Source organism: Grampus griseus, assembly GCF_964374135.1.
Source record: "Grampus griseus genome assembly, chromosome: 13".
Classification (NCBI taxonomy): Eukaryota; Metazoa; Chordata; class Mammalia; order Artiodactyla; family Delphinidae; genus Grampus; species Grampus griseus.
In genome coordinates this window covers 40,060,351-40,121,298 of record NC_139007.1, presented here as the reverse complement: position 1 = coordinate 40,121,298, position 60,948 = coordinate 40,060,351, and the positions used below count along the sequence as shown (strand labels likewise).

General features: G+C 36.9%; 1 protein-coding gene across 1 annotated transcript; it reads right to left on the bottom strand.

Moving 5' to 3' along the window:
- Window positions 1-4,364: 4,364 nt before the first annotated feature.
- Window positions 4,365-59,133, bottom strand: CDC40 (cell division cycle 40; the record flags this gene model as incomplete). The annotated part of the gene is made up of 15 exons (XM_082669199.1): window positions 4,365-6,295; window positions 7,296-7,440; window positions 9,824-9,900; window positions 14,541-14,674; window positions 14,918-15,033; window positions 16,314-16,415; window positions 18,636-18,681; window positions 21,313-21,387; window positions 22,216-22,355; window positions 23,907-24,003; window positions 25,102-25,241; window positions 27,370-27,453; window positions 34,396-34,525; window positions 40,728-40,814; window positions 58,945-59,133. 15 exons carry the CDS (start codon window positions 59,131-59,133, stop codon window positions 6,118-6,120), a joined length of 1,740 nt encoding a protein of 579 aa, XP_082525325.1. The 3' UTR covers window positions 4,365-6,117.
- Window positions 59,134-60,948: the final 1,815 nt, after the last annotated feature.

The window sequence follows — 60,948 nt, the reverse complement described above, 5'->3', positions numbered from 1 at the left end:
GTAGAAGGTACCCTAGGATATAAAACCTCAATCTTCCTTTCTCATTCCTCATTGTCCTTTTTTTTTTTTTAACCGATTCCCAGAAAACACACTTTAGAGTCAGTGTATTTGGTCACAACTCACAGTAGCATGGAGAATATTTTTCAGTTTATGAGAGAAAGAAGGTATGATGTAAAGGACAGGGGCTGGTATTTCTACAAAAATGATTAAAATCACATTGTTTTTCTAGGACAAAAAAATTTAAGGTAGTTGTTCAAAGAGTACAAACAAGGTGAGAGAGGGTATTATGTTCTCCAGAATATTTGAAGTCTGACCAAGAAAAGTCCTTTCGGGCAGTTATCATTAGGTCTAACTCTCAAGGAAGAGGCTATGAGAATCTCTTTAGCTATAGGTTCTGTTTTACTAAAAGATGAAATAAATACAGTCTTTAAAACTACCTCAGTGAAAGCAAGCTGGAAGCCACAAAGATTACAACACAAATCTTGACAGTTTTAAAAATACACACTTAAGTGGCAGTATGTAGAAGAGAAAGGATAGCAGGATGAAGGGAGAAAGATTCTGACCCTGCTGCTAACCAGCTGCGTGATACCAAGCAATTCATCACCCTCATCGGCCTATTTTCTTATCTTAGGTTGGAATATTTGATTTCTAAGGTTTCTTCTAGCTTGAAAATCTCATTATTCTAGCATTTTATAATTAGAGAAGGCTTAGACAGTGGTTAGGTAATTTCTTGATTTGTGTGCTATAAAGTCTTAGGATAAATTCAGGAGAATCCAAATGATATGTTTATTCAGAAGACAAGCCCCAGATAAAAGATGAATCCATTATGATGCCTCTCCAGTCATCGAGTGAAGTGCCCTTAGGTAAAGTACGTTTTTAGGATAACACACTTAACCTCACAAGGTTCTAAAAATCAGAATGTTTCAGACTGCACTTGTTTACACTTCAGTGTTTTTAGACTATCCTAACAAAGTGGCAATATCCAAAGATACTAGATTAAGTATTTATCTTTATGGTGATCCTCTGTATGTATATGTGTGAATATGTATGTATGCATTTATCTATGTATGTATGTCTATGTGTTTATGTACATATATGAATGCCCAAGAAAGAAAAATCTTCAGGCACAGAAAGCCCGGGGGACCCTAGAACCAGAGAGGTAGAGCAGGAATCTACACTGCAGTGGTCCTAGTTCGGTATACTAGTGATGGCCAGTGGCCTAGAGCATTAGAGATAAGGCCTGCTATGTTGGGGGAAAGGATTGGAACTGAGTGAGATACTTGAAGCAGTGGGACCCTTGGAGGGCTACAATCTCGATGGAAGAGGGTTCTAAAAACTACCCCTATCCCCCTTCCTCCGAGCACAAGGAAGTCTACCCTTGCTATAGCTCTGGAGAAAATCAAATTTTCTCATGAGAATTTGAAAACTTCAGCCTGTTTAAAGAGTTGAATCCATAATCACGTGGTTAAGAAATCCATAAGCTGAAAAATTTAGATATAAAACTGGTTCTAGGGGGTGATGTCTCAGGGGTACATGGCAGAAGCAAATGTAAAACCACTCAAAGGGACTCTTCAACTTGGACTACAAAGTATTTCTTCCGACCCACGTAAGATGAACTCCTAATAAAAAATTACAACTCCTAATAAAAAATTACAACTGACAAGGAAATGGCCCACCATGAGATAGAGTTAACAGACACATTATACACTGGGATTTTCAGTCCAAGAATTTGCGATAACAGAATAACAATCTTAAAGAAAGTATAAATTATTTGATGTGATTAAAGGCATAAAAGACTATATAGAAACCATAAAAAATAAGACATATGAAGAACAGGTAGATATAAAAAAGTACAAATAGACCTACCACAAAGGAAAAATAGTCACTGGAATGAGTTTAATGAATTAAACAGCAGATTAGACACAGCTGAAGAGACTGTAAAAGTGAACTGGAAGATAAACCTGAGGAAACTGTCCAAAATGTAGTACAGAAAAATATGAACATTTATATTGTTTAAATAAGACATCTTATGAGTAGTTTGAACCTTAAAATGTCTTTGAGAAGATGAAGCAGTAAAGCTGGGTATTTGAGCCACTGTGTGTAAAAAGTGGTACTAGAATTGTATGGACAGTATGGTAACCAGCAGCCACATGTTGCTACTGAGCATCTAGCATGTGGCTAGTATGACTGAGGAGATGAATTTTAAATTCTATTTACTTTTAATTAAGTTAAAAACTTATACTTGATTCAATTATTAGAAAACTCTTAGTAGGTCTGCTTGGAACAACTTAGGCGTGTAAATCTACTTTGTGTGAAACAGATAAAATATTTGATGAAAATTTAGTGTCTGCATTGAGATGTGCTGTTAAGCGTAAAATACACACCAGATCTTAGTATGAGAAAAGTAAAATATTAATTTTAAAAATAATTGAATGTTGAAAGAATATTTTGGATCATATATTATTTATACTAATATCCCCTTTTTAATGTGGCCATTAGAAAATTAAAAATTATGTATGTGGCTCATGTATTTCTATTAGTGCTATACTAGAACACATACTTAAATACAAAATGTTTGAGATTTGAGTTAGTCCCTCAGATCTCAAAAATGCTGAAGGTTGGAGAGTAGGATGTGGGGAGCTAAAAAATCATCTGAAGACAGTTATTGCAGTTACAGGAAGCTGTAAAAGCAAAGGAGTTATCACTTTGTCACTAAAAATAAAGCCACTCTAAGGACTCTGGCTGCAAGTTGTGACTTAAGTTTCAGATAAAATTTCAGTGTTTAGATTGAGAAAATTGTTTCTACAATTATTAAAGTGACTTTGAACAGGGAAGGTGTACATATAAACATGTAAAATGTATATCATATTCACATACATACATGCATATAAATACATGCACACACATACACACACGTGTATATATTTTTGGTTAGCTACATTTCTCTGAGTTTACACACTCTAAACAGTGTAGTTTCTGAAATACTCAAGATAAACTCAGACTCCGCTAATTCTCATTCTTAGTGTGCATATCATCTGGGGAACTTACTATAGTAAGTGCTGACTTTGAACCAGGGAATGAATATATAGTATTTGTAAAATTGCAGTCTTTTGCTAGTTCATTCACTTTATTTACCCACTGATCAAATAAATATTTGATAACATAAATTTTGAACCAGCTGCTAAGATGGAATCTTCTTTCCTCTGGATCTTCTCTTCTCCTTCTTAGGTCCCTTAGTAATTGCCTTGTTTACACTGTATTTCATCAGTTATTTCATGATCCATTGAGAAAGAATGCCGCCAATTAAACTATGACACATCATTGATTTTAAGACATAGCCCTATTTCAGAGATGTTAAAAATGTGAAAAACCTGCATCTTTGATGAAATATAGCATCAATGTTCCCTAGGTCTCACTTTGAGACCCAAAGTTAATACTGCTGATGGATATTTTGGCCTGGATGGCACTTCACACTTCCCTTCTCCATACCTGAATTCATTATGGTTTCCTCAACCAACCACTACTTTCTTCTGAATTCTGTATCTCAGTAAGTGACACCATCTCCAGGTGGTTCTCAGTCTACACTCTGAGAAACAGTATTCTTCAAGTAGAGTCTCTATAATTGTTGCTAGTGTTGCAATTCTTACAGCTACCATCCAAGGGTTTGCTATTTCATTGTCCATGTTTTCTTCCAGGTAATTAATAAACATGCTGAGGACATGAACCAGCCTCACAATGTATCCTCAAAAATCACTCTATACTGTTCTACTTAGAGAAGTGCCTGTTTGAGGCTACGCCCTGTTCCTTATCTTAAAACGGGCTCCCTATTTAGGACAACATATTCTCAGCCTGTGCTTCAGTATTGAAATATTCATTAAACCTTCACTAAAGCATCACTTTTATTCTAACTTTTAGGAAGGAAATCTGTCCTGGGTGTGACAAAAGGGTTGCGGTGAGGAAAAGGAGCCAGATGGTAACCACTTAATTCCAGTCACAACATAATCTGTAAACTTTCTTATGCTGGAAAAGAACCCCACTCATTTGTATCCTCTAAAATGGATGCAATCATGACTCAGTGGCACCAAGTGGATAAATATGGACTGTGTTAAACTTAATCTATGTGCTCTGAGGACACTGCCCTGTATTTTTGTCATTTATTTAGAATAAACCCATTAATATACTATACTCACCTTTAAAGCATCATTTCTCCCCAGAAAATCAAAATGACCCATTTAAAATATGCAAATGGTTTAACGTGGTGTCTTAGAGTTAAGACTTAAAAGGAGACTAAGAACGAAAATTTTGATAACACTTTCTACAAAAGTGCTTTATTTAAAAATAGTCTTTTTAAAAAAAGCGACAACTTTTATATACAGTTCCTTAGTTTAGAAACAGTTAAAAACACAATAAAGTAGACCCATATTTTGAAATTATGATTTGTAACATACACAATACTGGTGCTGAACAAGATAGTTCAAATGTATGATTAACTTTTTGTCCCATCATATTTCAGTAATTCACATTTGTTAAAACCAGTGGTTGGGACTAAAGAAAAGCTCCTGTCTGAATTTTTTCCTCTCCAGGAAATGGTAGGCACCCTTCCCAGCAGATAAAGAAATAGAAATCACAGCAGCCAGGCAGTGTATTCTTATTTCTTTGAGTGCCTGTGTGTCCAAAAATACATCTCTACCACTTTTATTCTCTTTTTCTATTTTCTTCTTTGCAATTTATTTATATGTGGCTATAGCACCTGGTCATCTATACCAGGTCTTTTTAAATTTAATGTTTAAAAATGGAAGTTCTAAGGCTATGGAGCATGAACTGCTCTTGATAGCACAGGACTCAGAGCTAATAATGATGTTCCTAGGATATCAACACTCAACATGATTCTGGTCTCCAAGTCAGCACTCTGAGCAGCTATGAACCAATCTTTTACAGCATGGTATTGAAATATTTCACACTACATTCAAACATCTAACATAGATTTGTAAAAAAACAGGAGAAATGTCTTGTCAAACTAAAGTGCTCTTGGTTACTATATTTAAGAGGCTATCTTGATTTCACAATCTGAAGTTGAAAAAAAATTTTTTTAACCAATCACAGTCCCTGCTTCTCAAACTGGGAAACCTAGCCATCTTTCTGGAGTGTCAATTTTACCCAAAGATTTGGAAAGAAGTTTAAAATTTTTCTAATCTTAAAAAGTTTTATTGAATATATTCATAAGAAGAATCAGATTAATTTTAATAGATAAAACATACAGCTTCAAAGAAATTACAAGTTGACATTTTGAACTATGTCCTCACATCCAATCTCCTATGAGGAGTATTTCAGTAGTAACAACAGTGAAGAGGTGAGTGACCTAGGAGACCCTGATTTTTGAAAGTGTAGCCAGGTCTTTATTGGACAGTAAATACAAATACAGTTCAAAGTCTTGATTCATTCTCTTGAGTTCCATCTTCAAAAATAATGTAATTCTCTAATTATATACAATCCTGTCTATACTGATCAGGAAGAAAGTCAAGGAAAGAACTCTGGACTGATTTTTATTTTACACTGTTTAATAATTAGAGGAATGCTGCAGTCAGAGAAGATTGCTGGCTTACAACTAAACAGACACAACATATGTCATAAAAAATAGTGGAACTCGTGAATCCGAAAGATTAGAACTTGACCCACTGAAAATAAAGGGAACAGTAACTGTGGGTGGTTTTATCCTTCTTTCAGATTCACATTAAATTATACCATCCCTGTTCTTCCCTTTTTGTTGAAGAGGTAATCCACTAGGGATTCCTTCTTAGCTCTAAAGGGATCCTTTCAGTACGTCATGGGAGTAAACCCAAACTGCCTGCCAAAAATAACTACTTGTCAAATATAAAGTTAATGGTCATTCTCTGTATAAATAACATCTATAAAGAACAAAATGAAGTTGCCAATGAAATTATACGAGCCAAATTTACAAAGTTTTTTTCTTTTAAAACAATGGTTCAACTTCATAAGGCCACGTAAGAAAATCATAATCTGTAAATCAAGTTGTCATTTAACACATTTAATAATTAAATATAGTTAAATATGATACTGGATCAAAAATGATCCCAGATAGTATAAGGATTAATCCCATTAATCCCACAATTTAATGAGACCATCCCAACCACAAGTTATGACTTTAGATGTTTCATGAGGATGCCACACTGCACCTATACACACTTTATCATGAGCTTTGAATCTACTGTAGAGTTTTGTGGTCTTCCAGTCCCAGATGTTTAATTTTCCATTTCCATCTCCTGAAATCACATAGCTATAATGAGAAGAAAAATAAATTCAAATTATTCAAACACCTTCAACTGGTAAAGTGGGTGAGGAACAGAGAAATAATTTACCTTTTCACCTTAACGTAAGAAAATCACTGTGATTATATAATACTTAGAATAATAAGGTAGAGTATAAAGCAGTCTATAATTTAAACTTCTATCAGAAAACCTCCCCACTGAGTGACCAATCTAAGAGTGAAAAATTATTTTTAACTTGGAAGATTGGGAGAGCCAGAGGCCACAGTGAATGCGGTATCACAATCACTCTCTAGACAGTCAGAAACAGTGTAAGGGAACCAATTTCATACAGAGCCAGCAAACACATGTAGACCCATTCAACTATAGTGGACTCTACCACCTTCATAATTATTTTTGGCTCCAACAGCTTCTGAATATATACAAGATTCACTCAGAGGTAGGAGTCTAAATCCCAATTACCAGGCTAAACATACAAGTTTATAGGGATTTCTAAATTAGTGATACCCATACATTTTAGCTTAACAATAGGGGAATGAATGCAGAGTTTCACTCTTAGGAAGGCTATAGGCTTCAGAAATCTAGTGTGACCAGAAGATGGATTTGAGGTTTCAGCACAGAAAAGCTGTAGTGAAACTGTTAACTTCAACCCTGCAATACAGGATTAATTCTTCTGGTGCTCATTCAATCACAGCAATATAGAGATTACAGTCCTTCCAGCCTTGCTTAGAAACGCAGAAAGAAAGTAGGACATAGCCTATAAAGACAGGGATTCATTATGTGGTTAAAGGGCACAGAACTAAACAATATAAAGAGACAGACTAAAGAACTTAAAAAAAAGCCAAATGTAGCTGTCTTAATTTGTTCTTGCCTTTTATCTGGCACTTTGACAATCTGAACAATTCTCATACAATTACATATATAAAAGTGATTTGTACAGTGTTATTTGTACAGCAGTAGTTTATATCATTATATATGAATATAGGAATACATGAGAAGGTTTAAACTTACCTCATGTCTGGTGAAAAGTCTACCTGACAAGCATAGCCTGCTACCATATGGCCCTTAAAAATTTTTTTCTTATTTAATCTAAATCTGTTCTGTGCTCCAAAAATTAAGATTTGGTTGTCCATTGATTGGCACGCTAGCCATTTCCCTGTAAATGCAATAAATGAGACATTTTAGAGGAAGACTGAAAATTTTAAAAAGACTTTATTTAAATATGTTCAATCATTAATATTATTTTATTCCCAACTACTTCATAATAGTAGGAAAATTAATTTACCATACCACCTGTAAAGTGTTACAAATTTGTTGCTGGTGAGAGGTATTTATATATAAAGTAATGGATTTTGCTCATACAATCTTATATCATTTAGCACTTTTCCTATAAAAGCTTTTTTGTTTGTTTAAATTAGGATATACAAAAACTCTGAGTTTAGCATTAATAAAACTAAATTTTATGAAATGAAATTAATTTGTAGTAAGTATAAACAATAGAACCATGGAGAGAAAGAGACTTATTTATGTTAATTATGGAAAGAGGAAGGATAAACTCCAGGTGAGAAAACCTAGGATTATTAAATAAAACTGTACAAAGAAAGATATGACTAAAAAAATTCTAGTAACTGTTGTGGGCCACACTTGTTTTTAAAAAATTTTTTTATTGAAGTATAGTTGATTTACAATGTTGTGTTTAATTTCTGTTGTATAGCAAAGTGACTCAGTTATACAGATATATATTCTTTTTATATTCTTTTCTATTCTGGTTTATCACAGGATATTGAATATAGTTCCCAGTGCTATACAGTAGGACCTTGTTTATCCATTTTGTATATAATAGTTTGCATCTGCTCACCCCAGATTCCCAGTTCCCCCTCCCCCACCTCCCCTCCCCCCACCTCCCCTCCCCCCTCCCCTGGCCACCACAAGTCTGTTCTCTGTGTTAAGTCTTTCTGTTTCATAGATATGTTCATTTGTGTTGTATTTTAGATTCCACATATAAGTGAAATCATATGGTGTTTGTCTTTCTCTTTCTGGCTTACTCCACTTAGTATGATAATCTCTAGGTCCATCCATTGTGCTGTAAATGGCATTATGTCATTCTTTTTTATGGCTGAGTAGTATTCCATTGTATATATGTACCACATCTTCTTTATCCATTCATCTGTCAGTGGACATTTAGGTTGTTTCCATGTCTTGGCTATTGTAAATAGTGCTGCTATGAACTAAGGTGCATGTATCTTTTCGAATTATAGTTTTCTCTGGTTAAATGCCCAGGAATGGGATTGCTGAATCATATGGCAACTCTATTTTTAGTTTTTTGAGGAACCTCCATACTGTCTTCCTTAGTGGCTAAACCAATTTACACAGTATAAGAGGGTTCCCTTTTCTCCACACCCTCTCTAGCATTTATTATTTGTAGACTTTTTAAAGACAGCCATTCTGACTGGTGTGAGGTGGTACCTCATGGTAGTTTTGGTTTGCATTTCTCTAATTAGCAATGATGAGCATCTTTTCATGTGCCTACTGGCCATCTGTATGTCTTCTTTGGATAAATGTCTATTTAGGTCTTCTGCCCATTTTTCAATTTGGGCCACCTTGCTTTTATCTACCCAGGATCCACCAAAGCCACTAGAGTCTTAACTGCAGTATCTTTACATCCTATATATTTGTAAACATGATTAACTAAGGGATGACTCTAACAGTGCTCACAGTCTGACTGGGTAAATGGCCTTGTTCAAGATGGGCACAGTATTTGTAATGGATGGTTTAAAAATACACTATATGAAATTCAGGTGCACAGTGACAAATGTGACTGTATACAATATAGTGATTATCAGAACAGCACCCAGTGAGGTTGCTCTTCTCATAAAAATCATAGGGCATTTGACAAATATCACTGATTTGCCTGTGGCAGATGCCCCGACTAGAAAAGCAAACTCTTTCTTGTCCCCTCTTCCTTGCTCTATACTCACAGTAGCTACTGAGTTCACAATGCTGCCCAAATATCGGATCCTCCACTTTAATATCGTCATGTAGAATTATATCAGTATATCTGTAGTACTTGTACTTAAAAGGCAATGAATTATTAAATAGAAAATGGTATTAGACTTATCTTTTTAATTTTTGCCTGAAAAAATCTTTTACAGTAAATTGCTAAGGTGTTCTCTATGAAGAACCAGAACAAAATTTCCTATTCTCTGAAAGAAAAAGAGCTCACAATAAATCACTGAGCTGTTGAACATGATTCTGTTGGAAGGATAATTACATATAAAAAAACAAATCCTGATTCTCAGATAGAAATCCTTAGATGCTCGGGCAATGTTAGTTGCAAATCATCATTTCTTTTATATTTACCTTTTAAAAATAACAAGAGAATGGGTGAGGTGACTCACACATGAAAACCAGTGATTATTTCTAATATTGAAAAGATTTCCTTATATAAGTATGGCACTGTGACAGACTTCCCCTAGGAGGGAATGGCCAAGGCTCTTTTGAAAACAGAGCTCATTTAAAAACACTATCTACTAACTTACCATTTGGAGACAAAGTCACTGCAGGCATTGAGTGCATGCTGGGTTCTGCTATATACTTGAAATCCACAGGGATATCCCTAAAAATTAAAAATAGCATATCAGAATAGTAATTTCTAAAAGTACTTTTAGAATAATAATCTCTGAAACAAAAGAGATGCTCTTGAAATTATATATTTAATAAACCTTTCATGAAACTTCCTGGAAGAAGGAAAACCACAAAATGACATTCTATTGATTATTATAAAGCTTTTACTTTACAAATGACTTTCCATGATAATTACAAGTGTCAGTGATTTAGTTTTCTATCTCTATTTGATTTAAACTTTGGCCTTTATGTTTAAAAAAAATCTGTTACTATAAGTTCTTTAATAATGAACTCATCTAAAAATGTACCATGGTAGGCAGAAGCAAGATGTCTGAGCAAGCCTACAGGGAAATATTCTTATTTTACCTGCCAGTCAACCATAACTTGTTACTCTGCAAGCAGGTGAGAGTGCTAAAGAGCTTTCAGCAATGCAAGCAGATAGATGGTAGGCAAAGATGTACAGGGATCTGCAAGCAGGTCGAGCCCATCCAGATGGGTAAGGGATGGGTAAGGTAGATTAAGTGCTTGGTACCTGGACATCTTCTGTTTTTCAGCTTATTTGTAAAGTATTCCAAATGTGTACAGTGTAGGAGAAAAAGCATTAAATTTTTTTTCTTGTGAGTGATACAAAAGATAAAACAAAAACAACAAAAATCCAAAACTAGTCACCTAAATCTAGACCTATCCAAAATTCTAAGTGTCTTTTCATTTTTAATATTCTCCATGATAAAAAAATTCTTTACTAATTCTGAAGGATTTTGGTCCTTCAGAGACCATGAGACATCAGAATTGTTTTTTATAGAGTAATGTGTGGGAAATGTAATCTGATGAATAATACAGACTATAAAGCACCAATTTCAATGTCAAACCATGGTTCAAGTTCAAAGACTTTGATTAATTAGAACAATAATAATAATTTGCCTTTTAAGTAAGCATCTTCTCTAACCATCTCTCTATCAACCCGGAAGAAGAAGCAAATGATTGGAAAAAACTCTATCAGAGTCTTGGTTGGAGGAAAACATTTTCAGGTATAACCTGAAGAACAGTATCATTTATCAAATCTCCAACCCTTTAATACCTCTAAGTTACCAGTGAGAACTGACATTCAGAATGAATGACCCAAATGTATTGAGAAGAGCCTCAACCTTAAAAAGGTTCAACTACTTTTCCCTTCTCATTATTAGTGGCTGATAATTTTATAACATGCATTAAAAAATAAGAGCATTTTCTAAATTAAGTTAATGATAGTTCAGGTTCATGTCAATCAATGGTTTACTAAAATTTAAACAGATCCCTTACTTCAAGGACTCTTGGTGCAATGAGCTCTATAACATGAAAAGAATCTGAACACCTGTGAACTTCATAATTGCTAGTAAAAATGCTAGGCATAGTTCTATTTAATAAACATAATACTATATTCTAATTAGAAATTGTAAATCAGTATAATAAGCTAGTAACTTATGTTACAAATAATCTTCAGTCTGGAAATGAGATCATCAAAAAAACAAAACCTAACAAAAACCTATGAAGTTTTAAAAATAAAAGAGACATTTGTGCCAACCACTGTAAAATTTTCTTTTAAAAACATTTTAAGAAAAATAAATGCCTTTGGGAGAAAACATGCCTATAATATCTCATGAATTTAGAATTTAGGCAATTAGGATACCACAGGATGCTCAATATCTAATTACAATCTCCTGTTCTTCTTTAAAACTGTATAATAGTCTTAGTTTGTATAGTATTGTTTAAGAAAACCAAGGTTCCTTTGGGTGAACCTGGAGGGTAGGTGTTATGCTAAGTGAAATAAGTCAGACAAATACTGCATGGTATCACTTATTTGTGCAGTCTTAAAAAAAAAAAAAGTCAAATTCATAAAAATAGAGAGTGGAATGGTGGCTGCCAGGGGCTGGGTGGAGGGGTGGGCAGGGAATTAGGCAAAGCTAGTAAAAGGGTACAAACTTTTATCTGTAAGATTAATAAGGTCTGAGGTTCTAGTGTATACACCATGGTGGCTATAGTTGATAATACTGTATTGCATAATTGAAATTTGCTAGGAGAGTAGAACGTAGTGTTCTTACCAAACAAAAAAGTAAATATGTGAGGTGATGGATATATTAATTAAGGGTTAATGAATTATTTCACACCGTATACATATATCAAATAATTATGTTGTACACTTTAAATACATTACAATTTTATTTATATCTCAGTTTTAATTATACCTCAATAAAACTGGGGAGAAAAAAAGGAAAAGAAAAATCTTTGGAGTGGCTTCCCTGGTGGCACAGTGGTTAAGAATCTGCCTGCCAATGCAGGGGACACGGGTTCAAGCCCTGGTCTGGGGAGATCCCACTTGCTGCGGAGCAACTAAGCCCGTATGGCACAACTACTGAGCCTGCGCTCTAGAGCCTGCGAGCCACAACTACTGAGCCTGCATGCCACAACTACTGAAGCCCGCGTGCCTACAGCCCATGCTCCATAACAAAAGAAGCCACCGCGATGAGAAGCCCGCGCACCACAACAAAGGGTAGCCCCCGCTCGTCGCAAGTAGAGAAAGCCTGCGCGCAGCAACGAAGACCCAACACAGCCAAAAATAAATAAATTAAATAAGTAAATTTATAAAAAAAAACAAAAAAATCTTTGGAATCAGTTTGATCTGAGTTTGAATTCTGGCTCTTTCGTTTCTCGTGGAACCTTGGGCAAATTACTTAATCTATCTCAGTTTCCTTATCTATAAAACAGGAATAGGAAATACACCTATCTCGTAAGATTACTTGCCCATTAAATGAAATAGTTCATGTAAAATGCTTAGTGTGCCTGGGACATAGAAAGAGCTCAATAAATGTAACATCATTAAAAATCATGACAATGAGTTCCTTAGATATTCAGTGCATACTACATGCCAGGCACTGTGCTGGTGTTGAAGACAGATGGAGAATTTGACTGACACAGTTCTTTCTCTCATGATTAAGAACTCGTCAGGATGCAACACTGTAAATCAACTATACTTCAAAAAAAATTAAAAATAAAAAAAGAACTCAGCAGGGAAGAGAATAAATAAGCAAGAACTAAAAAGCTGTGAGAAGCAAAGGGTTGTCTGTGGGATAATAGAGAAGATGCCTAATCTCATGTGAGGATTGGTTAGGAAGGCTCGAATAGCAAGTGAGAATTAAACTAAAATCTACAGGATGTCATCATTTATAATGAAACAGTATCATGAGTCTTAGGAGTATTTCTTAAGCTCTGAGAAGGAAAAAAAAGAAACATGATCATTTAATCAAAATATTTTACTGACCGATGCTCTAATTAGAAAACATACACAAGTGTTCTAGAAGCCGTGTAACTGGTGCATCATTCAAACATTTACCAATTTCTTTTATACTACTTCCCATTTTCAAATGGAGCCGAAAATATCTGATAGAAACACCTGAAAGTTTAAGTATAATCAAACTGTTACAGTACATAAAACAAAACAGCTATATGTACACTAAACTATCTAGCTTGTTGTGCAAATGGTCTATATGGCTCATATAAAACTATATCCTTATCAGGTTCTCTGCATGTAACATCATTTCTGAAGTAGAAGAGATCTTAGTTATGAGATAGTCTCAAACCATGGACATTAAGAATGATGTTAAGACTATGTGTAAAGTACAGTCAACTCTCCATTAATTGGGGGTAATTTGGAGGGGTATACTGGTGATGGGAGAAACAGCAGTTAAATTACATTAAATCTTCAATTACCCAAACTGTCCTGACAATGGTTAGGGACGTGCTCAGGTCCCCAAACAGACTCAGTTTCAGGAGGAAACTACTGCCTGTAGTTCAAGGCTTCTCACTTCCTACAGCTGAACAACTTCTGGGGGTAGGGAGATAGTTTCTAGTCCCCGCAAGGCTGTAACCACAGTTGAGTTGTGCCTTATAATTGACTATCAAAACAAGCTGGGTTCCAACCAAACATTAACTCTAAAAAAAAGATTATTATGCATTGCTTTGAAAATCAACTATAAAACATGATCTATGATAGATACTTAGTGAAATCAGCTTTAGTATTTCTTGACTTTAGAAAAGTGTTTTTTTCTCTAGGAAAGCAAAATTAAGCAATATATTCTGATTATACTCTACAAGTAAAACATTATGGGCTATAAACAGCAGGACACAGGGGTGATGACATGGGGCAATTTTCAGTACTGAATAATCAAAATGCAGACATTTAAAAAATTAAGAGATTTAAAAAATATTTTCTTTGGGTTGGTTCTAAGGCTAGGATGTTATGCTCAATCCCTAGCATAAGGAACACAGTCTATACGTGTGTGACCCCTACTTTTCGTCAGTCATTTTGCAAAGATGAATAAGATACCTAATAAAGAATGTAAGATGGCACTATATAAGCTTTTTTACTAGTGCAAGAAAAAGGACTCAAAATACATATTCTTTAGAAAGATTATCTAAAGACTATGAAAAGTAGCATGTTTAAATTTTTATTTTCATATTCTGGATACCTAAATAGTTAAACCAGTTTGACAGGCCAGAGATCACAGTGGTGAAAATATTCAAATTGAAAGCCTTTCACTACAAAATTTTAAATTGTTTGCTTTATATTAATTAGATTTTCTACTGATAAAAACTCACCATTCCCAAACTCTTAGGCTCTTATCATCAGACGTGCTCACAAATCTCCTATTCTCATCAACAAAAACAATGGTGTTGACAGCTCCCAAATGCCGATCATATTCCTGTACAATTTCTCCACTTCGAATGTCCCACTGTATATCAAATAAGAGAAATGGCAAAGAGCAGATTTATGAAAACAAAGATCATAACTGTGGAAAATGGAGAAGGAAAAAAGATCTCCAAAATCGTGTTTTTATAGATTTACTGCTTCCAAGACTAGAGCATCAGCACTCCCTAGAAGTAGCAAACATTAAACAAGTTAATATTCCTTATTCTAGCCCCTCATATAGTGTAAAGCTCAGAAATCTTAATAAAAATATTGTGAAAAGACTTACTTGCACAATCTTTTTATCAGACATCCCAGCCACAAAGAGATTTTGCTTATCTTCATCAGGATTAAATTTGACACAATAGGGTACTTTTCGGTTTGTAAATCTTGATATACACTGTCCTAAAACCAAAGACCCAAGTTAAAGTAGGTAAAATAAATTTGACCATTTAAAGATAACCCTGGGATTAAGATCTAGAGATCATTTGCTAATAAATTTTGAGGAATGGCAACCTGCTTGTTCTTTACTGTAAACTACATTGTTCCTTTTCAAGGATTTTTAATGATTAAAAATAGTATATTCAAGGGGCTTCCCTGGTGGCGCAGTGGTTGAGAGTCCGCCTGCCGATGCAGGGGACACGGGTTCGTGCCCTGGTCCGGGAAGATCCCACATGCCGCGGAGCGGCTGGGCCCGTGCGCCACAACTGCTGAGCCTGCGAGCCACAGCTACTGAAGCCCGCGTGCCTAGAGCCTGTGCTCTGCAGCGGGAGAGGCCACCGCAATGAGAGGCCCGCTCACTGCAGCTAGGGAAGGCCCGCGTTCCCGCGTGCAGCGGCGAAGACCCAGTGCAGCCAAAAATTAAATAAATGAATGAATAAATAAATTTATAAAAAAAAATGCAGCTAGAGTTGAGGACCACTGCCAAAGAGGTTAAGAGTATGGGCTTTGGCATTACAGAGACCTTGGTTTGAACCCAATTCGACCATTACTAGCTGTGTGACCCTAGAAAAGTTACCTCTTAAGCCTCAGTTTCCTCATCTATAACAATAATAGTATTTAATCTCATAGTGATATTTTAAGGATTGACCAAGATACTGCAATATAAGCACTTAGTACAATGCCTGGTAGACAGTGTTCAATAACTATTACCTATTTTCTTTATCCTTAAAACTCAGTAGGATGAAAGATGGTTGTCTAATTATATAAAATTATACTAGCCACAACGTGCTGATGTAATCAATATGTCTGTGAATATATAAAACCAATCTTTCCATGGAAGTTTAGACCTACATTTTAACCAATTGGGGCAATTAAATTAAATTCTGCTCATCAGTTATTTATTGTGCTTCTATGTTGTGCAATGCAGTGTGCTAGGTTATGTAGGGGAACAAAAAGATCAATTAAATAGTCTACGGAAATTTTTAAATTTCCTTGTCTATCAATATATTTGCTTTATAAATTGTAAATATTTGGTGGAAAAGAAATTTCATAGTAAAAGAGCTACTTATATAGCTGAGTTTCAACTCTACAAACATTTTGTGATATTAGCTGATAGTCAATGATAAGAGAATCAGCAGTTAGGGAAGGTATCATTTTACCACAGAAGACCACTCACATTGTTTCATTTAAAAACACTAATTTATAAGGTAAATAGATGTTAGTATAAGTGAGCTCTTTCTTACCTGTCTCAGTGTCCCAGAGCTTAAGATACCTGTCATAAGCTGCACTGAGGAACTGTGTTCCTGCAGTATTAAAGCAGATGTCCCTAACAGCTTTACTGTGACCTAAAGGCAGAGACAATAGAAATGGAGGTGAGGTGAAGTATGTTCTTTTAAAATATAAGCACCATAAGAGAAACAGCATTAAACAGTATTTTTCAAGCCATGCTGTGAGTCAAAATCACTGGAACCCCACATGCTGATTTACTGACTCAGAATATGTTATGTGTGGGCTTGGGAATGTAGGTGGTTTTTTTCCCCTTTGAAAAGCTCCTCTGGTGATTCTGATGCATAAAATTTAGGTAAGAACCAAAAGAAAAGATGTAACTTTGTTTTAAAAAGTCTCTCATGCACTCTCTTAATATGTTATACATACAGCTGATGACTAAACAGTCAAAAGAATTTAAGGAAACATAATAGTCCAGTTATTGCCAATGAAAGAGAAATGGCTGGTGACGTTTTGAAGGTTCACTCTGAGATTACTTGCCAAGCTGGAAGTGAAAACAAAGTGACCTAAACCTAAGGTTCATGAAGTTGTGGCCTTTGTTCAATAATTGTCTATTTCTGTGATCACATTCCCGAATTTCATAGAAATGGATTCAGAATCTCAGAGACTAAACCTTTTTGAAAACAAATATTAACTATTATTTAGTTTTAAAATGGCATTTGACAATAATGTTAAGGTGCTTTCCTTGGAAATCAATCTTGCCTGACCAGTGAATTCTTCTGAAAGTTACAGAGGCAAATAAAATATGATTAAATGAAAGCAGAAACTTTCCTACTCTTTACCATCCCACCATGACAAAGACTGCCAAGCACAATTGTGCAAGATGTGCATGGCACAAATTGTCAGCCGTACCCAGGGGTCCTGAACCACTACCACCGATGACCTCCAGTCATGGCAATTAGGCATTCTTTTGTACAGCAGGAGTCCCAGTCAGAGCTGCTATCATCTTTCTAAGTAGGAAATTTTCAGTTTTCCACTGAAAAACTGCCAGTGCAGGGGAGACAGATGGAGATCAAATCCGCTGTGTCGCAGGAGACATTTTGTTCCCTGTACACTGCTGAGAGCCTTCCCACAAGTCTTCTTCTGGGCTGCCCTGGCATCTCAGGCCGCATTTGTGCAGTGAGGCCCTAAAATCGTAACAAAGCACTGGCAAATGGACCCCCACTTAAATCTAAAAACAAAGCCAATGTAATTCACACAAATACCATTTCAATTTGGTACAGTTAAATTTCAAAACATAACTAGCCTTCACACAAAATCTGACAAAGACAATAAACTAGTATCTACCAACAAGGCTGTCCTCTTTTTGGCTTTCTTTCCTTCAAGGAATTCTCTCAACCTTATCTCTTTATCTGTTTTTGTTGCCAATTCCTAACCTCTCTGCAAAGCTCAACATCTGGCTATCTAATTGCTTACTGGACATTTTTATCTCAGTATCTCAAAGGCAGCTCAAATTCCATTAGTCTGAAATCTCATCATCTTCCTATGATGAGTAGCACCACCATTCTTCCAGCCACCTGAGAGTCACTCTAGATTCCTGCCTCACTCTTATCACTCACTTGCTAACCAAGTCCCATTGGTTTTAACTCTTTTTTTTTTAATTTCTATCTTAAAATTTATTTTTTATTTTTACATCTTTATTGGAGTATAATTGCTTTACAATGGTGTGTTAGTTTCTGCTTTATAACAAAGTGAATCAGTTATACATATACATATGTTCCCATATCTCTTCCCTAACTCTTGTTTCTTTCCTCTCTCTCTGATGCTTTAGTTCAGGCTCTCATTATCTCTAATCCAGACCAATGAAATAACCTTGTAAATCACTTTCTTGCCTCCAGGCCTGCCCCACCAAAGCATCCTCCATACTGCCACTGTGATCTTTGTAAACTTCAAATCTGATCACGTTGCTTTCCTGCAAGAACAGTTCAGTGGTTGGCTTCCCAAGGCCCCCAGGACAGTCTAAAGGTCTTCCATACTCTGCCCTCCTCTACTGCTTTTCTCCACTGTCATCTCGTACTATATCCCTCAGGCTAACAATTCTGAAGTATAAGTGGTTCCCTCAAAGCAGTATGCTTTCTCATTCCACTCTTGCTTTAGCTTCTGCTGCTGTCTCTTCCTAGTTCTTTGTCTACATAGGGAGACTTACCCCTCCTTCAAGACTCAGCTCAAGTCCATGAAGGCTTTCCTTCATATCAGTGTAGTAAAATTACTGTTAATGTTATTGTAGTTTAAAAAGTCTTTCCAAACAGATTTATAGCCAGAGAGAAAAGAAGTATTACCAATAAATGTTCGCAGACAGCGCCTGTCTCCATAAACCTCCCATAGCTGGAGAAAAAACAACACACAGAAACATTAAATTTAATACAAGACTTTGATAAAATGACAACTATCAATCACTAACAATAGTCGTATGCCAGCTATGTATGTGCATATCTGTGTGTGTACAGGTTATTTAACCAAAGGCATTATATATCATTAAACATATTGTTCAGTGCTGTTAGTGACTTGCACTATTTGGACTACACACATACGCATGTGCACACACAAACACACACACTTTAAAGCTAAACTCTGAAATCAAGAGAATTTAGATGGAGCTTATACAGGTGGTTTTCATTTTCTTCTTGTTCGTTTCTGTATTTGATATATTTTCTATGATGAAAAGTTTCTACTTATGTAATACTATGAACTACTTTTAAAAGAATTATGTTATTAAAATATTATAACATTTTGGTACTGAGGTTTTTTTTTTAACTTTTCTGAAGTATTAACTTATAAAAGCTGTTATGAAAATGATAATCTAGACTAAAATATAACAAGTTCATAATTCTGATCACATCTAAAGCGAATTAATACAATAGCTTTGAAACTACCTTTATTATTGCCTGCCTCAAATCCAATCCTTGACAGTGTTGCTAATGATCTAAAATAGAAAGCATTTCCTGGCCACCCAGTGCCTACAGGATAAAGTCTCAGTTCCCATAGCATACCAGGAAAGGACCCTAGGTCCTGGTCCTTTGCCTTGATTGTAGTCATTCTATGCCTCTCAGATTTTAGACTCTAGCAGTCACACCACTTGCGGTTTTCAGCACATACCATGCTGATTCATTCTATTTACTCCTCTCAGACATACTCTACTCCCTATGCCCTTCCCCTGCTTACTTAGTTACCTTCCTATTGAGGTATGCTTCCTCTCTGAAACCAGAATACCTTGCATCTGCCTCTACAGTGATCATTTACATCATAACGAAACAATCACCTTAAGAGCAGGGACAGTGCCTAAACAATTTTTTTTAAATTTTATTTATCTATCTGTCTTATCTATTTATTATTTATGACTGCATTGGGTCTTTGTTCCTGCACGTGGGCTTTCTCTAGTTGCGGTGAGCAGGGCTACTCTTCGTTGCGGTACGCAAGCTTCTCATTGTGGTGGCTTCTCTTGTTGCCGAGCACAAGCTCTAGGTGTGTGGGCTTCAGTAGCTGTGGCACGCAGTCTCAGTAGTTGTGGCTCATGGGTTCTAGAGCACAGGCTCAGTAGTTGTGGCTCACAGGCTTAGTTGCTCTGCGGCATGTGGGATCTTCCCAGACCAGGGCTTGAAACCGTGTCCCCTGCATTGGCAGGAGGATTCTTAACCCCTCGCCACCAGGGAAGCCCCTAAACAATTTTTCATCCTCAGTCCTTTGCACATAATAGGTACCTAATAAATGTTTACAGACGTGAACAAATTAAATTCTATGCTGGTCAAACAGAAGACCTTAATCTCAATTAACATAGTCTGTATAAACTGCAAGTTAAAGGAAATAAGTCTTTTTACTCCAAACTGTTGTCCGGTCATTTTAAGCCACTAAGTTGAGGTAAATGCCTAAATGGTTGCTCTCATCAAAAAAAGCTGCCTTTATATGTTGTTACTACCCATGAATTATTTACAAAGAATAAAATTTTCATGAGTCAACTTTCCAAGACTCAAGAGCACTATAGGGTTGATATTTATTGACCAGTATAATGATCCAGACACAGAAGACATAAAAAAGATAAAAACCATGCTTCCAGATTTAAGTTTTTAAAAGGCTTTCCCATATTCAAGTTGACATGTATTGGCAAATAAGTTTTTCTACCACACATTCTACAGCTGAACATCAACTAAAGTTGGACCTTCCCAAGACTATAAAAAGTGTGAGAAGAGGCTGGGAGCAATTCTGCTACTAGCATTTAGAAGAAAAAGGGTGAATTACATTATCTGCTCTCTAAAAATGGGTTTTCTATCACATGTCCTCTCTACCTTTAAGGTACTAAGGAACAAATGAACTCAGTTACATATCTAAAACCTCTATAAAAATGCATTATTGGTGATTAAATATTTATGTGCCTAAAGCCAATGTGATTGATTATGTCCTAATCAGCTATCTAAGCTTACAAAGAGCCTAGCCAAGGGCCTCCCTGGTGGTGCAGTGGTTAGGAATCCACCTGCCAATGCAGGGGACACGCGTTCGTGCCCTGGTCCGGGAGGATCCCACATGCCACGGAGCAACTAAGCCCGTGCACCACAACTGCTGAGCCTGCGCTCTAGAGCCCGTGAGCCACAACTACTGAGCCTGTGTGCCACAACTACTGAAGCCCGTGCGCCTAGAGCCCGTGCACCGCAACGGAGAGTAGCCCCCACTCACCTCAACTCGAGAAGGCCTGCGCATAGCAACAAAGACCCAACGCAGCCAAAAAATATAAATAAAAATTTTAAAAAATTAAAAAAAAAAAAAAGAGCCTAGCCAATTGGACCACAAAGCCATATCTGAATCAACGTGTTTGGAAGCAGTTCATAAACTGCTGCATTCACAGGGCTTAAGAGAAAATAATTAGCCTCTAATTGCCTAACAAACCCAGATTTATCTATAATAACCGAATAGATTTAACCAAAGCACTAGCTTTGTAGCACTCCTACTCTGTTACTGAAAACTCACCTTAATTTTACAGTCCATGGAACAAGACAGCAACAAATGGCCAGAGAGAGGAAACAATCTGACTGCACTGACGCCCTGTAAAAAGGAATTAAAATTATGTCAGAAGCATTTGAAATCTCAGCTAAAATTAAACAGAAGGGAAAGACAGTGTATTTTTAAGCCACCTAATTTACTATTTTTCTTCATTCTAAAAATCATACCCTAGAATAACCTTCGTTAGTATTCTAAGAGCAGCCCTTTGGACGCTAAGCTTTTCAAGATTTTTTTTTAACCTTCATTACCGACTTCCTCACCCAAGGGAATTCTTGGTCAATCATGTTACTAATGCCCTCACTCCTCTTCCTTCTTTTACTCAGTACCTTTGCTCTTTGCTAAGAGCTGGAAATTATCAGTTGGAACAGTGCAGATGACAAAGAATAGTAACATCAAAATTTTCAAGTGTCTTTGTCTCTGCATCAGTTTAAGAATATCATAGTGTATAAACCAGGGAGCATCTAATCTTCTTTGAAGTGTGATAACTCTAATTGCTAAGGTAAAATTATTGAGGCTTTTGTGCTAGTATCAGCCCATTACTCACTGACTTGGTGCCCAAGAGGAAGAATATTATGGCAGGAACTTGGAGGCGAAGGCCTGGGCTACCATAAGGGGATAGGACACCAAATCATGAATGCTTATGTCACGGCCCAATCAGATGACCTTGAAGACTGAGTATTCACTTGTGACTCATATGTGTTGGTACCGCCAGAGTCTGACTCCGGTTTATCTTCAGTTTGACCTCCCTGTTCTATCTTGACTTCTCTACATCTTTACTAGAAATATTGAATGTCCCACATCAATAGCTGAAAAGTTATGCTGGTGTCACTGTTATACATTACAACAAACAAAAACAACCAATTTGCTTACCTTTGTGTGTCCGGACCACACATGAATTTGTTTTTTGGGAAGATAACACTTCTCAGGTGGCACAGGTGACCGCAGATTAACACCAACATCCTGAGGTATGTGAAGATAGGACCTGCCTTGATAGTCATACATTTCTTTAACTGAAACAAGAAGGCAAAAGAAAGCAGTGAACAAATAAAAGCCATAGTCATGAAATCTACATTCTTAAAATAATAACAAACATTTTATTCATAGGGATATTGTTGCATATCAAGGTTTTGGTAAAAATACTCTGATGATGTTAAGACCAAGAGTCAGCTAAAATTTAACTGCCTGAAATCATAGCTATTATTTACAATTAGTGGTAGTATTTTAGAATCCCTAAATATCGAGAGAATATCAGACCTTTAAATAAGCTCTTACTTCTTTATCCAGTTACACATTTTAGTGGCATATACAAAGACTCCACTGCAGTACAATTACAGCGAGAGAAGAAAAGATAACACTTGGGCCTTGTGAGTCATTGGCAAAGAATCAGAAGCAAAACAGGATAAGAAGGAAGTTAAAACAAAACAAAAATATATCAACTACCCTTTTCCCTGCTTTCCTCCTTTATGTCCTTCCAGGTTCTTTTTCCAATCTCTTTTCTACTTTCAACCCAGATTTTACAATAAAGTCACATGTGAGAATTAAATGACATAGTATATATAAAGCATTTAGTAGCATGCTGCACAGAGTAAGTACTCAATAAATGTTGGCTATTATTGTTATTATGGCCACAAGCACCACAGTACTAAATAGACTCCTTGGAGATAAAACTGGAGCTTGAGAAGCTAAACGTGACCTCGTGAAACCTATATATTTGATAAGTGATATAACATTAGAATAATCAATACTATCAGAACTGAATTATTCTTTTAGTCTGGTAGTCACTACATAATTTCCCCAATATAACTAGTTACTAATGAACCAGGTAGAGTTTAGAATATAATTTATTTTGGTGAATATGCATTTCCTTCTACAAATCAAGGTAAGTATGAGAATCTTAATCTCCAGTCCACTTACATGAAAAACAAAGTTTATTCTTTTAAAGTATTATTTAGTAACAGTTACGAACTGTGATCATACCTGGAGAATATTTGGCTTGGGTTAAAAACAAAAGGTTAAAATGACTGGGGGAGGGCTTCCCTGGTGGCGCAGTGGTTTAGAGTCCGCCTGCCGATGCAGGGGACACGGATTCGTGCCCCGGTCCGGGAAGATCCCACATGCCGCCGAGCGGCTGGGCCCGTGAGCCATGGCCGCTGAGCCTGCGCATCCAGAGCCTGTGCTCCGCAATGGGAGAGGCCACAACAGTGAGAGGCCCGTGTACCGCAAAAAAAAAAAAAAAAAAAAAAAAAAAAATGGGAGACTAGTTATACATCAAAAAGAGTCAACTTTATCTTAGGAAAGAACAGACTGTGAACCATAATCTCCTTTATCTACCTTTAAAAAAAAATTCATTAGCACTTCAAAAAAAATCATCTGTGGCTATCTCTTTAATTAGAACATAGAAGAGGTTTGCTATAATTTCTTTGGGATGCAAACTGTCCAATATAATTCTTAATAAAATGAATTCTAGCAGCTGATTAGTAAAGGCAATACATATATTATGTGAACAGAGTAAATATCTGAAAGTTTATCATAAAAATGAGGAGGCATAAAAAATATATTACCATGTAAGATTGTCTTTTCCTCTCCAGGTTTCTCTTCTTCCTGTTTGCCTTTTTTCTGCCTCTTTGCTGTAATTTCATCCAATTCTTTTTGTTCTTCCTAAGGGAATTAAGGAGTGAACTTTTAAAATGGATGTTCTAGAACCCCATCCTGGCCAACATTGGTCGTAAATTCTTTATAATGAGGCACACTTTTTTGGTGAGGCAATAGCCGCAAGTATGTCTCCCAGGATAACAATCTCAACTCTTTGGCAGACTACAAAATGGCACTAAACACACAGTGGGTACTAGTTAATACTTCTAAACTCATTGTATACAAAACCCATCCTTCTGGGACACCTAGAAAGTAATTTGATGTATTATGCTAATTATGTAAGTGAAAAAATGAGGCAATTAGAAAATCTAGTACCAGAAAAGACAGTGAATTTTAGTAGATGATGTTCTTCAGTAAACAGCTTTTAATAGTCATAAGGATATAAGCAGTGACTACAGATTTGTGACACGACTTTTGTGGGAGAAGCAGTAAAAGCAAGGTGGGGTAGTAGTAAATCCTTATAATAACTGAGAAGTCAAAATAAATAAAGAGCAGCATATATGTATTACTGAGATAATTGGATGTGAGATACAGCTAGAATGTAAGCTTCATGAGGATGCGATTTTCTTAATCTTTTCCACTGCTATATCCCTATGACCTAGAACAGTGACTGGCTCATAGAGACAGTAGGATTAGGAGGTGGAGAGGGGCAAGTAGGGTTTTATAGTTTTACTTTATAAACTTCATAATATTATGAAAAAAAATAGACATACTACTTTGTTAAAATTTTAAAATAAATTAATAAATAAAACCCATCATGAATTCTAAAATCATAGAAAGGCTGATTCTGTAATTACTATCTGAATATCTGGCATCAGAAAATCAGCTACCATAGCACCTTAATAGTATTATCAAGGTGATTTTTATTAAAAATTGTTCAATATTGTATTTTAATTAAAAAGTATGGAAGATAATAAATCAGAAAAATATAAACAAAAATTATTCCAAAGAGAAACAAAGGAATTATTGTATTTTCTCTATCTAAGGCAGAGAAATTCTGATGAGTCATTTGGTTCTCTAAGGAAACCTCGTTTATTAATATAGGTATCCTTCATAGAGACATAGCAGACACCTGAATTGGCAATGAAAAACATCACAGCTTACTTCTGAAGGTTTGGCTACATCTTTTTCATCCACATATTTTGCCCACGGTCCCAAGAAACCATCAATATTAGATGCATCATTTTCTTTGAATTTTTTCCTCTTTTCTATTTTCTTCTGACCAGTTTCAAACACAGTTAAACCTATATTAAAAACAAAAAAGCAGAGATCATAAATATGGATATTTTCTAAAGAAACAGCAATGTATATATTTATATATATTTATAAACACAAAATATTTAAAACACAAAACGAAACCTACATGAATCAAGATACACCAACTCATGCTATATAAAAAGAGACTCAACCTTCTGGGCAAAGCAGCTTTCTAACACTGCAATATGTTGCAAATTCTAGTATATGTGAAGGAAGAAAAGACCCAGGTATGTAATCCTGCAGTGGTACACAATCTTTTTAATTAATCACAGATCTTTATCAGTAGATTTTACCACTTTTTGAAAGAAACATAGCAATTTAATAATGCTGAATAATGATAAAGTTACCTTTGAAAGCAAGAATAAGCTAAAATTTCTCATTCAAAAGCTGAATTAGATAAAATTACATTAAATAATAACTTTTCCTTGCTTCACTTGCTTCACTGTATTGTAATGCAACAATATAAATTAAAGAAGGTTTCACAAGAATCTGGTACTTCTTCCAGGTGATCTCAATCTAAACTTGACCTCTAATACCATAAATCTTAACAGTAAGAAGAAAAGAGGAAAGAGGATGTTTCTGGTTGGGATTCTCATTTGATCAGTAGGAGGTGGCATGCTGTGTGTAGTCATTAAATTGGAAAAAGAAAGGTTTACGGGAGTCAGTCAAAATTTAACTGCTAACTGAGAATCTAGCTACATAAAGATGTAGCTTGTAGAGGTCTAACAAAGAGAAAAGCTTAACCTATATTAATTCAAATCAGTTTCCTTTAAGCTGTGTTATAACAAAAGGTTGTTAAAATCCTATTTTAACAACAATCTAGCTCATAAACCATCATATAGGCTAGTGGTTCCCAACCTTTTTGGCACCAGGGACTGGTTTGTGAAAGAAAATTTTTCCATGGACCGGGGGGTGGGAGGGTGGGGATGGTTTGGGGATGATTCAAGTGCATTACATTTATTGTGCACTTTATTTCTATTATTATTACACTGTAATATATAATGAAATAATTATACAACTCATCATAATGCAGAATCAGTGGGAGCCCTGAGCTTGTTTTCACTTGCCACTCACTGATAGGGTTTTGATATGAGTCTGCAAGCAGTTGATTTATTATGGTCTCTGTGAAGTCAAACCTCTCTGCTAATGATAGTCTGTATTTGCAGCCGCTCCCCAGCGCTAGCATCACTGCCTCAGCTCCATCTCAGATCACCAGGCATTAGAGTCTCATAAGGAGCGCACAACCTAGATCCCTCACATGCGCAGTTCACAGTAGGGTTCGTGCTCCTATGAGACTCTAATGTCACCGCTGACCTGATAGGAGGTGGAGCTCAGGTGGTAATGCAAGCGATGGGGAGTGACTGTAAATACAGATGAAGCTTTGCTCATTCGCCCACTGCTCACCTCCTGCTGTGCAGCCTGGTTCCTAACAGGCCACGTACCAGCACCTGTCTGTGGCCTGGGTGTTGGGGACCCCTGATATAGGCTCTAGAGTTACTAAGTGCCTTCGTACAAACAGCATACTCTTTTTCTATCGAACATTTTATGGATAAGATTCCAAGGGGCCAATGAGCTTTGTGGCAAGTTAGCATTTAGAGTATGATGCTTTGTCTTAAAATAAGTACAAAATGAATACAAGTATAAACATATGTTTTAAAACACATATTCAAACTCAGACTTCAAAGCAACCCTTGAAAGACAATCTCCACAGACATGCACGATGAGATTTTTTTCTGCTCTCTTAAAATGGAGCTTGACATTAGTGTTGAGAAATAAACTGCTAAAATCAGATATACATTAGTTTTCATTTCTTGAATGATTTCCACAGGACTGGAACTGTGCCAAGAAATCACTCCCCACCCCCCAACCCCGCCACTACAGGTACGACTATCTTCCTTACAAGGTTGCACACCTAGTAAGTGGCAAAAGCAAGCTCCAAACTAATATTTCTATACATTGCTCTAAACTATATCCCACTATTGTCTCAACTTAAAAAAAAAAAAATCAAGAGATAAATTACATACTAGTTTTTCCCTACTGTCCAAAGTCAATCTACAACCAATAAGTATAGGTATATATATTTGATATTAAATATTGATATTTCAAATAAATTACCTTGATTTTTTTCCGCTTCTTCTACAGAACCAATATACTTAGTAGACACTTGATGGTTATCTAATGAAGGGTCCAAGGCATAACCTGAAAGGAGCAAAGTACAAATTACTGACTCCATTTTTTTCCATTTACAATTCATTTTGATTCTATACACACTTACTCATTTTACATTTTCCTTCCCAGATGCTGAAAATGGTCTCTTTTTTTGTTTGTTTTCTTGTGACTTTATTTCTTCCTTATGTTCTGAAAGTATTACAGCTTCCTTTATCATCAGGATGTACACACCAATAATTCTATCACAAGCAAACCAAATTTTCGATTGTAAAGTTGCTTGTGCAAGATAATTTCAAAGACCTTTCATTGTGTTGGATCTCTCTGAGCTTATCTCCAAAAGAGTTATCACTTTACTTTATCACATTCAACTGTCCACTGTTACTCTGAGGACTAATCCTTCTTTCATGAGCTATGTTTCTATTTAGAATCATTAACCCAAATCTCAGGCTGGACAATGAATGACTTCAGTAGAACAGATGAATCTAGCATATTGACATTACATTACTAACAGCCCGTTAGGCCAAAATATCAAACTTTAGTCTTAAATTTTCTAAGAGCTTAAAAATATACGTATATCATACATTCAGGAGTTTAGAAATCTTTTTATTTTTGGTAACAGATAATGCATGGTTTAGTTTATCAAGTTATATAAACTTTTAAATAATTTAAAAAAGAAATAGGGTAAGAAGAATTACATAAAATTTAGCTATTATTTTGCAAATGCTATTCTCAGTAAAGATAGTCTTCCCTCCCAATGTAAAAATAGTATATTTCTACTTCATAAATCATTATTTATATTTCTTTGGTAAGAGCAGTAAGGATATCTATTAGCATATTTATGTACTCCTTCAGCTAGAGTGTGTAGCTACATATAAATGTAGTCTTCAGTGGTCTATGGGAACTTCAGGAAAGAAAGTCTGTATTAACTGAAATCAGTTTTTCTTCAATTCAATTCTTCAAATTTTCTTCAATTTTCTTTCTACAGGAAAGAAAGTCTGTATTAACTGAAATCAGTTTTTCTTCAATAAATGTTTGGTAAAATCAGTTTTAGTAATAATCCAGTATATTCACAAAAGAGAGCTAGATCATTAAATCAGTCTATGGCCTACAACCCATGTGAACAAGCATGAAATACTACATAAGAGTACTTGCGCATTTTTCTTTAGCGGTACATTCTAGTGAATGTAGCTAACAATTAAATTTTCTTATTTATTTATTTACATTTTAATTTTCCAGCTGAAGATTAAAGGGAACTTCTTCTGGGAAAAAGAAAAAGATTTGTCATTAAACATACTTTTCAGACAAGCTAAGCACGTAGGTATTCAACTCACCCTCATAATACGCTAACACTGAACCAACCACCTAGGTATTAGCTCATTTGCATATAGTTTTTTTTTTTAGTATTAAAATATGTTCTTGGCCTGAGGAGAGAGCTTGATGGCAGAAAGCAGCTTTGCAACCTCTGAAATCACAGGTTCAAATCCCATGAGTTATTTTATCTTTCATCTCTTTGACATAGAGAATAGTGTTTAGTGTTCTATAAATTATTTTTCTAAAATGAGACTTCATAAGGCTCATGTAAAATTTAAACATACCCTAAGTTAAAAATCCCCATCTCAACCATAAAAATTTATCTAAAATGTAATTCTGTCTTGAAGGAGATATATATCTACACAAATGGCGTTGCATTATGTGTTTAGGGAGATGGTGTAGGAGGCAGAGAGGGAAGGGAGAACTCTGGTTCTTCTTATGGTCTCTGTGTAAGCACCAATTGCCAGCTCATCTGGCCTGGAATTTCCTCTTCTTCTGAGGAAAGGAACTTATGTTCTCCTCCTTCTGCACACCCTCTGCGGTAAAATCTTTACTGCCACTGTCACCATTACCACTACTGCCTCCCACCCAGGTAATTAGGGGATAATAGTATTTTCCCTTTACTAATAAGGGATGTTAAATATTTATCTATTGATAAATGTCTTACTAGAAGTTAGCCAGCAACAGAACAAGATATAACTCTAACACTACAGAATTTTAGTCCAATTAGTTTTCTACCAACCTATGTCTCAAATAAGTGAATATATCTATATTTAAGTTCTGAAATATTCTTATCTATCTTTCTGAAGCTTATTTTCCATTTTATCTTTTTAATAGAATTACTGTTCACTTTTTAAAAAATTTTTAAATTTATTTTCTTTATTTTTTTGGCTGTGTCGGGTCTTAGTTGCAGTACACAGGATCTTTCATTGCAGCGTGCTGGCTCTTCATTGTGGTGCGCAGGCATCTTTCTAGTTGTGGCGTGTGGGCTGCAGGTTACGTGGGCTCTGTAGTAGTGGTGAGGGGGCTTCAGAGCACGTGGGTTCTGTAGTTTGTGGCATGCGGGGTCTCTTGTTGAGGTGCGCAAGCTCATTAGTAGTGGCGCATGGGCTTAGTTGCCCTGCGGCATGTGGGATCTCAGTTCTCTGACCAGGGATCGAACCTGTGTCCCCTGCATTGGAAGGCAGATTCTTTACCACTGGACCACGAGGGAATTCCCAGTGTTTACTTTCTTTCTTTGTAGTTTTACTTGAAATGGCTCTAATAATATTAGTTTTATTGTTAGATTCTTAAGATTAGTAATATTAATGTCTCAATAGGTAAATGAGAAGAGACTAAACAATTTGCAAAAGAATGATTACAAATATATGAAAAAACCTTCAAACCTCACTAGTAATCCAAAAGGATAAAGTTAAAATAAAGAAATACAATATTTTGACTATCAAATAAACAAAGGAAAAACAATCATATGGATCTTGAGTAAGGAAAAGTAGGATTTTTATACATGGTGGTGGCAGTAAAAGTTGGGAGAATTCTTTTGGAAAACAATTTGACAATATATAACAAAAGTTTTAAAAACATTTACATTCTTAGATCCACTTCTGGAGATTCATCTTAATAACGAAAAACAACCCATAAAGTTTTATGCACAAACAAATTCACTACCACATTTTAAAAAGCATTTTACTGCAGCTTAAAATATACATCACCACATTTTAAATAATGAAAACTAGAACCAACTTGCAATCTAAATGATACAAGAATTTTTTCATAAATTATGACATCTTCATTCAGCAGAGTATTTTAAAAAATCATTTAAAAATGTTAATAAAAGCTTTGTGACCGCCTGGAGGGGTGGGATAGGGAGGGTGGGAGGGAGGGAGACGCAAGAGGGAAGAGATATGAGAACATATGTATATATATAACTGATTCGTTTTGTTGTAAAGCAGAAACTAACACACCATTGTAAAGCAATTCTACTCCAATAAAGATGTTAAAAAATGTTAATAAAAGGGTTTAATAAAGAGTTAATATTGAAGTTAAAACTCAGTTAATAATGAGTGTGGTGAAACTAAATGTGTTTATTAATTAAAAAAATTTTTTTTACTGGAGTATACTTGCTTTACAATGTTGTGTTAGTTTCTGCTGTACAATGAAGTGAATCAGCTTAAACGTGTCTATTTAAAATTTTCCACTTTCATAGACTGGTGTGGAGAAAATCATGAGTGAAAGGAGGACAAAGGGGAGAAACCTTACTGAGAATCCCCAAGGAAGACCAGTAAGGGAACAGGCCAGAAACCCAAGACAAAAAGGGAGGAGAACAGGACAAAAGAATTCATACAAACCATTGAGAGACTAAGAACTCAGGACAAACATGATAAATGGGAGCTAAAAGCAAAACTGTAGCATAAGTAAATGGGATGATACAGTAAAGGAGACTGCCTTTACAGATTAAGGAATAGAGGTGGCTGTGATAAACTAAGTAAAATAATACACTTAGATTATAACACTGCTATAACCATTTAAAAATGGTTAGAAAAGTAGGATCAGTGTTCTATATCCCAGCAGAGTTATAGAGTGATAAATATGAGACTTAGATGAATTCCTGGACTTCCCAGGTGGTACAGTGGTTAAGAACCCGCCTGCCAATGCAGGGGACACGGGTTTGATCCCTGGTCTGGAAAGATCACACATGCCGCGGAGCAACTAAGTCCGTGCGCTACAACTACTGAGCCTGCGCTCTAGAGCCCGCGAGCTGCAACTACTGAGCCCATGTGCCACAACTACTGAAGCCCGCGTGCCTAGAGCCCATGCTCCGCAACAAGAGAAGCCACCGCAATGAGAAGCCCCGGCTTGCTGCAACTAGAGAAAGCCCGTGCGCAGCAACGAAGACCCAACGCAGCCAAAAATAATAAATAAAATAATTTAAAAAAAGCTGAATTCCTGTGCCATCTCCTTCATGTCTCGTAGGTAAGAGAGACATGTCTTGTGTCTTATACAAGATATAAGGAAGGTTTGCTCCCTGGTACTTTGCAAATCAGAAGGTAACAGAAAGGTCTCATAGCATTACATTCCATGTGTAAGAGTGAGAGGAAAAACTCAGATAGGAATTACTATCAGAAGCTAGACAAGAACTTTCTATGAGAAAATAAGACTTTTAAATTAACAGAAGCTATACTTGCTTAGTACTTGGGGGTAAAGAAAAAAAGACTGCTAAACTTGAGGTTGGTTAACTTGTTTATTTAAGTTCAGATAAATGGTTCTCAGTTCTACGATTCTCATAAGGGAGACAGACATACATTACTTAATTTGCAAGTGGCTACTCCTTTTATTCCAGGCCACCTAACATAGTATATACCCCACATTCCTTTTTTATGTCTTTGACTCACTAAATAGTTCAATCTTTGTTCTAGTCCACGCCCTCTTAATGGAAGAGGCAAAAAATACCAGCTATTATTTTTCCAAGTAAGCTGTTTCTGAACCTGGGTCTAAAGCCAACTGAATAGCTTTCAATGCGATAGGATAGTTTTTTCACCTGTTTTATTTTGTTTTAAAGATTTAAGCTACCTAAAATATTGCTTAAGGCCTTTCCTTCTAAAGTCTAAAAATAACCCTGCAGAGTCTTTAAAAGTCCATTTTATTATAGGCTAGGATATAATAAATTCATGATGCAATAGAATTGATTTTTATGTAATGCACATATACTTTAGATTTACATGGGATCCCTTATACAATCAATGGGTACAATGCATTTATAACCATTTTATTGGACTGGAAGTGTCACTGAACTCTTTTAGGAGATTTCAGAGGTATAAAGTCTTTGCTATGACTTTTGGCACCTGTTAAGTCAATTATAACCTAGCCACAGTGAAATATAATTTAATATATGTCAATCATTTTACAACCAGTTTCCAAGAACATATTGTGGATAAATAAATAAGACTATCTGTACTAAACCTCTAAACTAATTCACGATGAATCAGTTTGCATGGCTCACTAAAAACTAGAAAAAAGTAATTTTCTAACATTAGAATAATTATGTAAATTGTAATATAAACCCATCAGTGGATGTTACATAGTGCTTAAAAATAATAAGTTTTGAGATTATAAAGTAACATTGAAAAATGCTTATGATAGAATATTGAATTAAAAAGTTGCAAAATTTTCAGTTTAGAAGGATTACAGCACTGTAATACAAATATGTATAATAAAAAAGACTTGGAGGAATAAAATATCTACTAAAAGTAGATATTTTAGTATAGTGGGATTATAGGTAACCTTTTTCTTCTCTTTCCTAAATGTTTAAAATTGGTTTATGTTATTTTTTAGTGAAAACAATCGCTATTAAAAAGCATTACCGAATACATAACATTTCCCATGATACTGCTTTCTTAACTTTATTTTGGGTGCTATCTTATAATAATGGAAGTTAATCATAGATAGGACAGAAAAATCTGTTTAGAACTTTAAAAAAATCCTATAAGAAATAAAAGGAGGAGGTATTAGAATTTTAACTGCAAAGAAAACTAAATGAAAATAAGAGAGACAATGTTGCTGATGTCTAAAAATGTGATTATTAAATCTCTTGTTAAAAAAGTTCAAAGTTTTCTTTTTCAGTTACTCTTTGGGGAAGAGAACATCAGCATAAATAATTAATTCATAAAGATCACAACTACAACAGGCATAAAAACATTCTCAGTTACTTTGCTCACCCACCCTACCAAAAAGCTCTTCAAAGCAGAAGGTGATCAGTGTGTCTGTCAACTACAGATGTAGATTATGGGAAGAGAAAGAAAAGGCACTACCAAATATGGACAAAGCTGATATAAGTGACCAGACCTATGGTCTGTGGAACCATGAGCAAGGACATTTTTATAAAGACCATCTTCTTGTAGAGGGGATCCCCAGCCTTGTATGCACATTAACTTTCTCAAATCCCACCGATAGGATATAATTATTTTACGCAATGAATTTGTGGCCATTCCATTTCCTGATAACCCTCAGTAATCAACAGAAAACTTTTCAGAGATAAAATCTGAGAAAGAGAGTTAAGTCAACTAGTACATAAGAAGATAAAAATATACCTCTTAACACTATCCGGTTATTTACCAATTTCAATAGCAGTCTACATGCAACAGTCATTCAACAACAAGTGTTCATTAAAAAGTACAACAGAGAGGGCTTCCCTGGTGGCGCAGTGGTTGAGAGTCCGCCTGCTGATGCAGGGGACGCGGGTTCGTGCCCTGGTCCGGGAGGGTCCCGCATGCCGCGGAGCGGCTGGGCCCGTGAGCCATGGCCGCTGAGCCTGCGCATCCAGAGCCTGTGTTCGCAACGGGAGAGGCCACAACAGTGAGAGGCCCGCGTACCGCAAAAAAAAAAAAAAAAAAGTACAACAGAGAATGTTCTGTTTTTAAGACCACAGAATATTTCTAGTACTCAGAAATCAGAACAGATTTAGAATGACAGCTAAAAATATTAGTGCACCTTCCTATTTGTATAAATATTTATAGATGTGTATAAGAAAACATACTACCCTTTTAAGGAATCCAGGTTAATAAATTTAAAAAGCCAGAAGATAAAATTGATCATTGCGCGCGCACACACACACACACACACCTCACTTCTAATAAGGTTTAACCTGAAACTCGCGTATCATCTTACCGTATGTGGCAAAAGTTCTTCTTTGCTGTTCAAACATAAAATCATTGATGTGGGCTGGTTCAGCATATCCAGAAAGCATATTTCTAGGGGCAGCCATTTGCTGTGTTCTGAAGGGATTTTCTGGTCCAAACTACAATGTTATAAGAAAAAAAACAAACAAAAAAACCCAAATTCTCAGTGTATAAAGCTAGAATGAGTAGAATTATTGTACAATGTATTTTTAACTCTAAATCATCAGGGGCCCATTAACTTGTGTGGGAACATGCTTACCTCCCATGGTTTAGTACAACTGGACAATGGCTGGTTAGCACTGTTTGGCAGCCACCAGGACTGGAGAGGAACCAGCTCACCCAAGCCTATGTGTGGCTATTGAAATTTAAATTAATTAAAATATTCAGTTCCTCAGCCATACCAGCCACATTTCAAGAACTCAACAGCCACATACAATTACTGGCTACTACATTTTCATTATTGCAGGAAGTTCTGTTTGACAGTGTTGCTCTAGATAATTGAGACACACTATAGTTTTGTCTAAACGATGATTTGGGGGATTTTTGGAATGGTACCATGATGTAATTTAAAAAACACATGTTTCTCTGCTACTAGATTATGAGTTCCTCAAAGGTGGAGACTTAGAACCGTCAATACTTTCCATAGTGCCTGGCATATAGAAAGAACTAATGAAGGAAAGATTAATCAGTCTCACTGGGGGCAGAAGATAGGAAATAGACAGTAAAAGTAAAGTCCTTGAAAAAGTCCCTAGGAAAAGACATTACAAATGTAAATAAAACTTCTCCACTCTGAAAAGTCACACTATGAAAATCTTACACAAAATAGTGCCATTATTATCTGTAGGTTTACAATGTTTTGAGTTTCCAGAATGGCTTTCCAAATGTTATTTAATTTGATCTGTACAAAAATTCTGGAAAGTTAAAGAGGTATTCTCTTTCTCATGTTAGAAATGGAGAAAAAGGTCAAGATGACATACCTTGCCTGCCTAAAGTCACTAATGCTATTAGAAAAGGTATTGGGAAGATCCAACTCTTTTCTTTACAGTTTTAAAACTAAAGAATAAAATGAACTTCCCACTTTGGAAACAGTGGAAGTAGACGGGATATTTTTATTTGAATTCTGGAAGGTCGACTGTCATAATAAATATTTTGACATTAGAACATCTTAGGTCACTACCATTTGAAACCACCTTTTCCATGATACACTTCCAGAGCCATAAATATAAATTATTGACCTTTCCTTAACCAGAATGTTGTCTTCTCTACATATCAACATTATGCTATGCATAAAAATCTGAATTTAAACGTTAATTTGCCTTATAATTTTTTCTGCTTTAGAAGAAAATAAATTAATATTCCTTTCTATTGACAGCTTCCATTTCTAGGTTTAAAATGATTCAATCTTAAGATATCTAATTCATATATAAAGCTTTTATTACTATTTATTCTAAATTAAAGGATAGGGCAAGACTTTATAGCCCGTATTAGTTCTTCCTGAGCTGACGGGTGGAAATGTAGGGAAAAAAATCTAGATTGCTGAATGCTGGAAGTTACAGTTAACTTCATTCAGTCATGAAATTTATTACATGAAATTTATTACAAAAACATCCATAAAATCAAAGATAATAAAATGACTTAAGTTGACTAGATGATCTAATTGCTATAGTCAGTTAACATCTGCAAAGCAGCATGTGATATTTCTGGGGGTCAAAAAATTCCAAAATGATAAAAATCCCCATTGCCTATATTGTTACTCCTATCACATCTAATAAATTACCAATCGTTATGCTTATAATTTCCAATTTCAAAAAGGAAAGTACAATTTCCATATTCTAATTCTATTAAAATTTTACAAAAAGGGAATAATTCTTCTACAGGTCATACATATCAAACTGCCTCCATCTTTTTTTTTTTTAAAAAAATAAATATTTATTTATTTATTTATGGCTGCGTTGGGTCTTCGTTGCTGCGCGTGGGCTTCCTTTAGTTGTGGCCTTACGGGCTTAGTTGCTCCGCGGCATGTGGGATCTTCCCTGACCAGGGCTCGAACCCGTGTCCCCTGCATTGGCAGGCAGATTCTTAACCGCTGTGCCACCAGGGAAGCCCTGCCTCCATCTTTTAAAGAAAAATTCTCAGTGTTAAGAACTTTGATTTCTGTAAGAATATAGATCCATATATTACAGCAAAGTATATCTTGTGGTACTCTTCCTAACACTGTCTAAAAATTTAAACGTGCTTATATTTTATACATATTTAAGCTGAGACAAGAAAAAAATCTTCCACTGATATAGGAAGCTGCCTGGGGTAGGCTCATCTACTTCTGGCTCACCTTAACTTTCTGGTTACTGGCAGCTATTGGAGCTGACCTCAAAGACGTTACATGTCAACAGAGGAAGGCAGAGAATGTTATTCAGCAGGACTCAGCTCTTACCAATTACTCTCTGAGATGTTCCTGGTCTGTGTGAATATGCAACTCTTAATTCTGGGTTAACCATTAAAAAAACAAAAGGATGCATATTTAAAAATACACAAAACTGATTTCTAAATGCTTCTTTTCGACTTTTGGTAGTTAAGTCTAAGCCTAAGTTTGTATACAAGTGATTTTTTTAAAATACATATTCAAGTTAATTAGGTATGAGTATTTAATAGTTTTTGGCTAATATAATATTGAAGTATATCACAGTCAATTACAATTGTAAATCTCCTATATAAAATATACATATTTAAGTATTAATTCAGACATTGCACCAAAAACGAAAATGTTTCTGAGGTAAGTAACCTTACCTCTTTCATCTCAGTGAAGTAGTGATTTATTTATAAACTTGGGAGAAAAGCACTTTTAATTTAAGACATTAGTTGATAAATCTAAGAGATCCATGTATTATAAGGCAGTGGTTCTCAAGTCTTCAACAGGCAGAGTACTTGAGGGTTGATGCCTTAGCAGTATAACATCACAGGAATTAAGAAAATTCATATAAGTAAAAATTGACTATATGAAATCATAACCATAAATTCACATATAGGAAAAAAAACCCAAGTTACTGAACAAATAATCATATACTCAAGTTGCTGTATTAAGTTTTCCATTAATATTCATTGAAGTAATCAATGTATAAAACATTTATAAACAAAGTTTAAGGTGAGAAGAGCATATTAATTGTTATTTTCTATAATTTTGGAAAAGATCACCACAATTCAATTTTATTGGCAGAATACCTCAATCTTGTAAGACATAAGCACAGTTTAATTATTACGATAGTATATTTTATTAGTGGTTCTATGACCTTGCGCCTCAGTTCCCTCATCTATAAAATAAAAGAGCTGATCTATATGACTTCTAAAGTCCATTTTAACATTAATATTTATAGCAGCCCTTTTGGCCAGATTTTAAACAGTAACTGGCATTTTCCCCCTCTAAACTTTTATAGTTTTTCTATTCCTAAAGTAATATTATTTTAAGGAGTCTGAAATTCTCTCTGAGGCTTATGGGTTTTATATGAGTCTAGAGAAGCTAACAAACAGACTTTTCTCTAAGCGGATCCAACAGGATTGAGTGAAATGAAGAAAATCACTAGACTAAAACAATGGCTCTTATGTCTTCAAGTTCCTTCTGTAATTTGAGAAAGCTTATCTGGATAACTAGGTAGATCAACTAGGAAAAGTCCTTGGTTGGGAGGGAAACAGTAATTTATAAAATAAAATAGCCAATTTGTTAGTTTACTGAACTAATAAAGTCAAAACTGCACCTTCTAAATGGTCTTACAGTTATGGTGTGATTGTTAAGAATGATCTGGACTCAAAGCCTCAAATATGGCACTTGCTGGCAGTATAATCTGACAGTTGAATTCCTCACTATAAAATAGGGATAAAAGTACTTCATAGGGTTGTAGTGAGGGCTAAAGGAGATAAGGTATACAAATCCCTCAGTGTGGTACCTGGCATAGTGTACTAAATGGTAGTTTTATTAGTCTCCATCCCTGTTCTTTTCCATCATGCAAACCTTTAAAATTAATCTTCCTAAAAATTCATCTATTAAATCAAGACCGAACTCTTTACCTTGGCCCCTAAAGCCTGTGCAATACCGATTGTACAAAGTACTATTCTAGCCTTATCCCGTTCTCCCCTACTGATAATGACTAAAACACTGCTGTTCTTTAGATTTTATGATTTGGCTCATGCTGTTCCCCTCTGTCTGCAATCTTTCCTCACAAAGGCCTATCTCGCCATCAATGCCAATAATATTAACATAAATAACAGTAAAGGCTATAATTTATTAAATGCTTATTCTGTGCCAGACAGTTTCCTAAGCACATCGCGTATTATCTCATTTATCCTTATAATTTGGTTAAGTAGAAATTATCTTCATTTTACCTGTGAAAAAACTAAGATAATCTAAGGTCACATAAGAGCTAATAAGTGGTCTGTTTAGCCCCACATCTCATGTTCTTAACCTGGACTGTATCACTTATTTCAAAAAACATTTGCCAGTTACAAATACTTTCATGGAACTTTTATCTTTATAACGAGATGCAGTCTCTCCTTAAACTTCACTGGTGCTTTAGAGGCACTATAGGAAATAGTGTGGTCTCCATCTTTTTTTTTTAAAAAGCACTTAGCATGTCCTCTCTGGTAAACACTAGATTGAGAAGAAGGATTAAATCTTGTCTCTAATGATGGATTCTCAAAATATGAGAACTTGAATTTCATCCAGCAAAGTTCCTGGTAATACCCTTCCAGACTTTGCCAAGTTATACAGACCCTAGTCATAAAGTTCAAAGTTGATAATTTATTATGTCACAGACAATTCCTTAGAAAAATTGTAATTTTTCTTCACTTTTCAGTCCCATCAGTCTTTCCTTAAATTGTTGACAATAAGCACTGAAATGTTCCTGACATAAACTAGTTGATATATTTAATGTGAGCTTCCCTAACACGGGAAAAAAAAGAACAGAAAATTAGACTGATAATCCCCCAAAGAGAATGATAAACCTACTGCCTCGTCAATAGCACCAAAAATTTTTTGACCTTTTGAATTTTTCTTGAAAGTTTGGAAAACTAATCATACAGCAATATATTAGTTATGCATAGGATCTAAAAATTTAAGAAAAACAGGCTTCATAGAAAATACACTGACACAGGAATGTCATACACCATGCCACTTCCAAATTTTCTTATTTTCTAAAGTTAGTGGCTTAAATTGAAGTACTTTACATTAAAAAAAAAATCATGCAGCGTGCCAGCGCTAAAATGGTGCCAAGGGATATAAAACAGCCTATAATTCAACAGGTTATAAGGATTTAGGAAATAATGGAATAAAATAAAAAATGTACCCGTCTCAGAGCATGAGAATGAATTTTTTGCTTATTGTACACTTAGGAGAACAGCTAGAGCACTAGCACTGACATCCTTGGCTGTGCTATACATTTCCACTGCCATATTTTAAGTGACTATGGAAACCTAAGCAGGTAAAAATTACATGAAACAGCTTTATCAAAAAAAAAAAAAAAAAAGACAATGACTATATGCTAAAAAATGAAAAATATTAAAAAGTACTTCTTTCTCCACCAGGGTGCAGTAAGATATAGCTCCTCATCTCTATCTTTAAAGTGCTCTTAAAGATGCTGCTACTGAAACCATATTATTATTTCTTATAATGACCTTTTTCTGATATCTGTATCTTGTCAGTCAAGCATTCTTTTCTCCTTTTTAAAGGCTAAATACCTAGAAATCTAATCTTTTCTACAAAGACTTTCCTAAATGGACAATTTTCACTATTTCTGCTTTTTTTCTTCTTCTTCTTCAGCTTTTTTAAATGCTTCCATCACCATTTATCATCATCAGAAAAAAGAATCCATAAGATGTCTGACTCAGAGCAAGCAATAAACCGTGTGACTATTTTTGAGCAGTGACCACGTCAGTATGGTACCTCTTTTTAGTGTTTAACACAGCAGCATTTGTCACTAGATGTTTCATAATATACTATGCATTAATGATGCTAATCAACCTAAATTTTTTCCCTCATGGTTAACTTGTAATACTCCCTTATCAAAATTGAGAGGAAGATGTTAACTAAGTTTGCATCTAAGAATTAGATATTCTTACAAAAGCATACTATTCAACTTTTGGAGAAGAGAAGGATATCTTTTCCTTTCTTTTTTTAATTGAGATATAACTAACATATAACAGGATATATTTTCTAACAGTTTAAGTAGTATACTTTCATCAGAAAACATTGAAAAATTCACCAACTGTTTATCTACGTATGTATAATTTAAATACTGTAAAGCAAAAGACACTCTTAACTATAATACGTTTTCTTACCTCAGGAGCAAACATGGTCTCATAGGTAGGATTATACTGAACCTCTTTGACAGCAGGGTCAAGGTGAACTCCAGTCTCCAAATCTTCCTACAAGAAAACCAAACAAACGTGAAAGATACGACAAGTATTTACTGTATTTTAGAAACTACATTAAGGTCACACTAGCCATTTTAACATCACTTTTATGAAGATTACACTAATGCTATGTGATTAGTATAAAATTCTATATATTAATGTATAGAATTATATATAGGTCTAATAATCGAAGACTAATAAAAGTAATATAAACAGTTATAGAGGTTAGAATGCATAACAAAAATTCTTTCCTTCAAAAACATTGACTTTGGGCTTCCCTGGTGGCGTAGTGGTTGAGAGTCCGCCTGCCGATGCAGGGGACACGGGTTCGTGCCCCGGTCCGGGAAGATCCCGCATGCCGCGGAGCGGCTGGGCCCATGAGCCATGGCCGCTGAGCCTGTGCGTCCGGAGCCTGTGCTCCGCAGCGGGAGAGGCCACAGCAGTGAGAGGCCCGCGTACCGCAAAAAAAAACCCCCCAAAACATTGACTTTATTCCATCTGAACAAATTAAAATTTCTAAGTAAGTTAATACTACTCAAAGCCTTAAAGTAAGAGAGTCCAGCTCTTTTTTATGAACTCAAAAGACCTGATCTTCTGGTTCCAAATTCAGGAGAAGCACTCCTTTATTCAGCAGACCGTATTAGATATGTACCCAGATGGACCTGCTTAGGGACTGCAGAAGAAACAAAAGGAGGTGGCAGGGCCCAAATCTTCTAAATCTAAAGTCTAACAATCTACATCGACTATTAAATTCATCCCCTAACTTAATGAACATAAAAATCTCATCTCCACTAGAGAATCACTGGTAGTCTATCTTTTGTGTAGCCCCACCACATAAACAATACATGCAATACATACAATATAACAATTTTCTGGCCTGGATCTCTCCCTTGAACTCTAGGGATTTATATATCTGAGCTTCAACTCAACATCTTTTCTCCCAGGATGTCTAACAGACATCTCAAACTTAATATATCCAAAAAGGGAACTTCTGTTCTCCCTTCCCCAGTGACTCCTTCTACCCTCCTCTAAATTAACCACTATCCCACCCTTACATGTGTTCAGGCGAAAACTGCCACAGTTATCCTTGACTCCTCTTTCTTTCACGTTGTATATCCAACCCATCAGCAAATCCTCTGCCTTCTATGAACACCCAGAGTTCAACCACTTCTCAAGTCCTCTTTCACTATCACCTCAGTCCAGTTTATCATTTTGCACCTGTTACTGTAATAGCCTCCTAACTGGTCTCCCTGCTTCTGCCCTTGTCTACCCACAGCCTCACTCCACACAGAGGCCAGTGTGATTCTTTTAAAATATTAGTCCAATTATGTTACTCGTTCACTCTAAACCCTCCGGTAGCTTCCCCATTTAGGGTAGGGGCCTTACAAAGAACTACAGGGCTCATTACCAGTTGTTTTCAGAAAGTATGGCTCCCAAGGGTAGTTTTATAAGCCATTTTTGTCTTCCTGTATTGTCCTGCCTGAGCATTTACTAATAAAAACATGTTATTAGTACATGTTTAATTTACATATCAAACATGATATAAAGTTGCTTTACAAAATTTAATTTAGGGTATTCAAGTTATATTTTGAAATTCTTAAGGAAGTTATATATCATCTATGGGTTGTATTTCAGGAAAGCTTAAGTTACAAAATCACTATTATAAACTGAAGAAGTCTGAATCTAACTGGTTGAGAGAATTTACCCTCCAAATCTGTCCCTTGCCCCTACTAACTTCTGTCTTCACCTAGCCCTGTGCCTGTGCTCACTTTACTCCAGCCTCACTGGCTCATTTGTTATTCTAGGAATACACCAAAAGACAGTCCTGCTTTGGGGTCTCCACACTTACTGTTTCCTCTTCTTGGAATGTTCTTTCTCTGGATACCCACATGACTGTTCTCTCTCCTTTCAGGTCTCTGCACAGTTTTCCTACTTTCCCCTTACCTTGCTTTATTGTTCTCTATTATATTTATCATCACCTGACATGTATTAATTGTCTACCTCCCTCTATTAAAGTATAAGCTGGCCTCCATAGACTGGTGGAGTCCAGCAGGAAGCTTTAAAGAAGTTTCATGCCAGGCCTCACCTCATATTTTCTCATTTAATTCCTCCCGAATGAGGCCCGGCATTGGTTCAAGCTTCCCACGTGATTCCAAAGTTGCAGGCTGAGAACCAAAGTCTAAGCAAATTGACCATGAAGTCCTTTCACAGAGGAACAGAGAGAAGTTTGAAAAAGGACCAGATATTCTGAAGCCCTGGTCTATAGTGTGTATGTGTATGTTTCTTTGTGTGATATTGTTTGTTTAGGTTTGCTTTTACCATTTGTCCTAGGGTTCTGACTGTTCGTTGTTTTTTTTGTTTATTTGTTTGTTTTCTTGTTATGAGTGTGTGTGTATGTTTATTTCTGTGATTTCTGTCTGTTTAGTTTTGCTTTTACCATTTGGTTTGGGGTTCTATCTGTTAGTTGTTCTTTTTTTTTTCCTATTTTTCTTCCTTTTCTTCTGAGCCATGTGGCTGGCAGGGTCTTGGTGCTCTGGCCGGGTGTCAGGCCTGAGCCTCTGAGGTGGGAGAGTCAAGTCCAGGACATTGGACCACCAGAGACCTCCCAGCCCCATGTAATATCAATCGGCGAGAGCTCTCCCAGAGATCTCCGTCTCAACATTAAGACCCAGCTCTACCCAACGGCCTGCAAGCTCCAGTGCTAGACACCCCATGCCAAAGAACTAGCAAGACAGGAACACAACCCCACCCATTGGCAGAGAGGCTGCCTAAAGTCATACTAAGTTCACAAACACCCCAAAATGCACCACTGGACATGGCTCTGCTGACCAGAAGGACAAGATCCAGCCCCACCCACCAGAACACAGGCACGAGTCCCCTCTACCAGGAAGCTTACACAAGCCACTGAACCAACTGCACCCACTGGGGGCAGACACCAAAAACAATGGGAACTACAAACCTGCAGCCTGCGAAAAGGAGACCCCAAACACAGTAAGTTAAACAAAATGAGAAGACAGAGAAATACACAGCAGATGAAGCAGCAAGGTAAAAACCCACCAGACCAAACAAATGAAGAGGAAATAGGCAGTCTACCTGAAAAAGAATGCAGAGTAATGATAGAAAAGACGATCCAAAATCTTGGAAATAGAATGGAAAAAACACAAGAAACGTTTAACAAGGAACTAGAAGGACCAAAAAGCAAACAAACAATGATGAGCAACACAATAAATGAAATTTAAAATTCTCTAGAAGGAATCAATAGCAGAATAACTGAGGTAGAAGAACGGATAAGTGACCTGGAAGATAAAAGAGTGGAAATAACTGCCGCAGAGCAGAATAAAGAAAAAAGAACGAAAAGAATTGAGGACAGCCTAAGAGACCTCTGGGACAATATTAAATGAATCAAGATTCGAATTATAGGGGTCCCAGAAGAAGAGAAAAAGAAAGGGTCTGAGAATATATTTGCAGAGATTATAGTTGAAAACTTCCCTAACATGGAAAAGGAAATCAAGTCCAGGAAGCACAGAGAGTCCCATACAGGATAAATCCAAGGAGAAACACGCCAAGACACATACTAATCAAACTATCAAAAATTAAATACAAAGAAAAAATACTAAAAGCAGCAAGAGAAAAGCAAGAAATAACATACAAGGGAATCCCCATAAGGTTAACAGCTGATCTTTCAGCAGAAACTGCAAGACAGAAGGGAGTGGCAGGACATATTTAAAGTGATGAAGGGGAAAAACTTACAACGAAGATTACTCTACCCAGGAAGGATCTCAGTCAAATTTCACAGAGAAATTAAAACCTTTACAGACAAGCAAAAGTTAAGAGAAATCAGCACCAACAAACCAGCTTTACAACAAATGCAAAAGGAACTTCTCTAGGCAGGAAACACAAGAGAAGGAAAAGACCTACAAAAACAAACCCCAAACAATTAAGAAAATGGTCATAGGAACATACATATTGATAATTACCTTAAATGTAAGTGGATTAAATGCTCCAACCAAAAGACATAGACTGGCTGAATGGATACAAAAACAAGATCTGTATATATGCTGTCTACAAGAGACCCACTTCAGACCTAGGGACACATACAGACTGAAAGTAAGGGGATGGAAAAAGATATTCCATGCAAATGGAAATCAAAAGAAAGCTGGAGTAGCAATAATCATATCAGACAAAACAGACTTTAAAATAAAGATGAGACAAAGAAGGACACTACATAATGATCAAGGGATCAATCCAAGAAGAAGATATAACAATTGTAAACATTTTTGCACCCAACATAGGAGCATCTCAATACATAAGGCAAACGCTAAGAGCCATAAAAAGGGAAACTGACAGTAACACAATCATAGTAGTGGACTTTAAACCCCACTTTCACCAATGGACAGATCACCAAAATGAAAATAAATAAGGAAACACAAGCTTTAAGTGACAGACTAGACTGGATGGACTTAATTGATGTTTACAAGACATTCCATCCTAAAAAAACACTTTCTTCTCAAGTGCTCATGGAACATTCTCCAGGATAGATCATATCTTGGGTCACAAATCAAGCCTTGGTAAATTTAAGAAAGTTGAAATCATGTCAAGTATCTTTTCTGACCACAACCCTATGAGACTAGATATCAATTACAGGAAAAAATCTGTAAAAAATACAAACCTATGGAGGCTAAACAATATGCTGCTAAATAACCAAGAGATCACTTAAGAAATCAAAAAGGAAATCAAAAAATACCTAGAAACAAAGTGAAAACACGATGACCCAAAACCTATGGGATACAGCAAAAGCAGTTTTAAGAGGGAAATTTATAGCAATACAATCCTATCTCAGGAAACAAGAAAAATCTCAAATAAAGAACCTAACCTTACACCTAAAGCTGTTAGAGAAAAAAGAACCAAAAAAATGCCAAAGTTAGCAGAAGGAAAGAAATCATAAAGTTCAGACCAGAAATAAATGAAAAAGAAACAAAGAAAACAATAGCAAAGATCAATAAAACTAAAAGTTAGTTCTTTGAGAAGATAAACAAAATTGATAAACCATTAGCCAGACTCATGAGAAAAAGGGAGAAGACTCAAATCAACAGAATTAGAAACGAAAAAGGAGAAGTGACACTGCAGAAATACAGAGGATCATGAGAGATTACTACAAGCAACTATATGCCAATAAAATGGACAACCTGGAAGACATGGACAAATTCTTAGAAAAGCACAACCTTCTGAGACTGAACGAGGAACAAATAGAAAATTTAAACAGACCAATCACAAGCACTGAAATTGAAACTGTGATTAAAAATCTTCCAAGAAACAAAAGCCTAGGACCAGATGGCTTTACCAGTAAACATTTAGAGAAGAGCTAACACCTATCCTTCTCAAACTCTTCCAAAATGTAGCAAAGGGAGGAACACTCCCAAACTCAATCTGCGAGGCCACAATCACCCTGATACCAAAACCAAAGACGTCACAAAAAAAGAAAACTATAGGCTAATATCACTGATGAACATAGATGCAAATATCCTCAACAAAATACTAGCAAACAGAATCCAACAGCACATTAAAAGGGTCATGAACCATGATCAAATGGGGTTTATCCCAGAAATGCAATGATTCTTCAATATACGCAAATCAATAAATGTGATACACCATATTAACGAATTGAAGGAAAGAAACCATACGATAATCTTAACAGGTGCAGAAAAAACTTTTGACAAAATTCAACAACCAGTTATGATAAAAACTCTCCAAAAAGTAGGCATAGAGGGAACCTACCTCAACATAATAAAGGCCATATATGACAAACCCACAGCCAACATCATTCTCAGTGGTGAAAAACTGAAACCATTTCCTCTAAGATCAGGAACAAGACAAGGTTGCCCACTCTCACCACTATTATTCAACATAGTTTTGGAAGTTTTAGCCAAGGCAATCAGAGAAGAAAATAAATAATAGGAATCCAAATTGGAAAAGAAGTGAAACTGTCACTGTTTACAGATGACATGATACTATACATAGAGAATCCTAAAGATGCTACCAGAAAACTACTAGAGCTAATCAATGAATTTGGTAAAGTAGCTGGATACACAATTAATGCACAGAAATCTCCTGCATTCCTACACTAACAATGAAAAATCTGAAAGAGAAATTAAGGAAACACTCCCATTTACCACCGCAACAAAAAGAATAAAATACCTAGGAATAAACCTACCTAAGGAGACAAAAGACCTGTATGCAGAAAACTATACGACACTGATGAAAGAAATTAAAGATGATACAAACAGATGGAGAGATACACCATGTTCTTGGATTGGAAGAATCAACATTGTGAAAATGACTCTACTACCCAAAGCAATCTACAGATTCAATGCAATCCCTATCAAACTACCACTGGCATTTTTCACAGAACTAGAACAAAAAGTTTCACAATTTGTGTGGAAACACAAAAGTCCCCAAATAGCCAAAGCAATCTTCAGAAAGAAAAACGGAGCTGGAGGAATCAGGCTCCCTGACTTCAGACTATACTACAAAGCTACAGTAATCAAGACGGTATGGTACTGGCACCAAAACAGAAATACATATCAAGGGAACAGGATAGAAAGCCCAGAGATAAACCCACGCACATACGGTTACCTTATCTTTGACAAAGGAGGCAAGACTGTACAATGGAGAAAAGACAGCCTCTTCAATAAGTGGTGCTGGGCAAACTGGAGAACTACATGTAAAAGAATGAAATTAGATCACTTCCTAACACCATACCCAAAAAATAAAATCAAAATGGATTAAGGATCTAAATGTAAGCCCACTCACTGTAAAACTTAGAGGAAAACATAGGCAGAACACTCTATGACATCAATCACAGCAAGATCCTTTTTGACACACCTCCCAGAGAAATGGAAATAAAAACACAAATAAACAAATGGAAACTAATGAAACTTAAAAGCTTTTGCCCAGCAAAGGAAACCATAAATAAGATGCAAAGACAATCTTCAGAATGTGAGGAAATATTTGCAAACAAAGCAACTGACAAAAGATTAATCTCCTAAATATACAAGCAGCTCATGCAACTCAATATCAAAAAAACAAAGCTGCAATGAACACTGTGGTACATGACTCTTTATGAATTATGGTTTTCTCAGGATATACACTGCAGCACTATTTACAATAGCCAGGACATGGAAGCAACCTAAGTGTCCATCGACAGATGAATGGATAAAGAAGATGTGGCACATATATACAATGGAATATTACTCCGCCATAAAAAGAAACGAAATTGAGTTATTTGTTGTGAGGTGGATGGACCTAGGGTCTGTCATACGGAGTGAAGTAAGTCAGAAAGAGAAAAACAAGTACCGTATGCTAACACATATATATGGAATCTAAAAAAACCAAATGGTTCTGATGGACCTAGGGGCAGAACAGGAATAAAGATGCAGACGTAGAGAATGGAGTTGAGGACACGGGGAGGGGGAAGGGTGAGCTGGGATGAAGTGAGACAGTAGCACTGACGTATACACTACCAAATGTAAAATAGATAGCTAGTGGGAAGCAGCTGCATAGCAGAGAGAGGTCAGCTCAGTGCTCTGTGACCACCTAGAGGGGTGGGATAGGGAGGGTCAGAGGGAGGAACAAGAGGGAGGGGATATGGGGATATAGGTATACATATAGCTGATTCACTTTGTTATATAGCAGAAAGTAAGACAACACTGTAAAGCAATTATATTCCAATAAAGATGTTAAAAAGCTATAGAAGTTGGATTTTGTATGCACGAATGTGGCCTTAACCCCCTAGAACTATTCCTATCATGTCACCATCTTTGTTGGCCACTTGCAGATGTAGGATATATCTGTAAACATAATGCAAAGATAATGCAAAGTAACATCGCAAATTTTGCAAAACAGGTAGAAAAGCATGAAGTTGACAGTGATGCTGGAGAAGAAGCAATGCCACTGACAAATGAAGATCTCATAGAGTTAGACCAGGTAATGACCAAAGATAGAAAACTGACAGGAAAAGTAATACTATAGGCACACAGTTATTGTTCCAAAATTTTGTCGCTATTAAAACACCCCCCACCAAAGCAGGTGACTTAGTTTCTCTACTTTACAAAGATAGAGTCCTTCAGGTCTGACTCTCTTAAACTTCCTTCCTCTCTTGTTTCAGATTTTTCCACATCTTTATCTTATCTCTTGACTTCAATTTCCAGCCCAAATTTTTATCTGCAGCCTTGACCATACCTAGCCTCTGTATCCACATATCTAACGGCCTACTGAACTTCATTATATGGATATTCCACAGCATCAAACACCTTGGTATGTCCAAAACACAAGATACCATTTCCCCATGACTCCACTGTCACACACGAACAAATTAGGCACTGAGTCTTACTGATTCTACCCCTAAAATATTTCTCTAGCAACCCTACTCCCACCTTCCCTTCTCCACCATCCTAGTTCAGACTTCATATCTTGCCTGGTCTATTATAGTATGTCCTTATCTGCTTTAACATACCCCCATTTTTGCTGTATTAGACTAATTGCTGACTTTTTAAAATATCAAGCACTTTCATGCTTCCTGTGTTGTTGGCAATGTTACTTTGTTCCTTATGCATTTCCCTTTGCTATCTGATAATATGTCATCTTCTTCTTTTCCCTGATACCGCCCCTCCTCTTGGCTCAGGAAAAATGCTTTTTCATCCACAGTCCTAAGAGATGTTACACATAACTCCTAATAGCCCTTGTGATACATTATTTGTTGCACATGACTTTTACTTATATTTTATAGTCTTACTGCCCAGTAGAATGCAGGGCATGAAGTGCATGTTCAATAAATATTTGTTAAATTAAACTGAAGAAAGATATGTCAAATTCCTAGAGAAATTAAAGAGGATGAAGGCTGACCAAAGATCACTGAAATTGGCAATTATGTCACAGAAAACCTTTGCCAGAGCAATTTTGGTAGCAGGGTGAAGTATGGAGAGCCAGTTGCAAGGGGCAGAGGTATAACCGAGGATTTAGAAAAAAAAAAAGACATCAATATTTTTGCTCTTTCAAGACATCTGGCAGTAAAGAAGAAAAGATGGGGTACCAGATTGAAGGATTTTCAGGGTAAAATTCAGTTTACTTTTTTCCTTTTTAAAGAAAAGGCTAAGCCAAAGATTAAGTCAATCATAAGCTACAGGAAAGGAGCAAGTAGCGAGAAACATACGATAAGAATGAGGGAATGATCAAAAAGGTATGGTCATTCTGGAAGAGGTGAGAGGGGAGATAATCCAGGATACAACCAACTAGCCTCTGAAAAGAGAAGGAGAATCCTCCCTGAGATGAAACAGAGATTACAAAGACAAGAATGGGTGATGGGTGATAGATTTTGGAGTTGGTGGGAGATGTTGGGAGTAGATGATGATAGATCTGAAGCTAGCAAAGATCATAGATAATCTTTTAATTTTCTTTTAATCTTTTAGTGTTGGGAGTCATCACTGCCACTTAAAATATTCTTTTTCTTTGCTTCTTTGTGGATTAGCTTTAGACTAGAATTTAGGTGGGTGCATCTGCCTGAGAGCCCAAATTATAGTCCTAAATCTTAGCTGAAAGGGAGTTGGGAGGATAGAATCTGGGTTTCCAGCTTCTGAAGGTAGGAGGCAGGGAAGGATGCTGTTTACATTAAGACTATTAAGGAAGGGGGTTCAAATGCTGGGCCACCTATATTACCCTAGAAAGCATACCCCAATCTTCATTGATTAGAGTATCTACCTAGGGCTCAGTAGCAAAACCAAGTACCACAAAGTTAAACTGCATAAAAACTAAATTAAATGCTTTTCTCTCTTTTATAAGGATAAACTGCTTATAACAACAAGAGGCTTAGCCGTGTTCATACTTCCCCAATGGCTTTTTTAGAATACAGTTGTTAGAACCACTTTTTAATATGGTTTACCAGATCTTTCTGATTAAGGGTATTTTAAATATTCTAAATTTGAATTATTTTGAACAGAGTACCACAAGACATCAAGTTTTAAATGCAAAATACAATTTTAAAAGAACTACTCTTAAAAAGCAATGTGGCAACTAATGAAAATATAACTAGGTCCCCATCTCTGGCTCCTCCTAAAATTATAGAACAAACTGGACAACTCCTCAGAAAATGAAGAGTTATTAATTTTATGTTTAATTAGAAAAAGTTGGACAACACCACAACCTTGTTTTAATACCCATGAGGAGTTCAATAACAATTAGGCATGCAATTGAAATTACCAGAGAATTACAAAGGATTTCTATTCAGCTTTCATTATCCATAAAAATTAAAATGCAGTAAGTAAAGTGTACCCTATGAGTCAAATAAGTTTAAATATGTTACCTTTTGTTGATTCAAAGTAATTTGAAAATAAAATCATATAATATTTACCTTTTAGTCCTTTTCACATTTCTTACTGTTATACAAATAAGAAAATGGATGTGAAAGCACTTCGTAAACTATAAACAAGACATAAATATCAACCATTATTACAAACTATCAATTTATGTTACAGGTTTTTTGCCAAAAAATAGAAATGAACAGACTTTCTATAATGGGAGTTTAATTGGCTGAGGAAAAAAATAGAAATTCATATAAAGATATCTTTTGAGTTTGGCCCTTAACAAATACAGAGGAAAAAGACTGTAATAAAAGACAAAGATGGACATTACATCATGATAAAGGGGTCAATCCAGCAAAAAGGTATAACATTTGTATATATCTATGCACCCAACACAGGAGCACCTAAATATATAAAGCAAGTATTAACAGACCTAAAGGGAGAAATTGACAGGAATACAATAATAGTAGAGGACTTTAATATTCCACTTACATTAATGGACAGATCATCCAGAAAGAAAATCAATAATTATACCAGATAGACTTAATAGATAAATACAGAACATTCCATCCAAGAGCAGCAGAATACACATTCTTTTCAAATGCACACAGAACATTCTCCACGATAGATCATATGTTAGGCCACAAAATAAGTCTCAATACACCTAAGAAGACTGAAATCATATCAAGCATCTTTTCAACCACAATGGTATGAAACTAGAGATCAATTAAAAGAAGAAAACTGGAAAAACCACAAATATTTGGAGATTAAACAATATGCTACTGAACAACCAATGGGTCAATGAAGAAATCAAAATAGAAATTAAAAAGAAAAATACCTTGAGACAAATGAAAATGGAAATACAACATACCAAAATCTATGGGATGCAGCAAAAGAAGTTCTAAGAGGGAAATTAGAGACATAGGATTACCTCAAGAAACAAGAAAAACCTCAAATAAACAACGTAACTTTACACATAAAGGAACTAGGAAAGAAGAACAAATGAAGCCCAAAGTTGGTAGAAGGAAGGACATAATAAAGATCAGAGTGGAAATAAATGAAATAGAGACTAAAAAGACAACAGAAAGAAAAAGACAAGAGCTGGTTCTTTGAAAAGATAAACAAAATTGATAAACCTTTACCTAGATTCACTAAGGAAAAACAGAGGATGAAATAAATAAGATCAGAAACGAGAGAGAAGTTACAACTGATACCAAAGTACAAAAGATTATAAGATACTACTATGAACACCTATATGCCAACAAATTGGACAACCTAGAAGAAATGGATAAATTCCTAGAAACATACAATCTTCGAGACTGAATCATGAAGAAATGGAAATCTGAACTGACCAATTACTAGTAAGGAGACTGAATCAGTAATCAAAAAACTCCCAAAGAATAAAACTCCAGGACCAGAAGGCTTCAGTATGCTACCAAATATTGAAACGTTTCACACCTATCCTTCTCAAACTCTTCCAAAAAACTGAAGAAGAGTGAATGCTCCCAAATTCATTTTATGAGACCAGCATTACCCTGATACCAAAACCAGACAAGGATACCACAAAAAAGGGAAATTACAGGCCGATATTCCTGAAGAACTTAAATGCAAACATCCTCAAAATGTCAGCAAACCAAATTCAACAATACAATAAAAGGATCATACACCACGATCAAGTAGGATTTATTCCAGGGATGCAAAGATGGTTCAACATCTGCAAATTAATCAACGTGATACAGCACATTAACAAAGAATAAACATCATCGCAATAGACATAGAAAAGGCATCTGACAAAGTTCAATACCCATTCCTTATAAAAAGTCTCAACAAAGCAGGTATAGACAGAATGTACCTCGACATAATAAATGCCATATATGACAAACCCACAGCTAACATCATACTCAATGGCAAAAAGATGAAAAATTTTCCTTTAAGATCAGGAACAAGACAAGATGCCCACTTTCACCACTTTTATTAAACATAGTATTGTAAGTCCTAGTCAGAGCAATTTAAGCAGGAAAAAGAAATAAAAAGCATCCAAATTGGAAAAGAAGTAAAACTGTCACTACTGGCAGATGACATCATTTATATAGAGAAAACTCTAAAGACTCCACCAAACAACTATTAGAACTAATAAATGAATTCAGTAAAGTTGCAGGGTACAAAATCAATATACAAAAGTCTGTTGCTTTATATGTTAACAATGAACCACTAGAAAGAGAAATTAAGAAAACAATCCAATTTACAATAGCATGAAAAACAATAAAACATCTAGGAACAAATTTAAACAAGGAGGTGAAAGATACATACACTGAAAACTATAAGATATTCATGAAAAAAATTGAAAAGATACAAAAAATGGAAAGATATTCTATGCTCATTTCTTCTATACTGTTATGTGTATTTAAGACTATACTTGAAAAAAAAATTATTACTATGGCTGCACCTCGTAAGTTCCGATGAGCATTGTTTTCTTATTGTTTAGTTCAAAATATTTTCTAGTTTTTAAAAATTTGGCCCATGGTTTACTGAGTACAATTTATAATTTTCAAATGTGGGAATTTTATAGTTTATCTTTTTGTGACTGATTAGCTTAGATGCACTGTGGTCAGAGAATGTGATTATATGACTTAAAATGTATTGAGATTTATTTTATGGACTAGTACAGGGGTTGGCAAACTACAATTATTGGGCCATGTCCAGCCCACAGCCTGCTTTTGTACCAACAAGCTAAGTAAATGTAAGATATTTACATTTTAAAGGGTTGTTTAGAAAAAGAAAGAAAGAGGGAAAGACAGACATTAAGATGTGACAAAGACTGTATGTGGCCTGCACAGCCCCAAATATTTACTATCTGGCCCTTTACCAAAGTTTGCCAATCCCTGGCCTAGTATATGGTCAGTTTTTTAAAAATGTTTTATTACTGCTTGAAAACAGTTTTCTGCATTGAGTGCCATGTCCTTTATACCCTTCAGATACAGTTTGCTAATTTCGTTGTTTGAATTTTCTGTGTCATCATTGATATTGTTTTGCTTATTCTATCAATTATTGAAAGAGGTATATTAAAATCTTCTGCTGTAATTGTAGATTTGTCGGTTTCTCTCGTAGTTATAAAAACTTTTTTTTGGCGGTACGCGGGCCTCTCACTGTTGTGGCCTCTCCCGTTGCGGAGCACAGGCTCCGGACGCGCAGGCTCAGCGGCCATGGCTCACGGGCCCAGCCGCTCCGCGGCATGTGGGATCTTCCCGGACTGGGGCACGAACCCGTGTCCCCTGCATCGGCAGGCGGACTCTCAACCACTGCGCCACCAGGGAAGCCCCTATAAAAACTTTTGCTTAAATATTTTGCGCTTACATTATTAGGTGCATATAAATTTAAAATTGTTATGTACCTCTTTGTGAACTGAACCTTGTATCATTATGAAGTGATCCTTTTTCTGTTTTAAAGTCTATTTTATTGACCCTAATACAACCAATGCCATTTTCTTCTTCTTGGAATTTGCCTGATATATTCTTTTCCCCTCTTTTTATTTTTGATCTTTCTGGAGATCTTAGCAATCATGGCAAGGCAAGAAAAAAAAAAAAAGAAAAAAGGACTGAAAGGAAGAAAAAAATACTCTCATGTTTGCAGCTGATACCATTATTTAAGTAGTAAGATCAGTCAAAAAATTAAATAATGGAAAAAATAACACAATTTATTATTATAATAGCATAAAACTAAGATGCACCTAGAAATATCTGCAACAAAACTGTTCAAGATACTGATAGAGAAAATTATAAACTTTCAAAGAAATTAAAAACCTAAAGAAGACCTAAATGAATGAACAGATATAACACTGTCTTCAAATTGATCTAGGAGTCAACCCAACTCCAAACAAAATCCCACCTCGGTGTTAGCAGAATTTACATGTTAATTCTAAACCGTATACAGAGTTACAGGGGACAAGAATAGCCAAGACATTCTTGAATAACAACAAAAAAGGATGGAGGTGGGGTGGGGGTGGGGGAGGTAGAACAGCCCTACCAAAGATCGAGCTATATTATTAAAAATGTTCACACCATACACAAAACTTAATTCCATGTGGAGTCATGACTTAAATGGAAAAAGCAAAAATACAGTGCTTTCAAAAGACAAAATGGGAGGATATTTTTATGACTTTGGGAAAAGGAAGAATTTCTCCAACAAGGAAAAGGAACCACAATGCATAACAAGCCACAAATTTGCAACACATAATTGACGAAGGGATAGTATCCAGAATATATAAGGATCTCCTACAGATCAAAAGGAAAAAGACAACCCAACAGTAACTTCAAAAAATAAAATCAAATCACCTATAAGGTACGTGAAATCTCATTAGTGTTCAGTGATATGGATTAAAAACATTACATAAGTTCATACTTTGCCAGAATGCTTGCTATTAGTCACAGTACAATTTGACAAATACAGATGAACTTATTTGTATGCTTCACATCTCCTCCCCTGGACATTTTTCTGTCATTAAATTTACTGGGTGTAAGCTTTTTAAAAAGCATATTAACAAACGAGCGATGATCAATATCCCTTACTCTCTCATCACAGAAACCAGATCACTGTGGGGTTTAGCCCCAGCTCTGCTTCTAATGGACCTCTGATACCTATTCAGTCTTTCCTCCTGGATTATCTTACTTATAACTTGAAGTGATTGAACTGAGTTTTAGAGACTTCCTCTCACTCCCACCCAATCAATGTACCTTGAATCTCAACATACATGCTTTTTCAAGACTTTGGTTTTCACTTACTCTTTCATTCATTTTCTCACCTAATGTATTTCTCTTAATCTTGTGTACTAGGCATTGAAGACATGAAAACAAATATACACAACAATCTCTGGTCACCAGGGTCTGGTCCAGGGGAAAGAAAAAAATTAACAAATCACAGCAATGTGGCAAGTGCTATAACTGAGATGTGGAAAGGGGGCTAAGGTAGACAGAGGAAATATGTGCACTGAGACTGAAGGACAGTAGAGTTTTCGGGGGTGGGATGAGGGGAGGCATGAGGCAAGGGATCTCCATGCAGAGAGACTAGCGTGGGCAAAAACTTGAGAGAAAAAAAGAAAATAGGCTTTGGGTGCTTTGTAGAGTGTTCAGCATGGGAGAATGGCAGGTCTCATAAGGAACTCAAAAATTACCCAGCAGGCAATAGGATGTCTTGGGGCAAGGAAGTGATATGATAACACTGCAATTTAGAAAGACCACTCTGAGTGCATTGTGAAGGGAAAAGTGGGTATGGAACTGGGAGACAAGAATGGAGGAAGTAGAAAGACCAGTTAGAAGGTTATTATAATTGTCTTGAAGAAAAATTATAAGAATCTGAACAGTGGCAGGAGGAAAGAGAGGAAAGAGAGATTTGATAAACATCATTGGTACTATTGGGTAATGGGTCCTGGTAATGAACAGGACCCATTACCCAATAGCAGGGGTTCAGAAAGAAAGAGGAGTCAAGAATGACTCCTGAGAGAAGTAAGGAAGATATGAAGTAAGGCTGTGTCAGTAAAAATGGAAAGGAAGGAGTTGATTTGAGAGAAATTAATGAAGCAGAAATGTTAGAACCAGCTGAATGACTAGCTTCAGGGGCTGAGGAAGAAGGAAGAGAAAAGGAAGACCCCTCTGTTCTTGGCTTGGACTAATGGGTGGGTTGTGGGGTCATTAATCCAAATGGGAAAAACAGGTGAAGCAGATCCTGAGGGAAAGAAAATGTCAATTTTTTAGCACATTGGATTGGAGGTGCCTGAGAGCTATACTGGGAGAGACGGCAATAGTTCTGAAGCTAGCAAGGAGTTTAGAATTGGATAAGGATGGTGTGCCTGGCACATGCTTTATGACAAGTCTTGAACTCCATGAGATAGTTACTAGTGTTATCCCTACTTCACAGATGAGAAAAAGCTTAGACACAGAGCACCTAATTTATCCAAGGTCACCATCTGGGTAACTGCTGGAGGTAGGATTTGAATGCTGGCGGTCTTGATTCCAGAGCCTGTGCGAACCACTTCACAGTGTTCACCTGTAAGTCATCAGGAGCACTGCAGGTTGAAGGCCTGGAGGGTATGAGGGGTGCAAAGGGGGACTACGGACAGAGTTTCAGGAAACACTAATATTGAAAGGGAGGGCAGAAGAACAGGGGATCAGAAGACTGCGGATGGCCCCATGGAAGCCAAAAAGAAAGAAAGTTTCAAAAAAGAACTATTTAATAGTGTCACTTGATGCAAATATTCAACTCAGATGACAGAACTTGACAACTGGAAGGGCAGTGACATTACTCAGGGAGAGTAAGTTTCCCAAGAGGCTAGGGCAAGGCTGCATTGAGTTGAGGAGAAAATGAGATAAAGTGAGAGAGCTCCAAAAAGCTGAGCTGTGAAAAGAATGAAGACTCAGGAGGCTGCTAGAGGAGGGGTGTAAGTTTGGGGAGTTTGTTTTGTTATAAAAGTAGGAGGATCCTAAGCATTCTTTCATACTCGATATACATTAGTAAAAAGTAAAATCCATGAATAGCTCACTAAAAGCCTGTAAAAGACTCAGGTGTATCACTAGCACTAGACTGGGAAACATCTTAAATACAAAGGAGTTTTTGCACACTGCCTCCCGTCACCACATCTTCAGCTCCTGATCACCCCCACTGGGCTCTACTGGGCCTCTACTACCAACTGGTGGATGCTCTTCTCCAGCTCTAGACACACAGACCTTTCCTCAGTTCTTCAAACACACTAAGCTCTTTGCCATCTCAAGGCTTGCTGTCTCCTTTTGCTGGGAAACTCTTGCCTTATCGTGCACTTGGCTGGCTTGTTCCTGTTCCTCAAAGCTGCTTTTGCAAGAGGACTTCCCTGACCAATCTACAGAAGTCATACTCCTAGCTTATTCTTCATCACTGAACTCTATTTCACGGAATTCTTTTTCCTTTACAGTACTCAATCCAATCTGTAACCACTTTATTTGCTCATATTTTATTGGCTGCCTCTTCCACTAAAATGTACGCAATCATGATGTCAAAGATGTCTGGCTTGTTTGCCTCTGTGTCTTCAGCCCTTAGAACAGTTCCTGGCAAGTAACGTGTTCAATAAATATTTGTTAAAGGAACTATATAACTCAATTTCTCCGTCTGTCACTTTCCTCAATTGGGATCATGCACACTGTTTCTTAAATCTAAGGCCTTTTCTCACTGTCTTGACTTATATATGCACTTTTATTAGATACCAGGATCTCTGCTGCAAGCTTTATTTTTATCATTTCATTTAATCGTCACAATAGTCCTCTCATATAGATAGGTCCTTTTAAAATTATATCTCCATTGTACAGGTGAGGAAACTGAGGACGTTGTACAACTTGCCCAAGTTCAAACAAGTGGTGGAGCCGGGATCAGAATTTAGTTCTGACGTCAAAAACAAAACAAAGCCAGGCCACAGCTCACTTCAAGTGTGGGCACATACTCTAGTTTGGGAAGTCCTTATTTACCTTTGTTTATGTTGTTACACCTACTCCATCCAGGCCACATCCTAATCCATAAATTCAAATTTCACCCCCTCTTCCCGCTTGCTTTCTGAAGGTGGGAGGCGAGAGCAGGGAGTGCAGGGCTGTCCTGAACTTCCAGTTCCCAGCTTCTCCCAAGGAGGATGCATGTAGGGAGAAGAAGAGATCCAAGCGTTAGCCACTTACCTTTCAGGACTGAGGACGAGGTGACCCGGGGCCTAACAAGTTACTGTCGGATTCTGGAGCAGAAACCGACAATTCCAGCCCCGCAATAGTAGCCAAAACGCTTACCTTAACTGCCACCTCCGGAGCGGAGTCCACCGCCACTGCCAGAGAGGACTTATCTGAAGACGATTTAGTCAAGTGCATAAGGGAGTCCGCGGCTGGCAGCGAACACCGTCCACCCTCACTGTCCGAGTCCGATTCGGACCCTGAACCCGAACCATACGAAGCAGCCAGAGATTCGATCGCAGCCGACATGACGGCAACAGACACTCTGCGGAGACCAGGCCCTAGCGGAAGAAGGAGTAGCTTCAGGTCCTGACAGATTGCCATGACACACATTATTTAGCTCCTTTCCTACGAAATCGTTTATATTTTAAAACAATCATTACAGTAGATTAATTAGTATTAGAATAAGAACAACAGGACTTGGAATTTTGAAACATTTACTTAGGGAAATAGAATTATAATAGCTTATAACTTTCGGGACCTTTGCGGCTAGATTAAAGACTACGAGTTCCGAAATGCCTTGAGGCCTCGAAGTGCTACGCTTCCGGCGTGCCGCGCGGCGGGAAGTGGGAGAGGCACGATGGGAACTGTAGTTTAGGTCAAGGGGGCGGGGCGGGGTGGGCAGGCCCCTCTTTGACCCCGCCCCTGAATGGTAGGTTCATTCAATTGGCTATCATCTTTCCTCATTCCCTGGCCGAGCACTGTTCTCTCCGTCCCCCTCCCCCAAACTGAGGATTGGGCAATACCATAAAGCCTCAGGAAAGGGGGGGGGGAAGAGAGAGATTCATTTCCCCCACTGATGGGTGAGTGGGTGGGGGCTGAGTTTCCCACCACAGATGCACCTGGGCACTGGGAGCTGAAGAGGAAAGTGAGAATCATAAGTGGGAAGACCTTGACTGGCGGGGAATAGCTCCTTTTGGGAAAGATGGGGGATTAGGTGGCGAGAGTCCTGCGGTTCCCCCTGCTTCAGGCGCGGGTCTTCGAGCCCGGTTGTGGAGAGTCGCGCGCTGGGAGGGGGCAGCTGGGGGGCGGCGGCGGCGGCTCGCGGTGTTGTTCGCTCGCGCGTCGAGCACACGGTGGGTCCGGTGACCGGCGGTCGTCGCAGGCGGCGTTCCTTGTGGCCCGGTACCTCGGCCACTGCCCACAGCGGGTTCCACCGGGAAGCCTGACAATCCTGGAGGCTCTAGGTGGAGTCCCTGGAGCTGAGAGGGACCGGCGGCCACCGCCGAAGCATGAAGAAGGGGTAAGGCTAGAGCCCCTCAAGATTCCTCGGTGAGCGCGAGTCTCTTAGGAATTGTTTTTTTTGGGGGGACAGGGTGCCAGGAGAGGAACTCTTCCTCACTGGCCAGAACGGAGAGGTGTGCGTGGAGCACTAACCCAGCAAAGGTTGCGAGGATGGGCGCGCCTACCCCGCGACGGCCCCCACCCCCATTCGCGGGTTTCCAGAGCTTCGGCAGCCAGACCGCCGGCCCGGCTGGGTACCCAGGGACACGGCGGCCGGCGGGCGCACCTGGGGCTCGGTTGCGGGGACCGCCCCGAGGCTGCTGTAGGCGGGGAGACTGCGGGTCTTACTTAGGTGCCACCGCCTGAGAGCCCCTGCCCCCGCGGCCTGCCCCTGTTCCTCCTCGCTCTGGGGGAGGCTGCGGCACCCGGTGCCGGAGAAGCCCCGCTCGAGATACGTGCCCGAGGCTCTGTAAATCCAGCTGGTGCGTTTGCGTTTTTGCGCCGCGCGTCTGTGTCTAAAGAGACAACGGTAAAGCGAGTGCGGGGATCTCTTTCTTCGCTAGAAGAGGAGGCCAAGCGCGGTTCTAGCCTCCGATGCCTGCTATGGGGAGGGGGGTGCCTTGAGCAGAGTTAGGGAGCTGCTCACCCAGCTCCGATGTCAGCAGGACTCGCCCATTGTGCCACCCGGATAATTATTCAACTCTGCAGCATCCATTGCACCTTTCCCATTTTTCTTTTCCCCTTGCTGTAGCATGCCCCCTAGCTTCGGTACTCTGACGCCTTCTCTTGCACTTGCGGATGATGAACTGGAATAATGGTGAAAAGAAAGCACATCTGACA